Raw genomic sequence first — 72,089 nt, 5'->3', positions numbered from 1 at the left:
TGAACCACAGGGTGACACTCACTGACTCATGGCTCTTTTAACACAAAGTGAAATGCTGACATCAAAGGGAGGACAGTAGCACACCGAGGGACTTTCAGCCATGCACCGGTAAGGGTGTGTGTGTGTGTGTCACTGTGTTCTATGTCTGTGTGTTATTATGAGTGTCTCCTGCGTTGCACATGATTGCACCAAAACCGTACTTTAATTTGTGAGTAGCTACTCAGGTTGTTACAGCCTCGGAGTCAATGGACAGAAAAATGATGACTATGGTCACAGTGAGCTTTCCTGGTAGGAGCTGATGGTTATCTGTCCATGTTTTTCATTCCATGGGCCTGCGTGATGGAGAGATTCTCCTGCTGTACCATCACTTTAACTCTACTGGTGGGTCTGAATGATAATGGAGATTCATGTCTGTATCACAACTGTAAGAGAGCAACAAACCTCTTTGCAGATTTACATCTGGGCTTTTATCACTCCCTCAGACACAGCTGAGTGATGTGTTCAGGGCTCTCATTAATTTTGTGCAACAAGAGTTACAGAAGTGCAGAGTTCCAATTTGGGAGCATTCACTGATGAAATCCTTTATCCTGCTCCCCTGGCGGCAGGTTGTTGATGAACCCCCATTCATCATGGACCTTCACCCTACTGCAGATATTGATTTTGTTTCCATAGACTTTAAAAAACAATGAAATATAAACACAAAATTAAAGTGCCTGGACACTGTTCTGACACTGTTTTGCTTCCACTTATCACATAAAGTGCACCACCACCACCACCACACACAAACAAATGACACCTGCACACTTGAAACCACCTCCGTGTTACCACATTAGATCACATTAAAGATCCCCATGGCAACTTTGATAAAAGGTTTGAGGGTGATGACAAAAGGTGTCCTCCACTTCAGGAGCCACATCCTTCATTTACACCGAAGACTGAACTGAAATGATGTAGGATTTACACTTGAAGTCTGCCAGTTGTATACCTTTATGATTGTCACCAACCGTGTCATTCCTGCATCATTCTGACCTTGACAACACAGTTTTTTTCTTTGTCAAAAAAAATGATTTTTTTCAGTTCTAACCTGTTCAACTGAGTTGAAACCAGAAACCAGTTACTTAGATGTAAAAGTGTAATCCCCAGGCTCTCTGTCAGTGTTGCTTGCTGCCTTTTCATTTTCATTACAGTAGTAGTACAATGAAAATGGCTGACTGTTGGAGCCTTCCTTGAAAAGGAGGTCATACCTAAAGCAGGCAGCCTAGTTACATTTGTGTAATACAGTTTCAGTTCAATTTAAATTTCAAATACTCTTTTGTCAATGCACAAAATTATCCAATGGCACATAGATTAAACATACTGTAACTATATATAGTTAGAACTTTACAGACAAGTTGGCACATTACAATGGTAAGAAATAAATCAATTGGAATTCTTATGCAGCTACCAAAGAATGCAGCCTCTAAAGTGGGACGCCACAATTGACTCCTTCAGATGACCAGCAGTGCCACAGACCTTCTTGGTGACTCTGCAGACATCAGAAGTTTGTGGATTTCTGTGGTTCACAGTTAGGGCAGGTAAGCGAGAGCACCATCCAAATTCAGAACTGTCCACCATTAGCCCACAGACACCCCCCCCCCCCCCCCCCCCCCCCTTGAAAAATGACCCTGTGGTTGTTGGGTGGAGGGCTTGAACATACGCTGTAGCCTATGTGAGAACTGCATGTCTTGCACATTTGTCAGCTCATTCATTCATTCATTCATCATTCATTCATTCATTCATTCATTTCAGTTGTCTTTCAAATAACCATGTTCGGACTGTTTTCAATTAATCTGTCTCTTCTGCAGTGATTTGTTTGTTCTTTTTTTAATTATTTGTTTGATGCTTTGTTTGTTTATTTGTTGATTCCAACAGTACAAATGTCTACTTTTGGTAAAACATTAAATCTGATCTGTGTGACTTGCCTGTGATGTTCTCTTTGTGTTGCATTTCTGAACTGGTAGAAATTAAGATCTGTCAAGAATTAAGAAGCAAAACTGATGATAATTTTAGGGACATTTAGCCCAGGGGCTGTATGAATGTGCTTTCTTGCTTTGGAGCAGGTGGTGGTGATTGTTGCTTCACAATAGCTTAGCAGTACTACACCCTCTGAGCAGTGGTACATATTTAGGGTAAATTGGAGGCTGGGGTAGCTGGTTATCATGCTCACTTCAGTAGCAGAAAAATATGTGGAAGAGACAGTAGGAATTAACTTTGTTGGTGAACTTGTAACCTTTCTTCTACTGCAGGTAAACAGCTGTCAATGCAAACGTTGGTTATGTGACAACAGAAAAACATACAAATAGCTCCTTTATCAAAACCAAGTACATTTTTCCAGCTGAGTGAATTAAAGCAGAAGTAAGCGGAATATTTGTGTTACAGTAATATAAGTCTTATATAGTTATATCTTCCGACGGCAATTACTTATATAGAGTGTTTAGTCCGAAACACGGGTCTGTCAGTCACTCTGCTCTGCTGTAAGCCGAGGAGAAAACTTTCCTTGTATCCTACAACCGTTATCCAATGAGGAGAGAGAACGGCATGAAGGAGTGGTCCTCTCTGTGTGTGCAGCCAAGGGATGCGCGTGAATGTGGTGACGTAGGGACAAGGGCGGGGACTGCTAACTCCATCGACAAGAAGTTAGCCAAAACGACCGGATCGCTTACTTCAGCTTTACAGTAATACAATGAGGAGTTTTAGCTTTACTTGGCCTGGTATGAGCAGTAGCCTATTGCTTTAGATAGATACAATGAGAATAAATTAATATTGAAGAGAACCCCTAGAAAGATATAGAGAGCCTTGCAAGTTGCATAGCAGGTCACTTAATTATTGGCAGAAGGATGAACATACCAGAGAAAGTGTTATACTCTGTATGCTGGGGAACAGGGATCATAAATATTAAATCAATGTTGCTATGTTCTAATAACTGACAGCTGGGATTTCCCTAATGAATCTCTAATGCAGAGGATAAAACATATGTCCCTCCACTTACTGCACTTCAACTTAAGTTGACAAAATCATGTGGGAATAGATACATTTTTTCATTTTTAATTAACAAATGTCAAATAAGCGAAATTAACGCGACATATCAATGTCATTATACTGGTGGTTGAAGTTTGTGTGGGACCTGAGTCCTGAGAGGATGCATTTTCCCCCTGCATCTACAATAGGAAGAGACAAAAATCATCTAAGCCATCACCAAAAACAACAAAACAAATTACACAACAGGGTACGCAATGGCAGCAATCAGTAGAATCTGATTGTAAGTCTGTGCACAAAGTGATAATTAAAGCCCAATGCATGGCTTGGTTTTTGTTGGAAACCAGCCACGCAGCCTTTGAACGTGCCAATTTAGCCTTTTATGTGAATACAGCTTCCACTCTATAATCTCGTTTTTATACACTATAAACCCAACAAGTCATCCAACCAAAATGACCAGTGCTCTGATATGACCCATAGTAGTATTTCCTGAAATAGCATCACTACAGCAGGGGCGTGCCACTCTGAAGTCATCATGCTTGCTTACTTGCAGTGATACTGGCAGGACTGGACCTTCATCATCAGAATATGGGTAGGTTTAGGTAGCCTACTAAAAGAACTGGGAAAAAAGGAATGGTTAGACAAACAGTGGGCTGCCAAGTAAAAGGCCAGTTTTTTGTCATAACAACTTTCTCTAGCTGCAGATGTTGTTGCTTTTTGTATCATGTCACAAAAAGCATGATAATGCGGGACAAAGAAGGCAAGACTACACAAGGTGTGTCTAAAGATTCATTTATCCTACATTCTGAGAAGAAAATTAATGTTTCACAAAGTTATGTAGCACAAGAACGAATGGGGTGGAGGTCCTCCTTGACGACACAAAATTCAGCTGTAATTCTTACACTGTTCAAAAAGTCAAAAAAAGTCAAAATCATTTATTAGTCTCCCGAAGGAGAAATTTCTCTCGGACAGAGAGCAGTGCTGCGTCACAACAAAGACAAAAACAGTACAGGGGAAAAACAGCAGAGAAGTACTAAAAACATACAATAAAATCATTAAAGTGCAATATGCCTCAGAAAAGTACTAGTGGCAGATGTGAGGACACGCAAACATTCATACATATCATCACACAAACTGCTCATTCATAAAATTAATGGACAGAGGGATGAACGAATTTTGAGGCGATTATGCCTGCAAACAACACGCAAACTGTTACTCAATACAGTTTAACACAAATGTCATGCCAATGCATATCCAAACAGTCATAGGTCACCTTTACTGTGACATAATAATGCCCTGCAAAACACCTCAGGTTACAATACAAAACTATAACTCGGGAGGGGGACATGTGTAAACATTTGCCTACACGCAAATCACGCACAGTGCGTAGGGCCCCGCGATCCTGGGCCCGTTTTGCACAAAGGATGCACATATGCACAGCCGTGGGGCGGCGCGCTACTAGATCAGCTGTCAGTGCGAGGCAGGAGAAGAGAGAGAAGAGACCCTTTTTTTTTTGTAATCTGACACTGCACGCGCCGTCACTGCAATGATTGACAGCAATCGATCTGACCAATCACTGGTCAGATCCGCATGTGCTGCAGGCACTTGTCAAGCAGCTGCAGGTGAAGACGTGATCAAAAGAACCGGGTCAGGCGCAAGCAAGAGGGATAAAAAAGCAAAACAAGAGAAACTCGTGCTTCTCTCGAAGGTGGGTATTTCGAGGGCTTAGAACCAAAAGGGCGTAAGTGACATTTGACAAACTTTACAGGAGAGGCAAAACAAAATTTTGACCAGACTTCAATCAACTGTATTCATTAACCTTAAACCACAACATTGCAACCACAGACATGCTTATATGAATGAGTATTTATGTAATAAACTTATGACATATTAACACAATGAACATGTTCTTAAACATTTTAAAATAAAAAAAATATGTCAAAAACGTCACATACGCCTTTTTGGCACCAAACATTTCCAAGTCTTCTAGGACATATTGGGCGTATCTGCTGAACAATGTATTGAACTGATTGAATAATTAACACTCGAATAAGTAATTAATTGTCATGTAACTCATTCATTAATTATTTTAAAAGGGTCCTATGTTCCCCGCTGTTGCTGATTGATGGACTCTCTCTACTTATCTGGACTCTATCTATCTATCTGGCCTGTCTAGCCTCTACCTGGTCTTTTTACTGTACTAAACTTAACCAACTCCTGTCTTTATTGCCTAAACCCAACCAATGGGACAATTACACTTCTCACTCAAAGTCACAACTCAACTTCTCACTCAAAAATAGGCAAAAATCTGCAAAGTCACAACTCAACTGCAGGTATGGGACAAAAAATGGCATGTTGCCCTGGTCTTTTTGGGGAAAAGCGGGGAACATAGGACCCTTTTTCTATGAAAGGGTTCTATGTTGCCCAGTCACACACATAACAGGTACATAGGAGCCGGGGAACATAGGGATGACTCCAGTAAGGCTCTCAAGGCATGATTCTGTCTTATTGTAATCACTCTTGTGAGGGCATACATTCAAAAACAACTCTGCCTCATCTTTAACTTCTTTAATATAGGATTCATCAGTTTGTTTCATAATATTCATCAAAATCTTTTCTGCCTCAGACAATTCCATGTCTGCAGTTTTCTCAGCCATTTTCAATGCTGTTTAAGGGCAACAACTACACTTACGCCCTTCTGGCTCTGAACAAACATGTGGGTCCGACATGTATTTAGATGTATTTTTCAGTGCCAGAAGGGCGTAAGTGCACTTACGCCCTTCTGGCTCCAAACATTACTCACATTTTTGAGTTAGGTCTTTATGGTTTTGTTGCTTTATTCAATACAGTTTGATCTCAGATGGGTCATTTTGGCATCATTGGATAGGGCTCATCAAGACCTTTCTTTTGATATATAGAACTCATTTTCGCCCAAAATGTCACTTACGCCCTTTTGGTTCTAACCCCTCGATTTGTTGAAGTTAGTGCTGGGCCGTATTAACGGCGCCGTTAACGCCGTTAATGTCCATTAACGCTGTTAATGGTGTTAACGCCAGCACTAGTAAAATGTAAAACTTTGTGGCATAAGCAAGCACTAAACCTCCATGCTCAGCACAGCTGCTGCTGCTGCTCAAGAGGTAGGAGGAGAGATGCTAGCCTCCAGTTGTTTTAGCTAGTGATGTGGTCTGGAGATTAAAGTAATTTTCCAGCGGCCCTTACCATTTATTAAATGTCTTGTTAACACCTTTGTCTGCATATGCATTCACCTCTGTTGAAAGGCAGTGGTAAATGTATCAGTTGTTATGTTAATTATGTTATTATTAAAGTTATGTTATTTTAATGGATGTAAAATGTCGCCATCTGTCGGTGAATTTAATCTACGACAGGCAGCTTTGGAGGAGATATTAGAGATAAATATTGATAGAAATTAATGTATTTGATACTTTGGTTGACAGAAGGAACTAAATTTCAATGTACCGGTAGCTACATTTTGAAATATCAGTCTGTTTGGTACTGAATTAGTATGTTTTATTAGGATTGTAGTTGTAGCCTATATAATAATAATAATGATGATAATAATGACAATAATAGTAATAATAGATAGCAATAGCAATAGTTTTTTTTTAAATTAATATTAGTAAGTATAGAAGTAGTAGTACTGCCAGTATTAGTGGTTGCAGTTTGCATTATAATCGATTACAGTAGGGCCAAAAGAAATTTTTTCGCTTAGGGCCCCATTTTGGTCATGTTGTTTAGATGGTAGATCAAGATAGACACAGACATGAGGCAGATCTTTTTATTTTATTTTAAAGAGAGAGATCACACAATATCAATGATTAACAAATGGATATCCTACGTCAAAATGTGGAGACATGTTTATCTGTTGTTTCATTAACATAAATTGTAGTTGTGTGCCAAAACAAACCTGAGATTTACTTGAAATGAATAAACACCCTGTTCCTGTAAACAAACATGTTGTTTACATTTAGAGCTAGAGTGTGCTTACTGTGCAGGACGCTTATTGAGAAGAAATTTAAATTTGTTGTATTTAATTAAGCACAACTAATAGATGCTTTTACCCTTTGTCCATAAGTACTGCATTTACTGTTCAAGGGTGCTTTAAATGTGGGATAAGAAGGGTGATAATGGGACATAATCTTTTAAAACACAGCGGCACAGCTGAGCACAGAACCATTTACTTGGTTTGCTTCCATTTTCTCATCTCTACTTAAACTCACTTATATAACTACTGATTATCAGATGCTTCATGTATTTGCACATTGATGAATTCAGTCTAATGACCACTGCAGAGATGTTTTAGATATGACAGTACTACTTTAGCATAAAGCTCAGGCGTGTGGGCACAGCACATTATTTTAAAACTCTTTCATGGTCAGTTTAACCTGGGCTGCTTCCTCATTAACAAAGTGATATAAATAATATTTGTGGGCGAGCATTAGGGTTAGGATTAGGCATAAGGAAGGACAAGGTTTAAATTAGACTGTGCGTTTAAGGTAATGGGTTTGGTAGAGGTGGGAGGGAGAGGGACAGGGGTTAGGGGTAAAGGTCAAGGGGTGAGATTACAAGTTAGGGTAGGGTAAGAGGGAGGTGGGGGCTAGGGAACAGGTCAGCTGGGGTCACGTCAGGGCCGTTTTATAGGGGAGAAAGGTGATGATAATTCTCGGGGCCCAGAGCCCAGTGGGGCCCACAAAAAACCCCAGTAGTCTAATCTTTGTATGACTGAATTATTCTGCATATGACCCTGACTAATACTCATAGTAATGCTTCATTGGCATCAAAACAAAGTAAATAAAAAATGATAATACATACGTAGTCTAAGAAAGAAAGGGAAAAGTCAGGGGGTAGGGGTCCACTTTAGTATTCTTTCAGGGGGCCTAGAATTCCTAGGGCCTAGAATTCCTAGCAACAATTAATTAATTGTGGCGCATCGCCACGGCAAAATAAAAGCCCCCACACACTTTCATATGTGATTACTGCACAGTTCTTCATAGTTCCTCCTCAGTAAAAAACAAACTTATCAACCAGCGCGTCCAGCGTTTATCATTAATAAAGTCTGGGGCGGCGCAACTCTCTCTCTCTCTCTCTCTCTCTCTCTCTCTCTCTCTCTCTCTCTCTCTCTCTCTCTCTCTCTCTCTCTCTCTCTCCCACACACACACACACACGGACAGGTCGCGTTATGGCGGTAATAAACATATGCGCTAAATCGCGCTAATGTGTTCAAATCAGACCGTCCGTCCGTCCGGCCGGGAGGGGGGGGGGGGTGCAGAGTCCGTAGATGGAAACACACATGATTCGAATTTCTTTTAATGCACATTGCCCAGTAATTCGAATCACTTTGGATGGAAACATGGCTAGTGTCTCTTTTAACTGGGCCACAGTTTTTAACCATCAGACAAACCGATTGTTTTGTTTTTCTCCTGGATTTGACCAACCCGCTCCCTGGTTGTTTGGCTACTGTAGCAACACTTTCTTGTTTTTAGCACCTGAAGCTAACCTTACCTGTCCTGCTTCCCGGATGCCTAATCTCCTCAGTGGGCCCAGTTTCTGGGCCCTCGCCGGTAAGTCTCTGTTCGACTGAAAGACGACAAGCAGATCCCACTGTGCTACTGCCTTCCTAAAGCCGTGGACTTCTTTTAGAGTCCTCACACGTAAGTTTCCATTTCACTGCCACGGCTGCTCGCCTTCTGACTGGCAATAAAAGACGTAAACACATCACCCCTGTCCTGGCCTCCCTCCACTGGCTTCCCATCCGCTTTAGGATTAATTTTAAAGTGTTATTAATTGTTTTTAAGATTTTAACTGTTCTGGCTCCTCTATATCTGGTGGAACTCATACAAGTCCGTAATCCACCCAGAGATCTACGGTCATCCAGAGAGTTGTTGCTGGATGTACCTACAGTAGATCAAAATTGAAGACCAAGGGCGATCGTGCCTTCTCCGTGACTGCTCCCAGACTCTGGAACAGCTTGCCACTACATGTTAGACATGCGGGATCCATGGAGAGGTTTAAGGCTGCTTTAAAAACACATTTTTTCTCCTTAGCCTTCGGATCCACAGGGACCTCTAACCCGGCCTAGTTTTGTCAAAATGCCTATGTGCATTTTTTTTTTTACATAATCTTGCACTGTTGTTTTGTGACTGCTGTAACCATGCACATGTGTAACGGAGGTGCACTCACTCACCCATAAAGGACGTGCAAACTGGCTGCCTAGCGCTCATTGAGCTCTTGGCAAAACGGTTTGCATCGTCGACTGCCGATATGACATATGCACATGTGTGCGTATGCGCATGTGTTTGTGTATGTATGTACATCTGTGTATGTGTGATGATATGCATGTTTTTATTGTTTCTTTTACATGCGTTCTTTTTGTTTTTGTCTCTGCTCTGTAAAGCACTTTGGATGACCGTTACAGGTCTTTTTAATTGTGCTTTATAAATAAAAGTGAACTTGAACTTTAAAAGTGGCTGGTTGGCAGAACTCTCCACGGATAATTAAAACTAACTTTATAAAGCCAATTAAAGGAACAAAAAGACCAACAAAAGCTGAGGTTTAGTAGCTTTTAAAGGTAAAAGCAAAAATAAAGGGAGTCATGTGCAAAAGAGCAAAAAGCCGAGATTTTTTGCAAACAAATCTTCATCATGGGGATAAGAGGGTATGGGCTGCTTGCTCTTTAACAAAATGATATAAATAATATTTAGGGAATAAGGGTTAGATACGATAAGATGAATCTCATTCGTCCCACAGTGGAGAAATTTACGAGGTTGCAGCAGCAGACAACAGCAAAGTAATGTACACTATAGCACAGATGTTAAATAGCAAATGGCAATAGCAGTAAAAAGAACTGGTGCTTAGTGCTTTAGACATACACATTTGATAATTAAACACATGGCATCAAATCTGTTCCTTCTGTAAAGGAAGGTTCAGTGCATTCTGGGCTAAATGAGCTCAAATAAAACTAAAACTAACCCTAACCCTCAGCATTTAGAGATCTCCACCAGCTCTGATTATGGCTGCTTCTGCAATTTTCAGTTGAAAACTTTTCCTTTCCTTCTGTTTATAGTGCCTGATTTATTAAAATGATTATAGAATGTGTCCATAGTTATTCCTTCTTTCTGTCTTTGTGTTTTCCACCTGTGATTAACTGCTCCACCCTAATGTGCTGCACCTGTTACTCATTACTTCTGTTCCACTCTTTGTTAAATCTGTTGTTTCCTGCATTCATATGCCCTATTCGCACGGGATTAGTTTTACCTGGGGACGTCTGGTAATTTGTAAATTACCCCCCCACGTCTGTGTTTCTTGCGGTGCATTCGCACGGGATAAGTGATGTCTGTATTTTTACTCGAATTTACTGACATATGACGTCAAAGCTGTGCACGTCGTAACATCCGCTGCTGCATGGACCGCGGAACGCATCTGGACAAGGGGGGGCCATAACTTCAAGTCAAGCGGGGAGGGGGGGGGGGGGGGGGTGTCCTTGTACCGGGGGTTATTGTTACCAAGGATACGGAAATAAAAGTAGCGAAGCTCCGGACAGAGTTGCGGTGATTGTATCCACTTTATGAAACATTATGAAAACACATGAGTCTATCACGACAACAGATTTTCCGGGATCGATCAAATCCATTGGATCACCACGCTGATTATCCATACCAGAGATAGGCTGCCGGTTCTCATAGCCCGGACTTCTGACAATAGTTTTTTTTGGAGGGTGTTTGTGTGTGCGCTGAGCGGACCCGTCTAGAGAGACACGCGTCTATATGGGACAGGCTTTTATTTAGAACAAACAAACAAACCTTTATATGCTCAGCAAAGATGGAAAATATAGGCTATAGTCTAATATAATAAAATGGTTCTGTTGTTTGGCCACTGTTTAAAAGAGTCAGAATATAAGGAAAGAATCGTATCCAGAGCAGCATCATTTACAAGTTTAATCAGCACCAATTAAACTTCTAGGCTTCTTTTTTTTTTCTTCATCACAGGAGAAATAAGGCGTGCGCTGCGCTCACCTCGCTACTCTCTGCGGTGCTCTGGTTGTGATTTGTCTGCTGCCTTGAATCCGCCTTTTATACGTGCGCCTTCACAGATTCACAGGCATGACGTATTGATTAACAATGCACTTGATAGACTCACAAATTCAAATCGAAATGCAGCACTTGGTGACAGTTTTTATTTTATCGGCAGCAGTGAAGGTGTGTTTGGTGGTGACTTGGCTCTTAAAAACACAGATACAACAAAAAATGCCCCTCAATTACTGAGATGCAGATTCGCACAGGACTAGTTTTACCACGGGACGTCGGTCTTTGGTGAAATATAGTAGGTAATTTGCGGGGGGATTTTTACTTACTTTTTTACTGACATGGCGCATTCGCACGGGATTAAGATCACAGACGTCCTCCGCAATTATTACAAATTACCAGAGGTCCCCAGGTAATACTAATCCCGTGCGAAAAGGGCTATACTGTATGTCAGTTTTTCCTTTGTGCCCGCAGCTTATTCTGCTGTCTCCACTAGCCTCATCTGCCTGTTTATTTCATCATTAAATCATCATCACTGCACCTCTATGTTTCCGTGTGTGTCTGTAATTGGATCCTGAAATCAGTGAACTGTGACATGTTCAGTTTTCCCACCTGATCTGGACCTTTCCTGGTTTTAAACATCAGCTCTTTGCTTTATTAGGCTGCTCATACATCCTGTCTGTAAGTTTTATGCTTGCTAATTTGTCTCTGTACGTAATTAGCACAAGTTGGAGGCTCCCATCAGGTCAGGTTGCATTTGATAGTGTGGTTTCTGTGGTGTTAACTAAAGGAGCTGGAGCTAAAAGGGATCAAATCAAATGGGGGTCATCCTGTATCGTAACCAAAAGGTGGGTGATTTGAATTAATAGAAAAAATATAACGTAGTCAACTTTATTGCATGAACTAAAAAAAAACAAAAAGTTAATGTGTTTCGTCTTGAAAAGACCACTATTGATTGATTGGATGTTAAGGTCTCTCTTTCAGACTCTTGATTGGCTGCCTCTCAACCTCAGATAACGTTTCCATTGGCTCCAGTTCATCTTTAAATGTGTCCACTTCAACTATCCCTCCTACTTAGAACAATATCTAGTCCCGTACCAATTCCATCTAACTCTCTCAGAATGCGTTTACACGTGCCCGGCTATTTTCATAAACGGACATTTCCCCCTCTCCGTTTATAAAAAACACTGCGTGCACACCGGTCCGTTTTCAGAAAACGTTTCGTTTACACTAACCCGTGTATATGCCGTCAAGAGCATGCCCACGTCAGCCAATCAGAATCCCACACATGATCCCGCATAGCAACCTGATAGCAAAGACAACGTCACTTTCCCTCCTTGTGTGTAAAGTTTTATTATTTTTTCATGCGAGAAAGTAACTGTTTAGATGCCAAATATACGGCCAGTTTATCCAAATGACGGCTGTTTAGAAGTTTGCTCCGATGTTTCTCGGAGAGGTGAAGCTTTTTTTTTTTCGGAGAAGTGAAGCTCCACCTGTGGAGCAACGACCGGGACATCACAGAGACAGTGTCCGCTCTGCAATGCTGCTCGGTCGGCCAGCCTCTGTCGTCCTCCCGCTTTCAGCATTCACACTATTGTTCTTCTGTTCGGCCATTTTCTTCCGCCTTTTTACGGTCTTCTTCTAGTCCTTCATACTTTGTGCTATTTCAACAATTCATATATCAAAACGTGCAACTTTTTCTGGACTTTATCGGATGTATTCAAATTTTTCATACTTTTTATACTTTTTCAAATATTTAACTTTTTCTGATTTTTTTTTCCCTCATATAGAATGCATTGGAACAGTCTTCAAACTCTTCAAATCTTCTTACTTCTTTCAGCCACTAAAGCTTCACCATACTTTCTGTTAGAGACTTCATTCAAATTCTAAGCTGTAGACAAACTTTAAGTGTTCCTCTATGACTCAGCTTATTGATATCTTCAACAGTTTCTGATATGTGGCAGTTTTAAAATCATTTAGTTTTTTGACAAAATCCAGCTTTATTATGGGTGTGTGTTGCGTCTAACGAGCAGAGCTAGAGTGGTGACATTGTCAGCCAGAGTGGAGAGAGGAAAAAAAACACTCTAGAGTTTTTCTGGCTAAACTGTCAGCACGGCCACAAATTAAACTCTAGACACATTATTTTCTCCAGTTTTGTAGCCACACTTGTCTTCTGGCTAAAATTCTGGTCAAAAATGCAAAGAAACTTAGATAATAATTTAAAATATTTTTTAAATGCAGCCAGGGAGCTCTCTGCTCTCATCCAGCCCAATGTATTTTTTTCACAGCAGCAGGAGAAGGAGCTCAACTTTGTAACTTGCTGTTAAGTGCTTTTTAATTCGTTTTAATTCACCAAAAAATAGTCACAGGTCACAAAAAAGTCCTCTTCTTACTTGGTGTGGCTAATTTCTGTACTTTCCTTACTTTTTTCTTTTTAAGCAGAAGCCAGTGATCCTCTTATTAAAAGTTTTCTTTGCCCCTCACATACTGTCTCTGTCTGTAGCCTAGTGGTTAGCTTGCTGGGCTTAAGACCTGAAGGTTACTGGTTCAAATCTTGCCTTAACAACAATTATAGTGAATTATTTTCCCAGTCGTCCTCTGTTGACTTCTGATAAATTGCTTCATGTTGAAACTGCTGCTCTCAGCCTGAAATTCACAGAAATTTTCATTGTAAGTCATTCAAGCTTGACTCTCAAGCTTTCTTGGTGTTCACACAGTGTGTTTCCAACAGGTGCAGCTTTGGGCTCGTTAACTTCAGAGTGAGACAGAGTGCAGCTCATCAACAGACAACAGTCTTTGCAACTGTGTGTACACTGTGGCCTAGAGGCAAAGTCTACTGACCAGGAGGTTGTGGGAATGGTGATCACTGCTTGCACTATTTGCTAATTCTGCAACAGTGTTCAGCTGCTTTCAGCATTCACACGCATTTCCATCAGTAAATGCTACTTTATCTAGTTATCATCCTAAAATACATATTTAAAGGGGATGGTCTTGAGCCCTGCCGCGTGTGCCTTCTCATTAGGGCCACAGGCCATCGCACCGGGCACTACTGTTATTGTGTGGATTTTTTCCTTCTCTTTACCTTTAACATGTTTCTTGTTTATACCACTGCACTAAGATTGATTTGCACTGGAACTACAGCTTTGGGCTCGTTAACTTCAGAGTGAGACAGAGTGCAGTTTTTCACGCTTGTCATCTGTCTCACAATGCCGTCAAAAATGCACAGAGACTCAGAGAATAATTTTAAATAATTTTTAAATGCAGCCTGGGTGCTCTCTCTCTGCCATTCAGCCCAATGCAATTTTTTTCACAGCAGAGTAGCAGGAGCTCAACTTTTTAATTCACTGGAATGGGCATTATACTTTGTTTGATTTCATCAAAAAATAGTCAAAAGTCACAAAAAGGTCCTCTACTTACTTGTTGTGGCTCATTTCTACTCTTTTCTTTTTTTTTAAGCATCATTGAAAAATCTCACATTCATAAAAGTCTCAACCTCTCTTCTCCATGACTCCACTGTAGTATAGTGGTTAAGGTGGCTGCTTGCCAACCTCAAGGTCACTAGTTCGAATCCAAGGGGAGCACTCTTGTTATGTTATGTTGAATTCTGCTCCCCTCCCCCACCCTCAATTGGTTACAGGTGTTCGTTAAGAGACTCATTCATTCCTAGTGCCACAGTTTGCAGCACATCATCACATTACAATCAATGACAACATGCTTATGTGTGTGCTCTCTGTGGTGAAGTGGCAGAGTAAAGGTTTATTGATCATGAGGTCGTGGGTTCGATTCCTGCCTCATTCATGTCGTACTTTCTGCTAGAGACTTCATTCAAATTCTGATCTGTAGACAAACTTCTAATGGCTCATTTATACTCTTTTCTTTCTTTTTTTTAAGCATCATTGAAAAATCTCACATTCATCAAAGTCTCAACCTCTCTTCAGAAGTCAGTGAGCCTCTTATACAGGGATTTATTTTACTCTTCTCTCATTGAATGCAACTATGGTGAAGTGGTTAGATCAGTGGGCTGATGTACTGAAGGTAATGGGTTCAATTCCTTCCTTGGACATGTTTCTTGTATGCCATTCCGCATGTCTTTGGACATGGCTTTCAGCATTAACACCATTTCCATTTTTGGAAATGCTTTTTCTAGTTATTTTTCTTCCGCCTTTTGCTCTGGTAATAGTCTTTATTTATAGAGCACTCCTCTCAACCCATGTTACAAGATGTTTCACACATAGCATTTCACGCTGACAGCATGTGAAAACATGTGACAGCATGGAAAAGGTGATGTTTCAGTCACACTGATCCTTTATATCAGGGGATCAAGGAAGAAGAAGAAGAAGAAGAAGAAGAAGAAGAAGAAGAAGAAGAAGAAGAAGAAGAAGAAGAAGAAGAAGAAGAAATAATTCATGAACTAGTACATTCTTTAAAAAGTATCATGAAAAACAGTCAACTTAATCTTTTATCCAATGCACATCACAGTGATATTGCCGGGGACAGTCTTCCATTCCGGAACCCCCCCACTTCAGAACGTCACCCAGGTGCGAACCTGCTGCAGCCACCGCTGCTGCAACTGCCGCCGCCAGGGGATAAAAAAAAAGAAAGACATTTCTTTGCTCTGTGCTTTGGTTGGGTTTAGGCAATGAAGAAAGGAGTTGGTTAAGTTTAGTAAAAAAGAACAACCTAGACAGACCAGATAGATAGAGAGAGTCCAGATAGGTAGAGAGAGGATCAATGTGCAGCCTCCGTTTCCTTTCTGATTGTGTCCGTCGCTCCGTTCAGAGTTGGGGGGTCAGAATGGAGGGTTTTCCCCAATAGCCTTTTCGGAATAGCGGGGTCTTTTGAACAAATGCACCTGTCAATACGAAGAATAGAAGTCTATTTTCGGAACGGCGGGGTTTCGGAAAGGCGGGGTATAACCGATATTGCCTTATATGCCTTCATGATAAGTGTGTTATGTCATGCCTTGTGTCTGCCTGATTCCAACTTTATAATAAGGCAGGCTGCATCACATTATTATCTTCATGGTGCAGACTAGTGGGGCTAATTAACAGTAGTATTGTGTGAGGTAAAGCTGATTGGGGCACAGCAGCCTACTCTAATTATCTGTTGTGGATCTGTTCACAAAATTATCTGCATTATTTAAAGACCTGGGAGACATAGAGTTATTGGTGCTGCCGATGCCAAAACAACATGCATTTAATGTGTATAAAAGTATGAAATAGATCCACTATAGTACTAAGTAATTATGTAACCTGACGTTGCCATCAATGAGACTGGGTAGATAAAAATAATTTTTCATTTTCTGGTCCCGTTTGAATTGTGCCATGGATTTCACATGTTGTTTGTGATAGTTAAAGATAATTTTTCTGCGGTGTGTGGAAGAGGCGGAGTGATACATATGTGTTTAGTGTGGTAGAGCAGTACGCACAGGAGGAACGGACAGAGACGGCACCTTGATTCACACATCAAGATCCAATTGACTTGACACTTGAAATTTGTCAGCCACGACAAAATCGTGTGAAAATTGGCCTGAAATCATGTAGTCTGATCCGGCCTTAATACTGAGCATTGGAAAAGACAAAAGCTGGAGGTAAATTACAACTTTGTTTGGACGGGCTTACTTTTGCTTCTAAAATCTCTCCATACACTCAAAAACATGCCCTATAACACTTCCTCAGGCAAAAAACTATGATACTCTTTTTGGGAAATGGTGGCAAAGCCCAAGACGATCGCTACGTGTGACCAAAGAAGTTATTTCTGTTACACAACCCAGCTCCAACAGTGCTGCCCTTCAGCAACTTTAAAATCACCACACACAAATGGGGCATATAAAATGACACATGTGCTGTGTTTCAATTTGAATACTTCCACAGCGTAGCAACAGACTGTGCCCAGATGATACACTCACAATGGTCTAAAAGTTCGGCTGACATTTTTGCCACGTAACAGAAGGATATGGATCACTATCATATTTTCAATCATGTGACTTACGGTCACTGACAAGTCATAGTCATTGTGCACACATTGCAATCACAGTGCAACCACCTACAGAACAGTATAACATTTCAGTTACAAAACAAACACATGCCTGCTGAGCACAACAATCTGGCACAGTGGCAAAATTAGCATGACTACTTCTACAGGGTCCCAGACACAGCACCACAGAATCTGCCAATACAGAGTAGAACATCTATCACAGTGAGGGCAAAGAATAAATAAAGCTGGAAACTGCACTGTTGAATTTCTTGTCTAGTTAAGTCAGTTCTGTCTCAAGGAAATGGTGAGAAATCCTCAGACTGACTCACCGCTGATGCTCTGATGTTAGATTTTGTCTGACCGTCTCTCTGTTGTGCAGGTGATAAGAATTTCTTGGTTATAGTTTTGTACTAGATTTCTTCATACTCGCCCCACCGTGAGATCATTATTATTTTAGGCACACTGTAAAGACACTATTTGTCTAGCACAGTGTATCAATTCCCTGTGAGAATACAGCTTCACAGATACTGGTTGAAAACACAAAACATTTATTAGCAGATAACAGAGAGGAGGGTAGGGGCAATAGATAGAGGATAGAGAGGAAAAGAACAAATATCACAGGAAGAATCCTTTCAAATCAGTTCCTTTAAAGCTTCTGCTGGGGCAGGAGAGGCACATGGACAGCTTCTGTTTTCATGATAAGCACTGAATCAAATTCACTGACAAACATGCATTCACAAAGTAAACATACAGTAAAACCCTTAAGAGCCCATCAAATGTAGCCCTTCACAATGAGCACAATAGTTGATTGTCCAAAATAGAAAATGACTTTTAAAGTCACATTTTCAAGGTAATAAATGTAAAAATCCTCTGTGCATGTGTGTACATCAAAACCTCTGTTAAAAAGTTCATGTTTTCAATATCATTTGAAATTAATTTGTAACCCACCTGTGAGTGACAAGCTTCTTCTTATTCACAAAATGCATGAATCACCACAACGTGGGCTGACAACCAACAACGATACACATTACAGCAATTCAACAGGACACTGAATACAAACCAAAAGAGGAAAGAAAGAGTCATCATTAGGATGTCTTCTCCTCTACCGTGACAGATGCTGTCGTTCTCTGGAGCTCAGATTAAACAGGGAGGCTAAGAAACTCCAATGAATCACTGAAACTGACACTATCTGCAGTACGGAGCGTTGGGTGTGTGGAGAAAATAACCTGCATTAATCTTACACGAGCTGACAAGCTTCAACAAGTGTCTGCGTTCCAGGAGATGAGTTTTATTCTGCCACTGTGGTGTTGCTGGTGTGGCCATTGTTTTCTTTACACCCCTGTGTTGTCACCCATTTTTCAAGTATACTTCTGTTTCATTTGTTTCCGTGTATTTTCCAACTGTGCCTTATTATCCTCCGTGTTCAAAACAATTGAGGTAATAGTAGGAAATGGTCGCTTTACTGGCAAAGCTGAGTTAAATGACGTCAGGCAGCTATGCGACTACAGACTGTGAATACAGATGCACCGAGCCTCTGACATCACCCACAGGTTTCTGAAGAGTGTGATTGCTTCACCATTACTACCTCATCAGAGCCTGACGTAAATGAGTAACAGTAGTGTGTGTGTGTCTGTGTGTGGGTTGGAGACTTTGGTGCAAACAGGTTTGTGGCAAGCAGAGACTTCCAAACCTTGGTAAACAAGCGGGTCAATTTCTGCTTTAAATTTGGGCATTATAATATGAGAGTCAGCCTCAAAAGAGGAAGCATTGTTGCTTGTATGCAACACTAATTTTCCAACATGCCATGTGACCTCCAGTGCATGCTGGACAACAGAGGGCACTATGGTGTTACCCTCCCTGAGGCAAAACAAAAGGCAGAGACATCCGAAGGTCTCATCCCTGTTAGCGTACTGTAAGGTCTCCCACAAGTTGTGCTCACATACAAGTTTGTCTTTAGCACCTGAAGCCTCTGTGTGTAAAGTCTGAAAATGTTTTAATACATTCAGATTTCAGTGACACTTAGTTGTTGTTTAGTTGTAGTATCAAGACTATAGTGTGACAACTTCTGCCAGCTGGCATTCAACCTCATAACTTATTCAGGAGTTATTTTCCTTAAAGCAATGCAAGATGTTTTCCTTCACAAACAGTGAAATGTATTTACCTTTGGCTCCCTCTTCAGAATTTGAATTACATGAGGCTGTAATGAGTTGGCAGAGCTCCACCTGCAAAATTTCCTATCAGTCTCCCCGGTCTTTTTAAACACTGACAACTGCTACAACGTTTCCTCCTCATCCTCAGCGGTTGCATTCAGGTTTAGGACGGGCTGGTTTTCTTTCAGCGAGATATCGTCCACCTGCTTGGGGCCACTGTCCTCAGGTTCTTCAGGAATAGATGGATCTGAGTTGCTGATCACGTAACCCGGGAGAGTCGCGTGCATGCTGATCACGGGGGTGGCGGTGCTCCGGTAAGCACGGCTCGACACGAGTGTGGTGGAGCGGGTGGAGGGCCCGGCTCCAGCCAGGTGGGACTGACTGCTGGTGCTGTTGTTGTTGAGGCCGACAACCACTGAGCCGTAACGGTAGCGGCCGCAGACCACTGGGCCCTCCCACTCAAAGGCCAGGTTCCAGCGTGTCCATGTTTTCTTGATCTCCGTCTGGACCTGAGGCGGTAGGAGGAATACAATTATATTATAAAAATATTATCTGTGCAGAACAGTTGCCTTATACCTTACCTGATCAACAGAATCATTTCACAAGTTAGGAAAGGTTTTGCCTTCATTTTAGACCTTTGCAAATGCTGTTCAACCTAGTTAATTTCTTATCGGTTCAGACCATCAATATTGATGGAAATATAATTAGTTTACAGAATAAGTAAACATAAGCCTTGCAGCGGCCCCTGTTAAAATCCCAAATCTGGTGGCCCTTTGCTGCATGTCATTACCCCTCTTTCTGCCTCCCCATTTCCTGTCTCTCTCAACTATCCTATCAATTAATGGCAAAAAGCCCCAAAAATATATAAAAAGCAAACAAACAACAACAAAAAAACACAAGCCTAAGATGTTAATCATCTTAGTCTAATGTTTTTATTATTACACAATTATCTTTCACTATTTTTATGGTTTTTGTTTTAATTTTCTTCTACATATTTTATCATCTACTGTCATTCTATTGTCTAATTTCAGTGTGTTTCTATAGCCTTGTTTTTGTTTCAAGTTAAGATATATCCCTTGTTACGAAGTGCTCTCTGAATACATTTTATTATCAAAATTCACTATTAGCTTGAATTGGACTCCAACAACTCCTGACAACGGTATTGTGGTAGATGTTTCTCTTCACTAGCTTCATGTTTATTCACTGTGTCTTAATACTTTGGTTGGTAACAAGCCTGAGCGCAGACGTCTACAGTTTTCTAATGAAATGGCAAAATTCATCTTGTGTGCACGGCATGTAACTAATACAATGCACTGAAAGCAGCTTTAAGCTGAGCAGAGGCAGAGCAGGGTCTTGTTACTATGTTTTGGACGACACTGTCTCCCATTACATGAGTCAGTTGGTTTAGTGCTAACAAAGTTATGCTTTATGAATCTCTAATCTCTAACAGAAAATAAATTAATGAATTAAAAAAAGTTCAGTTTTGACTAGTTTGAATTACAGCCACATGAACATGGCTTGAGAGATGAAAGGAGCGCTCCACAGGATTCAAACAAGCCATCCAGTTGGGACTGTTGAGGACGAAGTGAGTGGGACAGCAGCGAGACACAGAGAGAATGACTAACATCATGACGTATTTTTTCATTACACTGTATTTGACGTGGCAGGAAACTGATTTGCATTCAAATTGTGTGAGCCCCCACAGTTATCATTTATTTCAACTTAAAAACTAGTTTGCTTGGTAGTTTGGTTTTATTTTTTTACTATTCAGTTAGCAATGTCTTTATTTTCGTCAGTTCTGGAGTGTCTGGGCCCACAGAAAGAAAGAGAAATGTTTTCACTCACCTCTCCGTTGCAGTAGCAATAGATAATGGACACAAAGAATCCCTGAAATGAAGAGATCGATGTGTAAGTTTTGAGCTCAGATCATACTGCAGTTCAAGTGAAAAGAAAACAGTGGGTTTAGGATGATTAAAACAGTTTATAACATACAGTATCTTATTTGAAGACAAACCCTGACTATTAACCAATAATTGCCAATAATCTCTGCCTCCAGTGCTCATGAGGAAACCAGACACAGCAGAAAGAGAGAAACCTGTCTGTCTGCTTGCTTTTGTGTCTCTGCTTGGTGGTAAAGAGGAGGCTTTATGAAAGTGATGGTGTGAAGATGAGAGAGTCTGTGTCTATATATACTATATGTGTTTGTATGCGTATGTGGGTGTGCTCAACGGCTTTGCCACTGAGAGACAACCAGGCAGTGAATGCCTGGGAAGTCTAAATCAACACAGTGGAGCTTTGGAAAGAATAATAGCTGCCAGCAAATCTCATCCTCACAGCCATTTAATAATGAGTTTTTACCAAACAGAGAAGAGCAGGACTTTTCTGCTGTAGTTCAATCCTTGTTTAAAAACCCAACAAGTCTTTTTTTTTATTCAAATAACTTGGTGTTCTGTCAGAGTTCTTTTTATTATTAATATCATTATTATACAAAGACCCACATATCCACATTTATGGAGTGAGAACAAAATATAAGACTGAAAGCACAACCACCATGTTGCTAACACTGCAGCTGCCTAAGGCCAGGATCCCTAAAGTTTCCGGATCACTGTGCCAAAAGGTAGTGATGGCCAGATGAAGCCTCATGAAGCCCTTAAGCTTTCCATCCAAAGGGTTAGAAAAAAAAGGATCATTTCTGGAGGCTTCATGTGCACACAAACCCCCCTGCTGGTCAAAACCTTTCTTGTCATTTCAACTATTTGTGATGTCTCGTGGCTATCTAACAGGAATTATCACCATCAAGAATAGAAATAAAAACATCTTACTTTGATTTTGTGTGGTTCACTCATTCATTTATCTAACATTTTGAATAATGTGTAATTGCAATATAGGTCTATGTAAAAAAAAAACCTGTCTGAAATATTTCAGTCAATGTTTAAATAATTCCAATTGGGCATGAACTGTTTTCAAAAGGGAGTTGTGCTTATGAATACATAGGATGATGGTGTCTTTATTTATTTTTTATTAAGAAACAATACTTTTTCCACTGTGTTTGGAAATTGGCCAAATTCCAACACACACGAAATGTAACGGAAATTTTGTGGGGATCTATTGTGCTTTATACAGTACATGTTCACTCAAACCACTTACTGTACTGTACTGAACCAGCGAGGCTTCAGGCGTCACAAGTGACGCCACTCACACTAAATGAAGCAAGCCTCGATACGCGCTTCATAAAAGACTTCCTGGATTCCGGCACAGTACGGCCCATCACTACTAAAAGGTTTGTTCTGATTTCATAGAAGATGCCTCATGCCAGAACATTTTCATTATTCTTTTACTAAATCTCTGACATTTTGTGGTGAGTGTTTCAAATCTCTGGTCATAAATAACTGCTACCAGCCTGCAGAATGAATATGCCATTAGAGCAGCACGTACTGTGCAACTGACATGTATGAAGTGGGAAGCCTTGGACAGGATACCGAAGAGGTCCATGGCTGATGTATAGGTGGCTGTGACACAGAGATATTAGATGGTACTACAGTACTACAGACTAGTATAGGAACTTTGCTTTGACCAGCATGGTGACCCTGGACTTGGACTTCTTTCAGATTAAAGCATTTCATTGCCCTGTTAGGACAAAGATACAGCAGGGGCTGAATGCATAAATGTGCACTCTCTGTAAAAACCATTTCTGGCATGTACACTGATATTCATGAACATAGACAGTTGAGAGTGTGGCACCTCACATGTCTTGTGCATACAGACAGTTTTCCAAAGTGATGCTGTACTGTATAGACAGTAGCAATACTTTTACAATTCAATTAATCATCGTTTAACATCCTTCAGGAAAATTGTGCTTCTTTTTTGTCATCTTTCTTTTCCGTCTTGTGGCACGAGGTAGGGGCGGGGCCAGACGCAAAGCCATTCAGACTGAGTTGTACCCAAGTAGAGCTTAATTGCTAGTAACGTGCCCAAGAGGGTGTTCTTTATTCAAACTGATTAATTAATTAATTAATTATCCATTCATGACCATTTGTGGGAGTGAAAATGAGGCTTATGCATGTGCAGTCTATTTGTCAATGAATGATATTTATAAAGAGGAACAACATGCACTCATGCCTTCATAACTCTAAAAAAAAAAAAAAATGTGTACAGATTTCTGGTTTTGTGTGTACACACAATTTTAGTGGTGAGGTGTATGCATCTGGCTCTGGACCTGGACCACGCAAACATTTTGTTCATCCATGAGAGAAAATTGCAAAAAATAAAATAAAATAAAAAAAGGACAGTGGTTAGTTCCATAAATATTGCCACACTTAGGTCACCAATATGTACCACAGAATAAGTCAGTTCTGGTTATTTCATAATTTTTTGGGCTTTACTTCCATAAAAGCTCTACGCGGAACCCACCTTTTCATTTGGTTGTTACCTCTTTATAAAATGACTTTGGAAATATTTCATGGCCAAGAAGAGAACACCTTTTATCTTAACATTAATTGGTGAGAAACCACTAATGTTTTATTTCAGTCTGAGCAGATGTGTGCGACTCTGACTCACTGTGTTCATTATAATCTTTTTATGAAGGTGCATAAAACACTCATCTCTAGGTGCCTTGCAGCTGTTGGGTAAAATACTTCAAATAGGTAAGCACATGGAGGGGACTGATGAATAGGGCTCTTTCTCCCTTCTCTTTTTATCTGAGTTTATTATAGTTCAGAAGTTGAATGGCGCATATGAATATGTGAACACAGTGACTTGTGCTTTTTTTTTCTTACAATACTTTTTGATCTTATAGGGCCTAGGTCTATTATCATTAATGTGGCTGTCAGTTCTTTTTCGGACTTACTCTCCTCATTTTTCTACTCACGTAAGCACAAGCATACATTTTCAGAGCACCAACCTCTGACAGCACATTGCCTTAAGGGACACGGTGGAGGGTCTACTTCCATTGGACTCCACATGTACTCCTTAATTACTTCTATTCACTGTGTTTTCCAGCACATGTATTCTCTGTAAATATGCCAACTTTGAAATTCTAATTATTCTTACTAATTTAGTTTCATTTTCAGATGTAACAGAAGCCTGAAGCAAGATAAATACAGTGCAGGGAAGTAAAACATATAGATTACTGCAATGTTACAACAATTAGCAGCAACACATTAAATACTAAAAGCTGCAGAATATTTCAAAAGTGTGGAGTTATTATATAGACTGTGATACAGTTAAGATTGCTGTCCAAACTGTTATTTCCACACAAGTGTGGGTCATGACATATTATTGAAGCCGTGCCTGTGTGGTAATAGTGTGGCTTCAACCAGATGTGGCATGCTGAGGTGGGTGGAGTGATGTAGCTGAGGGGTTTTTGGAACATGAGGTGGCTCAGTGTCATTTTTCAACTCAGCATGAAATTGTGCTTTTGTTTCTGGCCAACATCACAAATACAACAATTGGGAGGAATTTTTCTGGCAAGACTATAGTTGGCAGAGGTACACACCCACACATGCATGCATGCGCACACATGCACACAAACAAAACTGATAACTGAAAACTGAAACAAGCCAATTCAATTTCTCTCACCAGTAAATAACTGTAGCTTTCCGATTTCTACATGGATTCCTTGTGGTATCTAATTATGTATAAGTCACACCCTTGTGTACATGTATTAATACTATAGGCATCTATGAACAAAGGTATATGACATTTTTCACACTGGTACTATGTTCCACACTGGAGTCTTGTTTTAAAACCAATCGTTTTTGTTGTTAGAATCAAAACAATGAAAAAAATGGCAATTACTTTTATCATTATTTTATTTGTAGCATGTTTTATTAGATTTTTGATTTAAAACCAAACACAAAAAAAACAAAATCACTATCACACTGTCAATTTTGTTTGTCTCCAAACAAATGAAACAATACAAAGAGGTCTAATTTTGTCATTTTCTGTGTGCATGTTGTCCCTGTGACTGTGGGTTCTCACAAGCTTCCTTGCACAGTCAAAACTCATGCTCATATAGGTTGACTGGCAACTCTAAAATACCCATATGTGAATATACTGTAAATGGTTTCTGTGTCAGCCTTGTGATAGACCCCGCCCTCGCCTATAGTGTCAGCTGGGATTGGCTCCGGCACCTGCGAGCCTGCCCAGATAAGTGATGGATGGATAGGTTTCCCATTTGGCAACAACCATATAGAACAGTGGGAAGGCAGAGGAGGACGTGAAGTGTTAAGAATTCAAAATAAAATCCATGAGGACATAAAGTGAAGCAAAAATAAAGCAAACGTGGCATCGTGCAGGGATAAGAAGGGGTAGAAAGATGAGCCACCAAAAGCACCAATGATCTTAATATCAAGCAAGCCAACTGATCTGTTGCTCTGAAACTGTGGCATCAGTTCTGAATTTCCCTGAACACAGTATCATTTATAATTGATGTGCAGCTACCTATGGCTGAGCTCTGTGGTATAATTTGATTAGACGCATCCATTTTCATTTTCCCATCCAAGGGCTCATTTCCGTATTCATTCATTATCTTTGAAATGGCCCTCTTTAACAGGGACAGGTTACGACACCAAATCAATCTCATTATCAAACTGCTTGACTGCACAATACAGTCTTGATTGATTTGCAGGTTTTTACAGGGCACAACGAGCAGGTGTGTGTGACACAATGTTGTTATTTGTGCGGTAAAAAACAAATGCAAACTACGCTTACAGTATTTTGAGATACTGACTTAGTGAGCCATGTGAATCTATGAGAGCAAAGACATTATTTTCATTCCAGAGTTCATTACATGTTCATGATAGTTTTTCATATTAGTGTAAAGAAAACAGGAAGTACCTGAAATGAGTTGAAGAACAGTTCAAAGTACATACGGACCTCCCAGCTCTGCCCCTCAAATGTATGAGGCATACCCACAAAGATGATATAGTGGATACCAAACACGAGCACTAGCACAAGAGTGGACTTGGCCAGTTTCCTGTGGACACACAAAAATACAAAATAAATGACAATATAATGAAATTCAATTGTATTTACTCAAAATATAGTTATAACAAATACTGTACAATATTAAACACTATTAATGCCCTTGTTTCCCCTACATTGTAATGTCTTATAAACCATGAAACTAGACTGATAGACTGATAGATACTCAATATTAGAAATTGGGTTGAGTGTAAAAAACTGTCAAGTTTCTTTGTCTCAAACTGAATGAAAGAAAGTGCTGAGACAGATCAGTAGCTAATTATTTTACATTTAAAATTTAATGAATGTGGTGGTAAATTAGTTTTAAACCTCATCACAAACTATTTGTGGGGATCCTTCTGTTCTAAAACTAAAAAGAAGGAGAAAAGATAAGAGGAGAAAAAGAAAAAAGAGAACAAGGAAAGCCACCATATTAGACCAGACAATAGTCTTGACTGGCCTGAACAAAACACTAGTAAATAAATTAAAAGCATTTCTCAGTGGATATATCGTATAGTGTAGAAAAACAATTGTTGTCTTCAGCCATGTCCTCAATTAAAAACAACTTGTATATAGTATAGTCACAGCTTTCCATAAAAATGAGTGTGTCCATGACAAAAAATAATTCACTGACATAAGAAACTGTGAAAACTCGAGCCTGAATATAGCTTATTTCCTTTGTTAATACTTGTAGAGACCTTCCTACGTAATTAAAATTCTTCATCGGGTGACTGAGAATGTCAACACAGGACGTGATTAGACTGTGGCAGCAAGAACAGGCAATCACAACTACAGAGAGAGAGAGAGAGAGATATTATAGTAGGGCTGCAGCACATAAACCCCTCATTACATACATGAATACACATTGCAGTTCAATGGTGCGAGACCGACAGGCACATGTCTACAGAGATACGATCAGATGAGTCATCCTCTAACATGCTCTCCTTAAATGGGCGGGTGCATGTTGCCACTTATGACCACTGCAGGGCTGAATGCTTGATCCCTACAGTAAGGGGATCTCGTAGCTCTGTTAAGGTGGTAGGGAGTGGGGCGGTATTTACGTAGGTAGAGCACCCGCCCCATGTGTTGAGGCTATTGTTCTCACTGCAGGTGGCCCCGGTTTGAATCCCGCGCCGAGTGGTCCTATCCTGCGTGTCATTCCCCCCCTCTCTGCCTCCCATATCCTGTCTCTCTCTCAACTCTCCTGTCAATTAAAGGCTAAAAAAGCCCCCCAAAATATACTTTTGTGGTGGAAATTTGCTATGATTAGTATTCTCCTTGTAATAAGTATAGTCTTTGAAGAAGTTGCAGTAAAACCTTGTAGAAAATAAACTTGGGTGCATGCTACCTCTCCATTCTTGTTCTTTGACTCTCCACCGGCAGAACCAAAATTTTCACGACACTTAAAAAAAATAATAATAATAAGGTGGTAGGGAGCATTTAGGCGGAAGGGTCACTGCAAACCGATCCAAAGTTGTTTTCAGTATAATTACTATGATCCTAGGCTCTTTCTGTCCTGTGGAAGTCTCTTCCAGGATGACAATGTCCAATCACAGGGTTTGTCAGGTCAGTGAATGGTTGAAGGAGAATTACACAAGTCATGTGCTGTGGCCTTCAGTCAAAACATCTATATCCAGTTAAACAGCTAAACAGTGCTCTAACATCACCAAGGCACCAGGGGATGTTTTTTTTTGTAATTGTGTTTTACAATTTACCTAATTTGACATTTGTTTTAAGGCTTCACGAATATTTTGTTTGCAGAAGATATTGATATGAATAATGATTTTTGTTTCCAAGTTTGTTGCCATATTCCTTCCACAGATCGAAGTCTAATTTGCAAACTTCTCTTTGATGGAATATTAATAAATAACTTCTAAATTACCTCCTCTGCGTCCTCTGCTCTATAACAACTAGACTGCAAGACTTACTGTAAGTGCAGGGTACGTTTTTATTAGCCCACTACTTCAGCGTAGGATGAGGAGGATTACAAATTCTGCACACAAAGTCTTGGTCTCTATTTCCCCCAAGCATATCACAGCTTTTCCATATTTTGCTGACTTTCAGAATCTAGCAAACTTGCACATTTCAATTAAGATGTGACAGATGTTTCTACCAGATTGCTTTATCAGAGACTATATCCTGGTGGAGACACATTTTTAGTTGAGGTGTCACCAAGGCTTTATGTTTCAGCTATAGTTATCCTATACAATATTCCTAAACTCGAGCTAAAACAATATAATGCTACTTTGTGAGCTTGGTACCTACCGCAGCTTCATGTGCCTCTTAATGTGAAATACCTTTCAGCCTCTACAAACAAACAAAAAACCCTTTTTATCAAACAATACCTGAGCAAACACACAGTTGGACACCTGACGCATCTCTACTTGCCTCATTTGCATGCATCTGCATACATTTCTTTCCTAAGTGTCAGTGCCTCTCAGCCATCAACCAACACCCAGACCTCTTCACATGGTGAAGGTGCAGGCAGCCCTCCTGAGAAAATAATTCTCAGGGCAATACAATCAACCTGACCACATTGAGGATTCCTTATTGGAGAAGCAGCATGATTATTTCCATTTCTTTGCACATAGAATTGAAATTTCGGCACTCCCCCACAGTCAAAATGACAATGTTGTCTCTCCTTAAAGTGTTTCAAGTCACTCATCCTGGGAAGAATGGGGATGTTAGGTAGCTATTCAAACTCAGCTGGAGAGGTAAGAAGTCCTGTGTAGACTCCTATAGGGAGATGGAACAGCAAACATCTCCAGGCAATGAAAATTCACTGGAAGGAGATGACCACCTTCCACACAGGGGTAATCTGCAAACCAGTAGCAAACCCCTATCAGATGAAGAACTACCTGAAAGGACATATTCATTCATGTGCTTCCTGAACAGAATAGCAGCAATTCTTACATTACATTATTACACATTATGACTATGGTATGCTCTGTCACAGGGGGAAGGTACGCCGTGGGCAGGTCGCAAGTCCATCACAGGACACAACACTCACACTGACACACAAATACTCACTAGTCTGATATAGAATCAATACATACATATTTTGATTAAGAAATAATGCTATATAACTGCAAACATTTTAAGTATGCAAAAGACAAGACAAAACAAACAAACAAACAAAAACAAATTATACTGCTACAACATAATGGAAATGTTGGCATTGTTTAATCAAACAAGAGGTCTCTGACTTCCTGTTTTTGCATTGTTGGAAAAGAGATCAGCCTTTTCATTCAATGCAATATATGATCTAATTTTCACACAATTTTAACATTCTTTGGCAAAAGAATGCTGTCAACACATCAGAGACTAAATATGCCTTTGTTTGGAGGTAGAACTGAAAGTCAGGGAACCTTTTATACTGGTTGTCTGAAGCTGACTTCAGACAATTCTGAAGTCTTAGCCTCCCATGATACAACATGTGCACACATACTGTATACACGTGTGCATGGTGGTTTGTAGACTATTGTTCTTCTATCATTTCACACAACCCACAGAAATAATGTGGTGATGTGTGTGAAATTTCAGGCTTGTATTAACAGTACTATGAGCAGCGTTTGTGTGTTTTGTGTGACCTTGGCACTATTGAAGATTAGTTGCATTTTCTGTTTCATTGTCCTCTGTATGATAAACTGAGACATTCCCTGTATGAGAAAGCCCAAGAACCCAGACTTATTCTGGATGACTGAACATGATATGTTGTGTTGGCTTTTTAAAGAGGGGATCTATGCTCTAGCTGGATTCATCGATGGAGATTGGAAATTGAGACAGGAAGGATTATATCCCACATAAAATCATGGTTTGCTGAAAAAAATCAAATGTGCATGACACCTAAATAAAACAATCAATTAACCAATCAACTATGAATGAATTGTGGTTCACATGGTAGCTTTTCATGGTGTGACAGAATTTACTCATCACATTATTAGTGTACAGCAGCCGTTCTGTCCCCTGAAAGATGTTGCCCATGTCATGAGAAACACACATGCAGGCAGGTACAAACAAGTCAGGCTGAGGAATAATAGTGAGAGGACAAATATTTAAAAGTAGAATTAAAGTGATAAAAAAAATACAAATCACAATTTCAGGTCATGACTTTCAGAATAAACTCAGAGTGGATACGGGATGCAGAGATTTGTGATTTAGTTGCCTGTCACCTCAACCCTATATGCACAATTAGTCACGTGATCATGAGTCCAACTAAATCTTGCGATTAAGATTTTGATTCTACCAAGAATAATCTTTTGGCATATTTTGGCAAAATCCCCCAAAGACTCCCACAACGGTTATTATCACTGTACCTGCTTCACTTCTTACTTAACTGTCTCTTCTTAGTATCCTTGCTTGGCCTAGATTTATTGGCTTGTAAAAGGAAGTTGTATTGGGCTAACATTCAACTTCCAGCATGGCTTCCATTTTAGTGCACCTGATCACCATCATCTCCTCGTCCCCGTGCTTGCAGCATTCAAAATGTTCCTCTTCTTGGATAATACACTGTAATAACAACGTTTTTATCTGACACGCTGCTGCCAGCATCAGCAGGGGAGAATAATAGTGATAATTGCACATGTGAAAATGTGATACATAATGGTGTGTTTTTGTGTGTAAGTGCGTGTAGCAACACCACAGCTATCATTGAGAAGGTCCAATACCACACCCCCTACGCAGATTAAAGAGCTCTAATCGGCCCTCTACTGCCCTCACCACTGAAAGCACATTAACCTCCTGCTTTACTCCCTTTGCATCGCTTCCCTTCCCTCCAACCAGGAGGAAGACGGACACCAGCTGAACAAGGAAGTGTTTCGCTGCCATCCTTGCTGCCACATACCACTGATGCTACATCTGCAGTAACCTCGCCTCCCTCCCACAGGCTGTTTTCCCTAAGTGTGATAAAAGGTACAGGAGACCCCCGCACAACAACCTCCAAGAAATTGTGTAGTTTTCTTTTCCCCAGGCCATTCGACTAAACTCACAGCAACCAGGATCTGCCAACCCCATCCATCCACCTCCTCTCTTATGGTCATGGTTTTGGTATCAGGCTTGACTGCAATTAACAGAAGTGCAATGCAATAGCTATGCAAGCATGTAGGTTAGTGCGTGAACACATAGACTGTTTAGTAAGGTATACCCAAAAAATGAATTTGTGTGGATGCAAAACGTGGAGAAGCTAAAGTGTATTTTTCAGTTTGATATATTTGCATTTTCTTTGTATCTTGAAAAGGCCTGGGCAATGAGAAGTAGAGCTATATACAGATGAATGTTGTTAGCAGTCTTAAGTTGTTTATGTATGTGCCAACAGGAAGGACTGCCTAGTTTTTTTGATGTTCTTACTAAATGTGTCTTGTAATCCCATATGGGATGGGCCACAGTGATGGCATCACACAAAAATGAAAAATATTCATTCAGTCATTCATTCATTCATACTGGGGAAACAAATCTTGTTACACAGTCACATTGTGGGAACATACAGTAGGAGTTTAATTTTAGGGTTAAGTCTATGTCAATTCCATGAAAGAGATCCAGAATCAAATAATGAATGTACTAAATGTTAATGTTGTACACCTTGTAAACCATGTCAGGTAAATATGAAAAATAACAATGCTACGTTTAAAAGGCTTGTGATATTTTTGAATTAATCAGTTTTACGGCAATTCAATGAAGATAACCAGGAATTGATTAGAACAACTGATTTGTGTATCAAAACACAAATGTAACTTTTGTTGTCTCTGTTGTTGTTCAAAAGTCTATTACAAACACATCAGTGATGCGCACCGTGGCCCTGGGTGATGTTCCTTCATTGTGATAAACAATTTATTGTGAGTAATTCACACTGTGCTGCCAAAACACTCGTTATCTGACTAATTCCTCTGCTGAGAATAGTCCCCAATCGATATAGTGTTTGCTCTTGTGTGAGGGGACGATAGCTGGACTCTACACCCACTAGCTCTGTTTAGGAATTGGTAAGCCTTCTTCAAAAGTTTAACTACTCCTACTTTTTATAAGTTTGTGTCTCCTGTGGGCTCAATACTGAGAGCCAGACAGGAAAATGAGGTCAGACAGCCTGTTGACTTTTGCTCTACTGACTGTGGTTTGATGATCAGCAGTGGGTTAGTAATAAATGACATCAGCGATCACTTACCAGTGTTTGTAACATACAAAGAGTAAGGTAAAGGAAAACTGTTACAGATATGCAAGGGTAAGATCAGAGGAAGCAATACTTAAGCTTTGAAATGATTTACTAAAAGAAGAATGGAATGAGGTTTATACAGAGGGAGTAAATTATGCATATTCTTTTTTTAAATATTTCATATTACATTACGACAAACATTGTCCAATAATCCAAGTTAAGCACAAAGGTAGCAACAACAAAAAACCCTGGATTACCAAGGGTTTACAAAATGCTTGCAAAAAGAAAAATACACTGTATAGAGACTTTATCAAATTTAGAACAAATGATGCGGAAAAGAATTATAAGAGGTATAAAAATAAGTTGATAATAATAATGAGGCAGGCCAAAAGGGAGTATTAAAATAAAATGCTAAAAGAAAATAAAGATAACTTGAAAGTATCATGGAGGATCCTAAATGAGGTAATGAGGAATAAAACAGCTATGCCAAATTATTTTATTAGTGAGAATCGGGAAATCAAAAAGATATGACTCAAGTGGCCAATGAATTGAATTCTTATTTTGTAAACATTGGGCCAAATTTAGCCAACTCAATTTCAACACATAAGGAACAATCAGAGAGTAAATAAAAAATGGGAAGCAAGGTGTTACAGTCCATGTATCTAGGTGGGGTGAGTGAAAATGACATAAAATCTATTATAACCAAAATAAAGAGTAAGACATCAACAGACAGCGATGGGATAGACATGTGTATAGTGAAAAAAACTATTGATTGTATAATTAAACCTTTAAGTATATATATTATTTGATCTTTCTTTTAGTACAGGTGTTTTTCCAGATAGGATGAAAACCATATGTACAGCTGGAGGGTTATAAATCTGAATGCATGAGGACTGTATGTGGAGTCCGACAAGGATCCGTTTTGGGACCTAAACTTTTTATTTTTAATGGTATTTGTGAAGCTTCCAAGATTCTACAGTTTGTCTTGTTTGCTGACGACACAAATGTTTTCTGTTCTGGGGATGATTTAGAGCTTATTGCTGAAGATATCACTAATGAAATGGTTAAACTTAAAAGATGATTTGATGAAAATAAGCTTTTGTTAAAAAAAAAAAAAAAAAACTAAATTCATGGTTTTTACAAATCGAAAAAAGGATGAAATTATACTTTCATTTGCAGGAGAGAATATTGAGAGAGTGTCTGTATTTAGGTTTTTGGGTGTTATCCTGGAGGAAAAGCTGACATGGAAAATCTTATCTTGCCATATCTTAATTATTGCATGAAAGTGTGGGGCAATACCTATGCAAGTAATATCACTCCTCTGTTTCTGCTACAGAAAAGAGCAGTAAGAGTTATTCACAAGGCAGGCAATAGAGAACCCTCAAATAGATTTTTTATTTCTGCAGGTTTGTTGAAAGTGGCCGATATAATAGAATTACAGACCTTAAAAATAATGTTTAAAGCAAGGAACAGATCCTTACCAGAACATTTACAGAACTTGTTCAAACTGGAGGAAGAGGACAACAGACGGAAGCTTAATTTTAAACATACAATACATTTGCAAGGCTAAGCTTCAAACAAATGTGTATTTCTGTTGTAGGTGTAAAACTATGGCATTCACAAAGCAAGGAACTGAAAAGTATATCTCAGTTAAAGAAAATGTTTAACAAAGAGAGAAAAGATAAGCACCTACAAAAAAGAAGAAGGAGAAAGAGAAAAAGAAGGGGAAAAAAAGAAAAGATAGATAGACGAGTGATGCCCACTGCTATTTTGCTTGTTTGTTTTCTTGTTACTATTATATGTTTCATCATCTTTCATTTTTTGAAATAGAGTATAATATTGGTGTTGATAGCAAGCCAATGCAATTATAACAATAGAGTTTTTCTTCATCCTGCTCCTTTTCATTTATGGTAACTATGTGTACATTATGCAAATATGTGCACCATGTGTAGTATGTAGTATACCATGAATGGAATAAATCAAAATGAAATGAAATGAAATTTAAGTGGTTTATAGATGCTACCACTAAACCAAGGTAATCTATAAGAAGTCATATTGGCAGAAGCACATGACAGTGTAAACGTGCAGTTAATGTAGATCGATGGAAATAACTGTATGATGTAATCAACACATAATTTACAACACACTGCAACCTTGGATATACCACACTAATGGCCGGTGTTAAAGACACAGTTAGTTCAGTACCTGTACTGTTTCCTGGTGTCGTATCTCCCTGCGTTTGTCTCTCGAATTTTAGTGGCCAACACTCGCACAATGTTCACAAACAAGACAAAGTTGAGCTGAAAAAGAAGACAGGTTTGTGCAATTAAAAAAAGAAAAGAAAACATTACTGATTTGCAATAATTGCCATGAAAATAAGTATGGTAACATAGATAACATATGTTACACAACTTTCTAAGATATATTTTGCATATTGGTTGCAGCAGTTTCAGGTCTATGTATCATATAGCAGATAAAACCAAATATTGAGTGGCTGCAGATTAATTCTAAACAATAGAAAAAGGAAAAAAAGAAATCTGCATGCATGCCTTTCTGCCAAGTTCGAGGATTTTTCCTCAAAGCCTTTAATGAGTTCAGGGAAAAGTCAATGGTTGGACGCAAATTGCAGTTTACGTTTGCAGCCAAAGACTTGCACCCTTAAATCTGCATCATCCTTTCAATCCTATGTGCCACTTGAATGAGCCAGAATGAGAATATAGCTTGTGAATACAACATGCCAAGACAAACAGCACTCTGTGTGCAGATATAATCCAGACAAGAAAGAGTGTCTTTGATCTAAATCCAGAGTTCCTCTACAAGTGCAAAGAAGAAAGAGCAGATTAAGCATGAACACAATTCACATCTGTCAATATTAACATACATAATTAGGGTTAAAAATAAACATTTACTACTGTCTTGCTTGACAATAAATGCATAATTTGTATAAGGCATGCTTTATCCACTCTTGCCCATAAAGATGAAATAAAATATTTTGTTTTACCACTTCTCATGAAATGATTGTGACAATGTGATTCATTCTTGATAGATCAAATGTGACAATGTGATTCATTCTTGATAGATAAAATGCATATCTTCTCAAAATCATTAACTGGGACTGAATATCATTGCACCTGGTCAAATGTGATTACTGAAAAATAGGAATAAAAAGAGGAATGCGTCTGAAAACAAAATTATTTCAGCTTTATGGGCAACAGTGTATATCAGTGAGTCATCTAAATTTAAAAACCCACAAAAATCTGTCACTTTGTTTGATGACACACTTTGATAGTAAACACAGCAGAAGTATTGCTCTCCAAGGACAGTGATGACTCTCACAACAATTATTCCTGTGCAATGATCCCATCTTTGTTGATAAAATCAAATCATGTACTTGACACTTGGCATACCAAACTTATTAGATGCTCCTTCTAATTAGCTAATATAATATAATGATATGATATGATTATATAATATATCACCATGTGACAGGTTTTTGGTGTGTAATTTACAACCGTATGAACCCATTTAAAATTGCCTGTCTGATTGTGTGGATGTTTCTGCATTTACTGAGAAAAGGGCTAAAGTGCCCATGAAATATAACAATTTCATGTATATGTTTAGCATTCTGTGTATTGAAATAGGAAGAAAAATTCTGAAAAAGAAATATACAACCTTCAAAAGTGCAATTTTGGTGAAGAAAGCAGAGCAGCAAAAACCAAAGTAGTAGCGTAATCTTTTGCATTCCCTGCTTGGTCCTTTAATTGCTATCAGGCCACTCAGGATACGATCAAAACACTAAGATTTCAATGATTAGAGGCTTTAGAAATTTGATTTGAGCTTTTCTCGAGATACTGCATGAATAAAAATTCTCCCTTCATCTTCCCTTTCCTCAATTTGTGCTTTTATGACCGGCTCTAATACTAAACGAGAGGGAAAGAGACATGTGGTTAATCTTATTGATTTTCATGATTTGCATTGGCCAGAAAAGCTGTTGCTGCGAGCCAGAACACTAATTTGAATGGGAGGAATAGAGACACAACAGCATGTTGTACATATTCATCACCAAACACTTGCTGATGTGGAGCTAAACCTGTACAGTTACAGTGGCTAGTGTATGCATATTAAGTAGAGCAAAAGCCACACTCTCTCATATTAATAATCATATCTACATCATTGCCCCCAGTAAAAGACACAACCAGCCAGATTCAGCCTTTAGATGATCTGTCCTCCCTGCTCCTCTCAGTGTCTTAACTGTGCTGTTCCCTCGTTTGCAGAGGAACTCACAGATCATTAAAAACAAAGACCTTCAACTAACTCTGATATCACTTTGTTTTCTTTGTATTAATGATGCAGAATCTGTTCTAAACCACATACACACACACAAACACACACGTACCACCTATCTGTCAGCACAGCGCTGTGTTTGTTTGTCTCAGTGGGGAAATGAGGAAATACCTGAGGGATGCTGTTTGCAATTGCCTGTTTTGTAGCAGTACTATTGGTCCACCCACAGAACCATCTTGGAAACTGTTCTCATAGTTTTCTGCTGCTTATAAATTCCCATATGAGAACAGAACTGAAAGCAAGACATACATACAATCCAGTCACGTACTTTGCTGCTTGTGCACAACAATTACAAATATGCACCCACTGTCAATCTGTCTGAACAAATCTTCCTTCTTAATGGTTATAATGTTCAGTCTTTATTAAAATTGTCTCAGAGAGGTGTTGATTAAATTCATAAACATTTTGGAAGATGTTGTGGTGCTGTTGAACTGTGTCACATAATAGAGAGGGGTGCTCCTGTTAGTCTTATATTTATTAGTATTAGTGAGGTGGACAGATATACAGTCAGCATAAACATCTGGACACCATAGCAGTCTTTTATGTAGCAGTGGTTTTGAGTGTTGGTATATCAATAGTGGTGATAGATTCATCCTTGAAGTTGATCTCTAACTATTAGCAGCAAAGTTGTTATTTTCTTTGATCTGAGATATGTCCATCAAAACAGAGCATGTTAAGTAAAAGCAGTAGCTACTATATACTGTATGTCTGTGAACCTGATCTGCCTTCACCTTTGAGAGGAAATCCTTTGTACTGTCATCACCTCAATATTGAAATCAAATGCAACAGTTCACAGAATTTTGTCTTGAACTGTGTTTTGAGAGATGCTTATGGGAGTTGAATGTACAGAATATTTTTTTACTTTTACTCTTTGCATGAAATACTTTGTAGTTTCCCAATGTTCCTAGTGCCATGGATAGAATCATAACTGTCTCATTAATGCTAAAGCATGTATACTAAAAACCTTGCAGCCAAGTCATGTGGGTTCTAAAGTAGGCTCAGAAAATGTATGATGATCAAGTGCCTGAAATGTGAAATGTCTCTTGTGTGTACTGTAAGAGACTTTGACTTTGTGAGGAACTGTATCTCCTTGAAGACTTCGGACAATTACACAGTAAACAATTCAATTGTTAATAACTAATATTAGCTGTATATACAGTACACGTAGGCTAGTTGCTGTTTGAGTAGTAGTTTTATGATGAAACATGGCAGCCACTGATTGCTGCTTTGGGGTAAACATGAACAGATGCACAGTCAGTGTTATGTTTGCAGGAGGAGCAGGAGAGGCAGGTAGATCCACAGGATCTCAGCTAAGATCCGACTGTGGCTTAGAAAAAGTACAACAACATTACTTTGTGAGAGAAAGGCTTACAGCAGTTTCTTTACAGCAGCTGTGGAGGTAAAGTGTTACCTTGGGCAAGCTCTGTGCTGCAAATTGCCCCTGATTGCTGCCATCAGTGCATGAATGTGTGATGGCATTGATGTATGTGTTGTGTATTTTGATGCCTAGAAAAGTTTGTACCATTTACCATTACATATCATGTCAGTGTCTTTTTTGCTACTTCAGTGGTTGCTGCCACACTGCATGGTTCAAAGGGGGTTGCACTTAGTCACATATTTCTATTGTAATGTAGAAGTGTTTTAGACATAATTATATTCCACTTGTGGTCAGTTGAACACATACATATGTCACTGACCACTGACCAGTGAGCACAGTCCCAGCACATGCACACAGCAGCTCTGACTCTGGTGAGCAAATAGGGGCTGTGTGTGTCAATGCACTGGGTCCAGGTCAACAGTGAAGTAATGGCACAAATCTCAATGTTCAATGATGAGTTTGATATAAAACTGTGCTGACAAAATCAGGTGATGGATGGAAACACTGGGGAGGATTTAGCAGGTAGTAAGAAGGTTCTCGGCTTCTGTGCCTTGTACGAGAGTCGTCCATGATGCTTGCCAACATCATACAACTCAAAGCATGTCACAATGGAGCTGTGATCTTCTGATGTCGTATTATGATGTTCACCCTGAATGATTCTACAGCAAAGTACATTTTCACCTCTGTTTGTGTGTAAGAGGTGTGACTATGTTCACTTTGTGTGAACATATTACTCTTTGGACAATATGTGCTAAAATAAAAATGAAAACTATAGCAGGAGGACTAGGTTTTATGCTGCATTCACATGAAATCAAGTAGATGGCAGATGGCAAACCGGATGTCATTTTAGAGAGAAGGATGGTAAACTAAATGAGGCCAGCAGAGACGGCAACGGTACTATAAATGGTAATGCCATCCAAGGTTAAAATATTTCAACTTTTTACCTTCCACCACCACGGAATTCACAGCTGGATTTAACCTAAGTTTCAACATGCAATGTAATATCAAGAGAAATCTGAGCCATATATGTATAGATATGATAATAACATTAATTAACACACAAGAATTTGTTGTAAACAATATGTAGGTATGTGTGTTATCGTTTTGCCATCATGCCGTTCTGTTGGACTTCTTGCTTGTTTTTCATGTCCTCTGTCCCATGGCTGTAGTCTGCCTGGTGTCTGCTGTCTGCCTGATTACATGTGAATGCAACATTACTCACACAATCACACTGTCTCAAGATACCAATGCGCCAACAGTAGACTACACCTGACCATACCTCATTTTAAGACCAATACGCCGACAGAAAATGACAACTGTGTCAATCTGATACTAGCAGAGGAACTGTGTTTTTCTTTGTACCAGGTGTGAGATGGGTGCAGTCAGATGACTTGATAGTTGTGGAGATGTTTAACACTTCCTCCATCTGGCTTTTTCACTTAGGTTCAGACGAGACGTAAAATCTCCTATCTACAAAGGATTGAATAAAAAGCCAAAAATAGTTCTTGCTGACAACCAAAGCACAATAGGTCTAGGAGGCAGCTTGCAATCTTACAACCACATGAAGTGAAAAACACTGTACGGCAGGAAAACTGACTGCCCAGTAACACAAAAGAGAATCAACTGCTAATTATCCAATTAATTCACTTCAGCTATAAATCCTGGCTGTAGTTGTCACAGGTGGTCTCTTGAGCTCCTTTAGGCTTTTACCTCCTTTAACAGCCTGCCATGCTGTTAATTCACAATGATTTAAAAACAGTACGCTGTGCCACAGCTGTGACAGTGGATGGTAAGTACTACTCACAATAATCACAATGGTGTGGGAGGCCTTTTATTGTTGTTATTGTATTACTGAGCTTAGTGTGGTGTCACATTAAGATGAGACAGATAATTCATTGTGTCAGCTGCTTGGTTTTGAACACAAAACTTCTGTATCTATTCTCATACACTTGAACCCCTGTTTAATATCTAATTCAGAGTGAGGGAGGGAAATAAATAAATGTGTAATCAAAGTGTGATCCTGACACAAGATCAGAAAACTACTAGTTCTACTTTAACTCAGACATATAAATAGCCACTTCTTGAACACTTATTTAGCAAACAGCAAACTCTGATTGCATACTGACTCTCACTCTTACCCCAATGGCTGTCAGGATGGGAACCTGGTAGATCCACTTAATGTTACCAGCACTCAGCTCCCAACATCTGCAGAATGCACAGACAGGAGAGGACAGGGTGGCATTAGAGAGAAAGATAAAGAAAGAAGCAAGGTAATGAGGAAGGTGGGTGCTAGCCTATTACCCAAAAAGATGCCTGGAGTTGCAGAGAAAGAGGAGACAGATTACGAGGTCGATTTTCAACATTACACATCCTCCTCCAGGTGACCCAGCTGATTCTGATCAGGCCCAGCTTGTGTCCATATGGCAAACTACCTACTTTCCCCCCCATGGTCTTTTGAGTCTCAGCTTTCTTGAGGCTCTCTCCACCATCTTAGTGTCTTTGTTAAAGGCTTTTTTCTTCCTCATTCCTTTGAGGCTCAATGAACCAAGTGCTGTGGCAGGGACTGGGCTGAAAAATGTAGAAAAGTAAGGTCTGGCAAAACTACCACCATTTATAGGAACATCATATTTCTTTTGAAGCACTTCTTGCTGTTTTTATATCAAGAATCCCTCTTTCCTGTGCATTTGGTGTAAATTAGTACATGAACAGAGCGTCTTGCAAATTGATGGGGCATTGAGAACTCATTCACATTGAGTAGATTCCACCTCTTTTCCCCTGGAAACATAACAAAAGTGAATTTTATGTTTCCTTGGTGGGAACTTTTCCATCTGGCTGTTGGCTGAATTGTCTGTTGTATACACTTTATTCAAATCTTCAGACAGTCACTGTTTTGCGTTTATTTAGTGTGTCCTCACACAATGTCCACTACATAATTGGAGGTCCCACTGAGATTTCTAACTTGCTGGCAGTTTCCAAGAAAGTCTGAGGACTGAGTAAACATATGTCTCAGGGGGAATTTGCCTCAGGAAAGGTAGTGAAAACCTCTTTCTCTTGTACAAAATAGAGGTGCTCTTGCTTATGCAGTTTTTAAGAAGACAAAAAGCTGCAAATGTTTTCAGCAGCACTAACTATATGGAGAGCCGCTCAATAATGTTTCCAGATTTGTTTTGTTTTGTTTTTCAGGCTTTGAATCAGACAGTAGACCTACTAGTAATATGTTAGGTAGTAAGCAGCAGAAGTACATATTTGGCAGAACCATGTACCAAGTACCATTACTCAACAGTGAATAGCTTAACTTGACATCTTTTATATAATAACCATCCACATAGAAACATAAATTCAACATTGTTCAAGTCATGAGTACTTGGATTTCACTGGTCATTCAAATGGCATCATCACTGAGCACTATTCATACAATTCATGTCTCTTGTAATGTATTACTTAATCCATGTCCTTTAGATCGTCCTTTCAAATCTTGACATCATAACTTTATATACAATATATGAAAAAGGACATACAGTAGATCGTGTGACTTGCTCTCTCACCTTGCATCTGCTAGTGTGGCCCTGACAATCGCCCAAACTGCCACGAACACAGCTGGAACACCTGAAATTACATAAAGCAAACCATGAGCTGAGCGTGGATGCCTTTGTGTCGTTATGAAAATCACGGAGGTGAATGATAAAATCCATATTCCACTTTTTTTTAAACAGGCCCACACCAGAGCTATTACCCACATTACTCAAAAATGACATATCGCTCCCATCAGCAATGAGTCCAGAGCAGGTCTTGGAATTATTACAGAAAACCTTATCATCCAGGGCTGCTGACTTGGGCACAAAACAGGGAAGGTCAACTCAGGAGCAGACAAGTCGTGAGACCCCTGATGCTGGAACAAGCCAAGTAGGTACAGGCATGGACCCAGGCAGAGCAGCTGAGTCTCCCTGCCATGAAAGGAGTCATCGATGGTTTTGTCTAAGATTGCAGCCTCCATGGAAACTTGGGGTAACGCTCAAACAAGAGGGGACTGCACAGGAAAAAGATTTGGAGACCGACCATGAGACAGAGGTTTCCCACTTTGGTTGTGGACTAGTATTTAGCTAACCTGAAAGCAGGCTAAAGGCTAAAGGGCCAGGGTGCAGGCAGAGGGTTAGCATAGTGATAAGCATGCTAGACTTATTGTTGAGGTTTGGTTGTATACAGGCTGAAAGCTAGCAGGCTCCTAGGTAATCTGCAGGTGGTAAGCTAAGTGTATTAAACACTGGACAAGTGGGGTGTAGGTTTGCAGATAGCTCTACAGATGGCAGCTGACTGGGAAGCTGGAGCAGAGGCACAAGGCTAGATAAACAACTGCTGTAAGTAAGTAAACGAATGGTATCTCAATGGCACCACAGATAGGTGCCAAAGGTGGGCTAACTGAAGGACAGGACTTGGCCAACAGGACTAGCCAATCAAAAAGGAGGAAAACTGGGTAAAGACATAGCAAAACATCCATGGTAATAATTTCAAAATAAAACAGGAAGGGTACACGTAAAGTCCAGACCAAGAATCCTATCAGGATCAGGGCATGACAATATGATTGATGTCCTCATCATGATGAATCTTTATTGCTATATCCACCAGCCTCGGTTGGTGTCAGATCTCAATAGAAGAAGCAATTTGATCTCTTTCATTCCCCAGAACAGAACATCCCAGTAACTTTTGATTATTTCCTCTGTCTGGTGAGAGTTTACCGGAGGAAACTGATGTTTTGGTCCGGGAGGTCCAAGCTCACAGCGACAGAATATAGTAATGTGAACAGATCTCCACGAGCTGATGAAGCAAAAGTAGTCTGGGAGGAGGTTATTATAGTAATATAGGTTTGCCCTGATGCACTAAGAACCGCTGCCCAGTGTGGAAAAAAAAACCTAACAAAAAAACACACTTTTTCCAGTTCAGAATTTTATCTCAAAAACTGAATTTTTGAGAACATTTTGAATTCTACTCTTAAGGGAACAACTGCAGTCAATGTAAGAGTGTCATTTTTAAACATCAGATTTTCTCTCATGATGCAAAACACTTTTCATTAAAAACAAATCACCAACATTTCCATGCTGTCAAGATGCAATTCATGTATTATCAGATTTTTGTTTAGATATCATTCCCCCCTCTCTCTGCCTCCCATTTCCTGTCTCTCTCTCGACTATACTATCGATTAAAGGCGAAATATATACAAAAAAAAAAAAGGAATACATAAACCACAAAGCATAACAGTCTCTAGGAGACAGAAGGCACTGTGGAGTAATCCTCATCCTAAAACCCAAGACAAGTATGATCCACAAAAAGAAAACTTAATATTTACAGTTCAGAAATAATTGTGGCAAAGTTTGTTTTTAAAAGACTGGCCAAACTCTGAAATCTAACAGGGAATATAATTTGTATTTTATCAAAGCCTCCTAAAATCATACCATTTAGGCAGGAGTAATTGCATATGAGTGTGATTTTGGTTACGTAGTGTTCGTTCTCCACCATCCCCTGAATGCTAATTTAAATCTGGCAGCTTAATTACAGCTAACATGATTTGTCAATGAAACGTTAAATGGTGGATAATTGTCCCTCCACTTTTCCAACATATATTCTGCTAAATAGAGGCATTTGAAATAAATGTTGAATGTTATCAGAAGCTAAAACGAAGAAGACAATAGAGAGAAAAGACAGAGTTGGCAGAGCTTTAGGAGACTAAGGAACAAAGCAAAGTACTGAGATGTGACTAGAACCACAACCAGTTACTTAACACTAACATCTGTGTTGACCTGATGGTACTGTAGCTGCTGAAAGTATCGTTCAAGCAGCTGGTCCAGGGAATGGATTTGCCATCTGGTTGTTCACGTTCAGGTAGATGGCAGAGGACCAAATAAGTTCCACACATTAACATGTGTGTTGGAATGGTGACATTACTGTAATATTGTCAGTGTAATTGTGCTCATGTTGAAATTTATTAATGTGAGTTATGGATTCTCCGCATAAAAGTGAATTTGCTGATAGTTGGTTATACGTGCTTATACCTTAAACTGTGGCAGCCACAGTTTGCTTCTTTCTACAAATAGAAATAAACTTACTTATTTAATTAGAAAGTCATATTATATTGTCTTCCATGAGCAGTCAGTGACTAGTCTGCTGAAAAGTCCCAAAAAAAAACAACTTCTAGAAACTTCAAAAGTACCACCTTGAACTTTGAGGGTGGTAATTGAGCAAGCTCACCGGACACCATACTGCGCTTGCACCTGCGCTTTGCTCGACGCAGTAACAAACCATTGTGGCGCAGCACAAACCATTAGAAATAATGGGTTTCCGAGCACAGTAATGTAATTGCATCTCAAGGATTCACACAATGCATCTCAGTGTAACTAACAACAAAAGTTTGTATAGAACCAGACACACTGGAGACAGAAAAGTACAAGGACCCAAATCTCTTTCATTCTGTTTTCCTACGTTCATTACTATTCAAAATACAACATGAGTCTACAAGCTAACAGTTTAAGATATGAAATTGTGCTCATGTTGTATGAATAAGTGCTTGTGTGTGTGTGTGCGTGCGTGTGTGTGTGTGTGTGCGTGCGTGTGTGTGTGTGTCTGTGTCAAAAATACAGCAATGCAGAGATCGAATTAAACACCTCCTGACTAAATCACTGAAACAGGTGTGTAGATGCATTTCCCCTGAAATCAATTGAATAGTTATAATATCGTATTAAGACCAAACACAAATCATAGTTCCATGATGGAAAAACTCAGTCTCCCGTAATCTTTCAGCCACAAAACACATCAAAATTAACAGGACAATATCCCAAAACAGTATATCTGTTTGCAGTTATCACTCAGCTAGCAATGGTAGATTCAATGTGGAAGCAGCAGGCCTAACACAGCAAAAACACAATCGATACTTGGAATCACACTGAGCAATGAAACTATTGTGACTACTGCATAATGCATTTGCCTTTCAGAAAATGGCAATGCACCATAGTAAATCTAAATGCATTGTGCATTTGTGGTACAAATTTTCATTTAAAGCAGAAGTAAGCGGAATATTTGTGTTAATATAAGTCTTAAATAGTTATATCTTTCGACAGCAATCACTTTTATAGAGTGTTTGGTCTGAAACACGGGTCTGTCAGTCACTCTGCTCTGCTGTAAGCCGAGGAGAAAACTTTCCTTGTATCCTACAACCTTTATCCAATGAGGAGAGAGAACGGCATAAAGGGGCGGTCCTCTCTGTGTGTGCAGCCAAGGGATGCGCATGAATGCTGCTAACTCCATCGGCTGACAGAAAGTTAGCCAAAATGACCGGATCGCTTACTTCTGCTTTAATGATCTAGTAATGTAGCTGCAATGCAAGTGTGAACTGTACATGACCTAAAGATATGTTTGCCAGAGGCTTGTTTAGCAGAGATGGTTTAGTCATACTGCTCCATGTCATAAAAGCCATGTGTGATATGGGAAAAGTGTGTTTTTATTCCTTACCCCATCCGATGAGTGTGAAGCCCCAGAGGTATTTGGAGTCTGAGCGGAAGGCCATGAAGATGAGACTGTGAAGGTAGAGGCCTTCCACCAGGATCCAGTAATAGTTGGTGGCCAGAAAATAGATGAAGAGCAACACCGTCACCTTGCAGCCAATCTGATAACAAAACATTAATGTTACATCCAATTTGTACCTGCTATTATACTGTTTATTTTTGTTTGTCTGTGTTACCACCTTATTGTGATCACAGTATTTAACATACCTAAATCTTACACCACAGGTGTCCCCGTGAGAGTCAATGAACTGATTGCATTTTGTAACACCTTGCTGTATAAATTTGCACAAGAATGAGAAAAAGTAGAGTGCGATGAAACTGGGAATACAAGCTTCATGTTAATTAAAGCCAGCAAATGTATTCTTATTTAAGAAGGTTGGCCTAAACATTAAACAGACTGTCTGTGTGTTTGAGCTAAGATAATTAATGGTCTCACTTTAGAAATATAACTTTTTTTTAAAAGACAAACATACAATAAAGGAACATCACCAGATGTATTTAGTCCATATGCCAATCTCACTGAAGTCCCACATACTGTACTCATTATGTGCATATGACATCAATCATCCATGAAGTAGTCCATCTTTCTGTAGCTTACTGTATATCAGCATTAGATATTATGGTGCATTAAGCCTATGTTACACAAGTGTGTTTAAGACCAATGATTATGGATAGCTGAACTCTAACTCGGCACTTTAATCCAAAATATGTTGTACTGACTGTTTCTTCACACGTCTCTTCACATTTAAGCTTCATTGTGCATATATGTGCTGAGTTTGACACTACAGCGCTGTTTTCACATTCATCTGCTAGAAGGGAAAAGTGGTGATTTCTGATGACATCTGAGTTTGAAGTATTTTAATGTACTAGAGCTTTGTGACATCATTATACACTATTTGTTATGGCTTATCCCTTCTTCCTTTTTTTCCGCGTTCTTTCCCACCTCATTATAGGACTGACTTAACCTGGTGGAAGCCTCATGTGGGAGGTTTCAAGGTGGCCTCTCTCTCAGTCCTCCTTAGTCCTGTTTAGTTAAGGCTCAGTTCTTGACTCACTTCTGACTACATATTCTGTCTTTGGGTTGAGTGATCATCTTTTGCGTTACTATGTGGACCTCCCTTACAGCAACTTTGTCAATGTGTATTATACTTATTGTTTAGTAATCTTCGATTTTTGTCTGAACTCAACTGAACAGATCAGTTGGATCCTTCGGTGAATAAATTATTTGCATTAACTAGAGGAGGGACTTCAGTTTGACTACAGGGCAACAACAAAAATATGAACTCACTTCCCCCAGATGTGACTGAGACTGAGTCACTGACATACACAATATGTACAAAAAGGAGGAAAAATGAGAGAACTGTAAACCTAATTTCATACCAGGCACAGGTGAGGCGCACGGTGGCGCAGTGTGGCACTAAAATCAAGGTTTTTGGCAATAGACCAAGGTGCACCGAGATGGGTGTGGCAGCACAGTAGGGAGAGGCAGGGCTGTATTATAGAAATTCTGGGCCCCTTGAAAAAATACTTAAGTTGGGCCCCTGCCCCCTGACTTTTCATCACCACTTTTTTCATAGACTATGTATTGTAATTTTTTATTTATCTCAACCAGGGCAACGATGACAGTCAGTGGCAGTAACAGACAACTTGCCAGTCATTCTGATTTAATAGTTGTCTCATGAAGCTTTTGCTATATTGTAATAATTTCATCTAAATTTAGATTAGGCTACTGGGGGGTTTTGCGGTCCCTACTGGGCTGTGGGCCCCTAGAATTGCCTTCACCTTTCTCCCCTATGTAACGGCCCTGGGGGGAGGTGTCGACAGATTCAGCTTGGCGCAGTAACAATTTTGTGGCAAAAGGCTGCGCTGAAGGTGCGCTGAAAGCTTGCCAAGTTGTTTGTCGAGTGGTAATTTGGCTGACCAGCGCACAGTGCGTACATGTCACCCAAACCTCACAGGCAGGCTTCCAGAATGTCAGGCACATTTCAATGCAATAAATAATCACAACAACCACTATTTGATGTAACTATCTGAATCGGCACATCATTTTATATCGATTGTCCTGTCACATCTGATGTCAGATCAAAGATGTTTGTCATGGGGGCGGTGCGTGGCGCAGTGGGTAGAGCGGCCGCCCCATGTAGAGGCTACAGTCCTCGCCGCAGGCGTCCCCGGTTCGAATCCCGCGTCGGGCAGACCTTTCCTGCGTGTCATTCCCCCTCTCTCTGCCTCCCCATTTCCTGTCTATCTCTACTGTCATCACTATCAAATAAAGGCAAAAAGCCGAAAAATATACTTTAAAAAAAAAAAAAAAAAAAAGATGTTTGTCATGCATAATGGAATCTTAACCTGACTGAATTAACACAGTTCGAAAGAAAAGAGAAAAAGAGAGACGCTCGGCGATGCGTCCTTTACGCACAGGTGCTTCTGATTTCATCCTCGTTACGCGTGGTATTTGTTTATGTTGTGATCTGTCCACACTACTTTGTTAGATGGGGTTTAACTATAGGTTTGTGAGTGTCTTTATAAGTGGAAAAGGTTATTATTAATAACCTCCTCCCAGACTACTTTTGCTTCCTGAGCCGTGGAGGTCTGTTTGCGTTACCATTCTGCCAATGTGAGCTTGGACCTCCCAGACCCGGACCAAAACATTGGTTTCCTCCTGTCAAATGTTTGGCCTTCTGGCATCACTGTCTCCTACAGGATAGCCACACTTTCAAGATAACAGCCTTCTTTTCACAAACCATTAGCAATATACAGTACATGATTACACACCCGAAGTCTTTTTAGCAGTGTAAAACAAATCAACTTTTCTCATTAACTCAACTTAAGTTTTTGTTAACTTATCTTTAGAACATCCAGTTTTCATGCTCAGACATTTCATTTACAAACATGAACTGACAAACTTTAGGTCTCTTGCCTTGAAATGATAGTTGAGTGAAATGAACTGCTGAGAGTTCACTCAGCTCATTAAATGAAGATTTTAAAGAAGCAAAACTAGCAGAATTCAGACTATTTAAACATGGATTATTTGAGAGCCTTTTTTTAGTCCCTGCCCTTGCAGCCTTGAATTTAACCGATTAACTGTGAAAAGATAGCCTTGTCTGATATTTCTGTAATGAGGTTGGTACATATGATGTGTTTTCAACCCTAACTCTCAACAGCATTTTAAAACTCTCCAACCATACAAACATGCCTGAAAAATGTGTCACATGGCTTTCATGTAGAGTGGGCCCATGTAGGCTACTGTTTGTCAGAATAAACAGAAAGCAGTGCTCTGCAGCTGGTTGCTTGGTATGAACAGCTTCTTTTTTGAATTATTTTGATTGATTGTTGATGATTCTACAATATTATTCCAGAGTTTCAACAAAAAATGTTTTTTGTTATATGTTTTTCAATAAGGTGAATATGAGCATGAAAGTTTTATGTGAGTGAAACAGAGAAAACAAACTGAACAGCACACCAATGGTACCAGCCTCAGGACATCTGTTTATCATGCAAACTTCACCCGCTCATAGTAAACTGAAGGTCAAACTCATTTTTGTCCATGAAAGGTGTTTCCTGAGAATCTTCTTAACGATCGCTTATCCCAGAGTTATCCCAAAGTCATCTAATAACAGTTCTGTGTTAATGAACAAAACATACTCATGTACACTTGAATAGGCACAGTTAAGGTTTGATGATATATAGAATATATGTCAAGTAAACAGCTTGGGTAGAGTTTCACACCACTAAAGATTTGTTTGGTGATGCAAGAAGAGGAGGAATCAATGAGGAAATTAAAGTATAAGCAAGGTCAATATTTTCCTGGTGAATTGCCAAATAGTTATGGTTTCTCTATGATAACATCACACAGCCTGAAAAGTAGAGAAAACAGACAAGTTTGAGAGCTGTGATTACTCTGTAGTCATTGTTTCAGTTTTACTGCAGCTTTTTTTTTGGTTTTACCAGGCATTTTTGTGCAGGTGGACGGCCTGGTACTTACATACTGAGACTTGTCCAGTGATGTTATGCTAACTGTCTTTAAGTTCTCCAACAGGGCAGAGTCAAAGTCCTGCAATCCAGCACTGGAATGGACGACTTTGTCCTTCACAAAGATGCTGACCGCTCGTAACATGAAGGACACAAACAGGTGCATGTGGATGTAGTTTCTGGTGCAGTGAAGACGCCTGCCAGGAAAACAAATAAAAGTGACAAATAAGTTGATAACTAGAGCACAATAAAATTGAATCCAAACCACTGGGACATTTTGCTGAAGTTCAAATCACAGAATCAAGGCATGAAAATGAAATGCATTATTTAATGAAATGACAGACAAAAGTCTTAGTGGGCCTCTTGATGATATGATCACAGATTGTCACTTTGGAGTCTGATTTGTGCTCTCTCTCAGAGGCCAATGAGAGAAACTATTTGTTGACACCATTGCTCAGAAGACACTGCCAATCAATTTTGTGCAGGATACTGCACTGTAGGTCCATTTCTGCTCCAACAGAGAACAGATGGCTCCTCAGTGAACCTTCCTATTTCTGTCAGAGGGGAGAAACTGTCAATGCAGCACAAGCCTCTGCTGCAAATCACCAGCTTGCCAGATTCAGTTTCAGTTTTTTTCAGACCTACAGTAAACTAGTGGCAACCAAGAAGTTGTCACAGATCCACATTGTATAAAGGAGCAACATCACCTGGTTCTGGTAGTGAGACATTGATGTCACAGCACTTCTGCTTCCACTTCCCTCTTCCTGAGATCTGAAATAAAGTTTGTTGTTCTAACGATCTGGCAGATTTACTTCAGCTGATGTGATCCTCTGGATCAGGGGTCCAAGACAAGATTACCGCAGCCCCCAGTGATGTTTACATGCAACATGGCAGCCAACAAAGAGCAACTTTTGTTCAATTTGGCAATCACCTCTATCCTGAGAGAGTGAAATATTGCTTTTTTGCTAAAAAGCTAACAAGAAATTGTGTTAAAAATGTTGTTTAAGTAAGATTGAGTTATCCAAGCTAACGTATCAGGAACATTAAGAGAGAATTTTATTACATTTCTGTGACCTCACAAAAGATGTTTTTGGACATTTCACAGATTAATAATCATGATGCACATTAATTCAATGCTGTAAGTCAGGAGGGGAAATTGTGACTACATATATATATATATATGAGAGAGAGAGAGAGAGAGAGAGAGAGAGAGAGAGAGAGAGAGAGAGAAACATCCGACCACAAGATGATGTGGACATAAAGATATTTCTCTACATGAGAAGTATTCATGGCTTTATTATGAAAGCTGTTTCCACTGATTTTACTGATATTTAAAATCACTGTGTTGCATTAGATAACCTAACTATCCCACAGCTGCTTGGCAATGTAATAAGCTCACTGGTTTTTTAAAGTTTAATGTACTGGGGCTTTGAAATGGATCATGTGCATTGTTTACAGTGACAGTCTCAGAGGCAGAGAGCAGTGGGAGCTATAGGAGGATGAGGAAGATTTCTAAGTTGCTTTATGAAGTCAGAAGACAGCAGATGTAAGACCTGAGTTTGTCAAAGTGCATCTTGATGGCTCTTTGAAATTGTAACTGCAGCTGATCCAGAAGATGTACTCTTTGAAGTGTTACCATTTAAACATGCAACCCTGATCACATTCGGGACTTTCCTGTCTGCAAAGTCAGATGCTGTTGACTTAACTTTATACTTCCACCACTCCTAATGAAATGCAACCCACTCATGTTGGATAACTGGTGGGATTCAAATCAGGACACAGGCTGTTTTTATACACCCATCAAGGAGGTACAAGTCAACCATAACATCAAGTTCAATATGATGGATTAGCTTTGCATATGAATAGGTAAGATGTCTTTAAAAGAAATGGGCAACGCGTGTGTCACCCTGCAAAGGCTGGAAAAAAATACCAAAACTTTTTTTTTTGTCTCCATCCTTCTCTTCCAGCCTTTACACATTAACACTGGCCACTTCAACTGAGTGGGCTGGTGTGTTACATTCAGTTTCAAGAGGGCAAGGATTTACAAAAGCAGTTTGAAGTACTGATGGGAAGATTACAGTGTGCGTTCCCATCCGTGTCACACACCCAGCTCTGCTAAGGATGAAGTTTCTCTCTTCCTGTTGCTGTGGGGGTGAGTGTGACTCTCTCAGACAGGTGCACTGGAGACTGAACAGAACAGAGCTTCAGCAAATACTCAGCTCTGCCATTGCTGCCACATACCTTCTCTGTCAAGCCTTCCCCAGATATAGTGTGTCTGTTAACCTGATTTCCTCTCCTGGTCCCCTCTGCTTTGCTCTGGCCCCTCCAGCCCTCTGTCCTGTCAACCCTGCTCCTTGGCCCTGGACCACTTCTCAGCTCAGCCAAATCTTTTACTCCCCACTCAGCACAACCAGCCAAGAGTCAACTCCCCTCTGCCCTCTTCATACTTTGCTCAAATCCCAGTCCTTCAGACCTGCAATAAATGTTCTTCTAATCACCTCTGTGTTTTGCCCATGGGACTTTCTAGGCTGTGGCTCAATAGTCTGTGTTGCTTTTGTTATTGAACAACCCTTATTTTACCCACAGCTCTGAAAATGGTCTCCTCTCCCCTACTAAATGGGTTTGCAGTAATAACAAAAAATAATTTAAATGACTTCTTTATTAGGTTATCACTCTCTAATCTGTAAATTTCTTGAAAAGAAAAGAATCTTAATTAATTATCAAATTTTATGCACTATATATACTGTACATATTTATATGTATTTCATGCAAACAAACTTTATTTAAGATTTGTATCGATCCAACCTGCTGAACACTGACTAAAAGACAGTTTAGGTTACACTACCAAGCCAATGGGATTCATGTATTGAAATAATTCTACATTGCTTCTATAATGAGCATCAAATCGCATAACTATTTTCACAAAAACGTCTTTTTGGAGTATGGTTCTGACAAATGAGGCCAGCTATTTATTCTTTTTTATCAATGCTTTTGCCCCAAACATGCTGTGTATATTAATAAGCTTAGAGCCATATTTTCATTATGTGATGTTGGCACAGGTCCCAGCCCAGAAAATGAGTAAATTCCATTCAGCCATTAATTTGTCAATTCAGCTTTGCAATTTTGTTCAAAACATGTTTAGAAATGTGGTACACAACTGAAACATAGCAGGACAGTCAGGAGACAAACAAAAGGTGGTGCAGGTGTTGGAAGGAGAGACAGTCTCCACAGGGGAAGAGCGACTTTTCAGAAACACTTTAGATAACCTGTTAAGTGCATGGCTGGCATTTCCTGTTGCTTGGGCACACCTGCAGCTCACACCTTTCATTGTGGAAATAAAGACGGAGGAGATGACCACCTCCTTCTATTATTCCACTAACCTCTGTGTTTCTGTATTGGTTCATCACATCATCAAGTGTTTTTTTCATTTCCTTTTGCACTGTCAGTTACAAAGCATAAGTATCAAAACCCCTCTCATACCTGAAGTATCCAATGATGAAGATGGCCACAAGCAGAGAGCTGAAGGACACAGCGTAGCCAATGGTGTACATGACATACAGTCGCTCAAAGAAGTCTTGCTGTGAACACACAAAGAAATATATCCAATAAAAAAACAGACATGCACACTTTCTTGGATATACAGGAAACCATTACCACTGGTTCTCATTATTTTGTAAGGAGACAGTGAAGGAACAACAGGTACACTGACTATAAAGTAGAAACTGTTTCTAATGCCTAAAGGCTTTGTGCCTAAATGGATTTGTGGCCAAGTCCTAAACACGTTGCTCAGTTTGACTGAAGATAATAAAAACAGAACTGTAGAATCAGTAGTTTCAAAGCTTTACCAGGGCTCTGCAAAGAATAGAGGAAATACCACAAATATCAAGGAGAGGTGGGAGAAAGAATAAATGACAAAATAACCTGTCAACAATGGGAAAACATTGTGTGAAAACGTTTTTTCTACTTTTTGTTCTATGTATTGGTGTGAATTTTGTAAATGAAAGTATATCTAATAGAAACTGTTCACACATGCTGGAGAAATTGTGGAGATGAAGAAGCAAACCACCACACCACATTCAAGGTAACAATCATTTTAGGAAGGTATCTGGAGAGCCATGCAGTGTATTCTTGGACAGGAGATTCCACTGACATGTACCACCCGTTGTCTCACAGATCTACCTTAAGGAATAATAACTACCTTAAGAAGGTGATTGATACCATTTTGAAAATACTGACAATAGCTGCAAAAAAAAAGACAGAAAAAGTAATCACACGTAAATGGTTACAGACCGACCCACCTAGAGTCAACAAATTGTTTTATAAATCATAAAAAGAGATTCATGAGATGGAAAGATTGACTTTTTACTCAGACTGAGAAAGGACAAAATGTTTTTGTTGGAATAAGGAAGGTGGCAAAATGTAATTTTCCTTCCTCATGATAAATGTTCTACAAATGAATTAGAAACCCCTGTTCAAAATCCATACATATTGTATAGAGGTAGAGATGGTGTCAAGTGCCTAGTCATTATGTTTTTTGTACTGTGTTGTATCAAAAGATCAAATTAAATTGAAGGGGTGGCTATACTGTAGCTGTCTCCTTCTATTCATCTTCACAGAGACAGAGCAGATGAGGTATTGCCCCCCTGCAATATGGCTGCTTAGCTAAATAGTGTGAATATAAAAAAGTGACTAGATCAATCATATTAAAGGGACAACGAGGAGTTTCTAATCGGTTATAAAAAAGTCTCACGTTAATGTGGATGAATCTCCGCTACCCACACTTGTTAATGGGCCCATTTTCGATAAATATATCATTCTGTCTCTATGGTTATTTTGTTATTATTAGTGGTGGCGGAGATGCTGGTCGAGCCGACCAGCGTTTCTTTACTTTCAGTTTCGCAACGAGTCATGAGAATAACGCCGCCGAATCTCCGTTTATGGTCGGAACTACGGTGGTATGTGAACCTCTTTGAACCTCTGACTTTAATTATTGATGAATGAAAACATGAGTCTGTCTTGCGCCGGTCAAAAGAATTTTACGGTGCGCGCGGAGGCTCATAAATGTAGTGTGAAAACGCTTCGCTTTTCCAAAACTCCTCGGTGTCCCTTTAACATCAGTGAACATTCTTACCATACGTTTACATTTTAGAATCCCTAATCGGTTTATTATAATGCTCTGTAGTTCCTTTGAGCCTAAAACAAAACAAAAGCTTTTTTAAATCAACACTGCCTCTGATGTGAGGTCAAAAGTTGATGTTGCTTTATAGAGCTAAATGTAGTTGAAGCTATTGCTTTAAAGAAGCTTTTCATCATGTGTTGAAATGTGAATTTGAATCTCAATACCAAAAACCTTGAACACTGTGTCCTTTCATGTGATGAACATACTGCAGCTGTCTTACTTTTCATGCCACTTCCAAAGAACAACTGTGATTGCTCATAGTCATCCATCACAATAGCTCACTGAGAGGATACCGAGTGTTCTTTCAGCTGCGATTCCTACATATGCAAACAACTTACCTTTTTTCTGAATGTGAGAGTATGTATGTGGGTACACATAGCACACACATCCCAAGAAAGGTGTGTAAAGCTGGGTGCTGGACCAGAGGGTAAGTATGAGATGAAAGATGAAGGGCCCTAGTTTGGTGGCGCAGCGCAGGTAGCGCAAGGTAGCGCAGCTGGTCTAATGCAAGTTTCGACCAGCGCAGCCGAGCGCAAAGTCAGATTGGAAGATTGGCAGATCGCGCTGCGCTGAGATAGGCGTGGCGGCGCAGCAGGGGGAGGCGTCACAGATTCAGCTTGGTGCAGTGGAAGTTTTGTGCGAAAATGTCTCGCCGAGGTTGCGCTGAAAGCTCGCCACCTCCAACCAGGTCTAGTCTCAGCGCAGGGCGAAGCGCAGCAGGTGCAGTGGAAGTTTGGCTGACTGACCTGCAGTGCACACACGTCACCAAGACCTCACAGGCAGATCTCCACAGTTCCAGACACATTTCAATGCAATAAATATCCACAATAACCACTATTTAATGCAACTAATGGAATCAACACGTGAATTTATATCTATATAGATTGTCCCGTCACATCTGACGTCAGATCAAAGCAGAGATCAAAGGCTGTGGCACGCGTAATGGAAACTCCACCTGAATTAACACAGCAGGGACGAACTGGCACTGAAAAGCAGCTGTGGATGTCCCAAAAGCAGGACTGAGGGTGGATGACTGCATGTCGCTGCCATGTTGAGATACCACTCTGCCCTTGTGATGATCGCTTTATTTATGTATTTACTTATTAATTCATAGCGCGAGCGACCGCATCAGGCAGCCGCAATGAAAAACAAAACACAAATCTTCATCTCTCTTAGTCCAGTATATAGCCTATACTCAGCATCTCTATCACAGAGAAAAAAGAGAAAAAAAGAGACGGACAGAGAGAGAGAGAGAGAGGAGGACAGAGAGAGAGAGAGAGGAGGACAGAGAGAGAGAGAGAGAGAGAGGAGGACAGAGAGAGAGAGAGAGAGAGGAGGACGGAGAGAGAGAGAGAGAGAGAGCGTCCTTTACGCTGATTTCATCCGTTACGCATGGTGTTTGTTTATGTTGTGATTACACCTCTCATATTGCTTACACACGGTTTGAATAAATGTGAGTTTCTTTATTAGTTTATTAGTTGTTGTGTCTTACATTGGGCAGGGGTTCTCAGTGTATCAGATCAAACCTGATTAAGGATATTTGTATTATTATTAGTAAACTCATTATTGGTCACTCTGAGCTCGGACCTCCGGGGAAACAGCTGTTTCCTCCGGGGAGAGGTTCGGCCTCTGGCGTCGCTGTTTCCTCCGTCCATGTCCAAGTATAAAATGACAAACTTGCAGCGCGCATCACCCGCCGCGCAGTTAAAGGTGAGGAGAGGAGCTCATTTGATTGGTGAAGATCTGACTCGGCTGTGTCAAACCCACTCCACGCCTTTCTCTCCTCCTCCTGTCTCCCTCCCGCCCTGTCTCCTCCCTCTTCGCCGTTTGCGCCGGTGGGAGGGAAGAGGGGAGGGTTTACGCTGGTCTAAGTCTGACTGCGCGGCCCACCAATCTTGCGAAATGGACCTGGTCCACGCCCCGTTGGCGTGGCGAAGCTGCGCTGCACTTAGACTTCGCGCGGTCTACGAGACTAGGGCCCGAAGTCCGCACACCAGAAGTAGCTCCTGCAAGTTTTATTTAAGTGTAATGTTTCGAGCACCAGCCCTTTGTCAGACATGAGAGTGTGAGAAATGCTGGCTGTGTTAAATTAGTTCTTTGGTTGTTGACTGTTCGGGGCGACAGTGGCGTCCAATAACCAGAGGGTTAGCGGTTCGATTACCGCTCTGTCCCAGTTGCTGTCGTAGTGTCCTTGGGCAAGACACCTTACCCAACTTGCCTCGAGTGAATGCGTATGAATGATCATGGTGGTGGTCGGTGGTGCTGTTTGGCGCATATTGGCAGCCACACTTTCATCAGTCTGCCCCAGGGCAGCTGTGGCTACACACGTAGCTTACCACCACCGGTGTGAATGTGTATGAATGAATAATGGTTTCTGTAAAGCGCTTTGGGTGTTGGGTGAAAAGCGCTATATAAATGTAATCCATCGTTATTATTATTATTATTATTATTCTTTACTTATGTTGTATGTTTATCTTAATGTTGGCAGTGGTTTTGTAGCTTATTTGAACCTTCACATATCGTCATCAGGTTTTTAGAATAAATTTATGTGGCTGATGTTTTATAGTCCCTGGCCTGATGTAATACTTTGGAATATTGGATTAGCTTGTTAACCAAATCAGCTGCAGCTTCAATATTTTACATTCATACTCACTCTCTCTTCTTCATCATCTGGCTGCAGGAAGCGCAGACACTCTGAGTAGTTGGTCCACGTTTTGTTCCAACGGTCCACAAACACCCAGGAACCGTTGACATCACACTTTCTGTAAGCATGTCCTGAAAAAACATATATTCAAATGATTTTTAGACATTACCAATACATTTCAGGGTAAAGGAATGTGATGATAATTTCATTTCATTCAAAAACAAGAACTATTGCTACACTGCTACTGTATATTTTGTGTTATTTAAAGCAGGGGTGTTAAAGTTAATGGTTGAATTTCATTTAGCTGTTTCAGGTTTTGTGCATGTTTAAATAGAACAGTATCTTCATTGATTCATTCATACATTCATTTATGCATTTTACCCTGGTATTTCCTACTAAGACAATAAAAATGGCTAGGACTATAAAATGATTTCCTTAAAGAAATCTAATATAATTTAAGTTCTTGTGTTGACCTAATACGCAGTACTGAAGACATGTACTTGGCCCTGCTATGGATCCATGAGTGGTTAGAGCAGTTATGGTCTGGCTTTAAATATAGGTTTGGCAACTTAACATTCATTCCTGACCTCTACTCCAGCACAATTTAACAAAAAGAGGCTTGTTCGTGCTGCCTACCAATGTTATATAAGGGGTTGATTTAAAGGGATAGTTCACCCTAGAATGATATTTCGCTCATTATCTACTCACCCTCATGTTGACTAAGGGCTGGAAGAATTATCAGAGTCCACCGTCCCTTCTCTTAGTTACAGGGGGTCTCGGCGTAGCAGTGAATTTCAATGCAACGGTTGCAAAGGGACACCGGAGCTCTTCGTAAAAAAACACACACAAAAAATTTGCGTGATTCGCAGTAACCGCAATGACGCCGGCGCAAATCACGCGATATTTGGACGGACCAGGAAGAGGAGAAGAAGAAGAAGACGAGAAGCTTCCGCTACAAACAAGCTTAAAATATAGACTTATTTAATTTTTTTTCGGGACAATTACGCAATTTGGGGCTTCAGCACAAGACGGACATTACATACGAGCATCATGGAGGTATTTGGATGTTTTTTTGTGTGTGTTTTTTTACGAAGAGCTCCGGTGTCCCTTTGCAACCGTTGCATTGAAATTCACTGCTACGCCGAGACCCCCTGTAACTCAGAGAAGGGACGGTGGACTCTGATAATTCTTCCAGCCCTTAGTCAACATGAGGGTGAGTAGATAATGAGCGAAATATCATTCTAGGGTGAACTATCCCTTTAATAAGATCAGACATGTTTTGCCTGTTTGTGCGAGAGTGAGAAATCAGTTATGGTCAAAATTTGTTGTGGTTTCCGAATGATGGGAAACAATGAGATAAAAAAAAAAAACAGACACGATGTAGTCTCTGGATAATTTCTTTTCCTGGGCATCACATTTTCCTGACATGTGCAAACGGCTTGACAAATATGGATGCATGTGGCCACTGTGCAAATTCCCAGGGGAGAGCATGTGCCCTGGATATAGACTGAGCCCTGAATGTTTACAAAGTCTCGCCCCGCCCTTGATCTCAGCCCCATAGTGTGAACTAAGAATACTTAGAATCTACAGTATTTGCATACAGAAAACAACAAGGATAATCCAAACACTGATCATGACCAGGTTAGGGTTAAGGTTAGGGTTAGTGTGTATGTGCATAAGGTAACCACTTATCATGTGTAAGTGTAACATATTTAAAATGCAAAAATGGAACAATGGCTTGTGATTTATAAACATTCAGACTTTTGTGCAAGTGAGCCATGTTGCATAATTAATTTTCACATTTAGAGTTCCTCACAGTCCTCAGTGTTCTCAGTGATGTAATACTGAAAATATAAAGCCAGGTAGGTAAACCTTTGTGATTGAAGTCATAGATGTAAGACGGGCAGGAAACCTTGGTAACCAGCCCTGGGGAGCCACGGGGCCAACAGATAAGACCATCCCAGTCTGGAGGGCATACCTCATCTGCAGTGAAAAGGAGAGGAAGTAGATTTAAGGTGATCTATAAACCTTTGCTGAAAAAGTGTACTGATAGGTTTATTTGCTCTATGGCCTAATCAGTCTGTGTTGTGGCAGCGGCTCTGACAAATTATTTCTAATTACAGTTAATATACCTTACATCTTAAATCTGCACTTGCCACTGGTTGCTTGATGATAAACTCCAGGCCAAGGTTATTTCCTAAATGCCAAATGTGGTCTTTAACAAAAGCCATGTAATTGTTGTGTTAGTGTAATTGATACCTTTATAATAAAAATATGTCTTGAATATTGAATGAGTCTCTCTGTCTCCTCTAAATGTATTCTCATAGTCTAATTGAATCTGTCTGTGACTCACAGTGACAGATCAGAAGCAAGTGAAATTTACTCTGACAGATGTGATGCGATAAATAACACTGAACAAAATGTTCATGTTTTGCACTGACTAGACAAGAACTGGTGTGTCGTCTGCTGGAGCACGAAAGGGTTAATAGTTGCTCTGAACAGCCTTATACTGACATTTAAACACAGACATTTAAATGTGTTATGTTATTCAGTACATAAAATGTCACCATTTCTAAAATAGCATAGGAGGTGTCACTGAATCTCAGCTAATATCCGTAAAATCGCCCCAGAATCCACATTTCTCTGAACCCTCTATATATTTAAGATAACTGTTACCAACACTTGTTTTTAAGCCCATTTATAAGCTATCATGAAGTCTAACATCGACCTCAGCTATTTCATACACCCAAATGGTGCAGCTCGGACACATCCTCAGTGATGAACCCAGGGTCATAGGATGTTTCGGGTCTCAGATCATCAGACACCCTCTCCTGGGGGGTGTCTGTGACCCTGAGACAGAAGAAGATAACTGTTATCAACACTTGTTTCAGGCCCATTTATTAGCTATCATGAAGTCTAACATCGACCTTATAATGACTCAGATTTTAATTCACTTGAACTCCAACATTAATGGAAAGTGGAAGTGAACTACTGAACTCCCCTCTGCTGACTCACCTTTTAGCGTCTAACATATTGCATTGCAAAAAAATGAGAAAAAAACAAAAAAACAATTGCAGAACTCATGCTATTCGCTCACTAATACAGTAAATATTGACAAATCAATCAAAATCAATATTAGTCAGTTAATAGAGGTATTCTGTGGCTGGCTGCTAAATGGATCATTTTAGTGGATAATAGTTCCAAATTTAAGAGTGGTTTTGTGATAGGATGTACAGTCGCTGTAGCTTTGATGATGAAGTTCAGCATGAGAATCTGTACCTCAGGCTGTATCACACTCAAACTCAAAATTGATGGTCCAATCATAGAGACCTTAATAGACCTGCTAGGTTTTGGATTTGGAAGCGGAAGTGGTTTGTAACTTTCCTGAGTACAGTGAAGAATATACCAGTGCTGTTGTTGACAGGTTGGCACAGACTGTGAAAAAAAACTGAACTGAAAAAAAGACAGATTATGTTTAAATGATTTTATGTTAAAGATTAGAAAAAAGGACTTTGTGTACACATATTGTACCTGTGGCCTCTGCATCAATGTTGGAGAGGTTCTGGTGGCACTGCAGTTTGATTTCATAAAGGATGTACATCTGCTCCTGTGCAGAGAGTGGACCATCGAACCCCATCTGTGGAGCACAACAAACAAGATCAGATCTTTGATCCTTGTACGTGTGTATAACACCACTGCCTGAAAATTGGCTTTTAAATCACTGTTGAGCTGCCTTGCCACACGTCTGCTGCTGATGGTCAGCCCATCATTTCGAAAGTTGTGACAATATAGTGGCTGGATGCAGTGGGTTACATTGCATATTTTTAATTCTTCTGTTAACTAAACATAGTGTGAACTTATTGGCTTTCTGTCCATCCTACATTACTGGTGTAACATCCAATGGTGCACATCCCAATTTCTGACACGTGTGCACAATATGTGTTGCCATGCAAAGATGGCAACAGTAAACAGCAATGCTGTCCAAAGTTAAAATAGTTTAACTTTTTACCGTCGACTGCATAAGAATTCACAACCAGATGTGACGTTTTAGAGGGAATTTAACAAGTTTCAGTTTGCAATGCAATATCAAGAGAAATGAGAATTATATCGGCATATAGCTATGATAATTATGTTGTAAACAGTACGCCATCGGCATAGCAACATATTGTCACATGTGCGTCGTTCTGTCATCCTGCCCATTCTGTTGGGCCGCCTGTTTGTTTTTTTGCGTTCTGTCTCATGGCTGTAGTCCGTGTGCCATCTCCCTTCTGCTGGATTCCATCCATGTGAATGCAGCAGTCAGCTGCACATGCATGCTGATGAGCTCCTGATGGCTACAGTGCACTCATGTCACTGTCATGGAATTCTAGCGTGATTCAAAGCGCCCAAACTGTGCCAAGAAGACATTCCCCCTCACAAGCAAGTCCATCTGACCTCACCATATGTGTGTCTAAGCAGAAATCAAGACTCATCAGGCCAGGCCGGTTGTTTTAGTCATTAGCTTCAAATCTTTAATATAAATTGTGCACCTAAATGTTCTGCTTGTGCTCATAAAATTGTTAGTAAATTTTTAGTAAAAAAAAGTTGGTCTGGACTGGAGTCTTTATTCTCAGCCAACAGGTGAGAGAATTGACATCTTCTTTTGTTCACCATAGTTGTAAAGAGAGGTTTTCTGAGTCAAGAGTGGCCTTTCTGTCATTGTTACATTGGCCTTTCTGTCATTGTGTACTATTGGGGTTGAATGGAGTTGTAACAGTCATCTCCAGCCATTCCCTGACCATTTTTCTTTGAGGTCTCTTTTCAGCAAGACATTGATGTCTACAGAGCTGCCATTCACAATGTTTTTTCTTTTACTTTTACAGATTGTTGTGTGTGAAAATGCAAAATTATCAGTTTCTGAAATACACAAAGCCCTTCTGGGTCCAACAATTCGGTCATGGTCCAGGGCACTGCGAACATTTTTTGTATTGATAAACGGTAACTAAACATTAGCTTTGGGAGCAGGTGAATAGGTAGTGTAGTCTGGTTTGGTACAAAACCAGGGTGTACCACTTTGTGGTTGTGTGCCTCAGCCAGCAAGTCATGTAAAATATGTCCACAATCTCCCCTTCTGTTCCTGAGTTACTGTGTTGAGTAATGCCCAAAAGCACAAACACATTGGTCTTTATAATAAACACTCTCTCTATTTCAGATCATTTTTGTCCTTGATAAAAACGTTTAACAGTGTGACCAATTAAGTTTAATGCCAGTTTGTGATATCGGTCTGGTGTCTTAGCCATCTAAACCTTGGTTGTTCACCTTATTGTCCTCTGAGTGTCATCAGTTAGGAAACTGTGAAGGAGGGTATCATTTTAATGACTGTCTGTTTACTCAGCTCCATCTGTAAAACCATCTGACAGACAGTTTGAAAGCAGACTGAATGACGTAAGGTCATCAGTACAATTTTGTCTTATTATGAGCTTGAGAATTAACATAATGCTGTTCCCGCAATAAAAGCAAATCTTGGTGTCATAAAAGATCCATTTCAAACTTTAAGACCATGATTTGATACTTTTAACACCAGTATCATCTCTGCTGGTTTCTCTTTGAGAGTATGACCCTGCATCACTAAAGCAATGCTAAAGGACTTTTCTATTGCAGTTTGAACCAATTTGGAGATCTACTTGCAATGAAAAACTCAAGTTCATTATAAAGATAACATCAGTCATTCTTGCCCCTAACTGCATTCCTAATCTATTCCAACAGCTTCTACATACAAAGCCAGGCATAAGGCATGATGCAGCATGCAGCATTAAACGAATAATGGGGCAAGATTTGCCACTCTAGCCCAGACACTACAGACACGACAACAGTTTGGCTATCACAGTCACATAAATCACATCCTTATCTAATCCAAAAGAGAAAGGAGGTATATGTATGTATTTTATTTGTTTTTTTTTTTAAATATATACAGTATTATTATTATTAAATCAAGACAATTACCCATTTGTCTTACATTCACACTGCATCACAAGAAATTACTTTTTAAACTTTTTCATAAGTGGAATCACCCAGAAGGGTTTCATATTATCTAAAGAGGAAATGGAAAAAGCCAAGACTTACAACATTTGAGAACATTTAAGAAACTTGTGGAGTAGAGACAGCTCGGGCCACCCCCACATCTATAATGTCAGGTCAATAAACAGACTTTGAGGTGTTAACAAACAAGACATTTGTGTTTAGCCTTTGTAACAGTCAAGTAGACATCCTCTCTATTTGTATGACAATTTAATTTGATAAATAAACTGAAAATCTGAAGGTCATGATTATGGATTCAAGCTGTCTCCTCACTAGCCAGACAAGGAAAGTGACATTTGCTTTATAGTACAAAGTTAAAAATATGAACTGAGGTTTGAAATAAGACTTTTTTTTGTACAAATCATGCATATCAATTAGATTTTACAGACTCTAACCATTGATAACAAAGGAAGAGGATGTTTTTTAAGTGTATGCCATTTCTCAGCAGTGGTTATTATAGTAAGTTTCTTTGATGTTGTTTCTCAGATCTCTTATTATGGAACAGTTATGGCTTTTTTTCTTTCTTTTTTTCAAAAGATAAACATTTGTAGTGGTCATGTTCTGTAATTCAAATATGTTGTCATGGCTAAGGAAATATCACCATCTTGGTTAACTGCTGGGCACGTCAAATTTGACCTCAAGCACAAGATGGGATGTGTTTACCAAAACTATCATTTTCATGTAATCACCATCTTTCCCTGACTGCTTTTGCAGCCTTAACCACACACAAGACACACATACACACACCCCAGTCTAGGGAATCAAAGTCATATGGTTTGTACACCCACCATCTACCCCAAACATCTCCCTGTGGCTCTGCAGCGCAAGAACACAAAAAAGCAAAACAACGTTTAAACAGCAGTTACATTTTCTCGAAAACATATCAAGCAATGCCATTTAAACTTAACTTCCAGGAGACAGGGTTGCACAATGAGATAAGGAGAGAGGTTGAGGGGAAGAGAGGAGAGAAGTTTTAATTACAGAGGTAGAGGGTGAGCTGTTGTTTCTTCACGGTTATCTTGGTGCAGGCACCCACACAACAAGGATTCCAGCACAGAGGTAAATTTGCTGTCAGTCTCAAATAACACAGTGTTTATGTGGATGAGCTTCGTCCCTTTATCATTAAAAAAAGCAATTGCCATGGAATACTTAGATTCAGCCTGTGGTGTGTTTCTTCATGCTTTACAACTGATTGTCTCAAATTGAATCTCTTCTTGAATATCTTATTGAAGTGGCAGAAACATGTACAATATGTACAATTAGTGCCAAGTATGATTTTTTTAATACATATATTTCGAAGTGCTCTGAACTTTAAATTGTTTGCAATGTAAATGTTTTTTCACAAAACATTTACTTTAGAAATCACAGCTCCTCAACAACCTATTCATAGGCAAATATTACGATGGCTGCAGGCAAAAGCAATGCTGTACTTTCAAAGGCGTCAAGGTTCTAATTTTCATGTCTGCATGTCTAAATGTCAGGAGCATACATTTCTACACCAACTCTTTCCTAAAGTCATAAGACAAATTTAACCTACCATACAACATGTGCACGGTGACTGCAAGATCAAGAGGGAGCCACATCTAAGAGGATTAACAAAAATGAATTTTAAGAATGAGTCCCATTTAGTGTAAATGCTTTATGAAAAAGACATTGGGCTTGCAAGCTGCAGCTGTTGCAGCAGTGATTCCAGCTGCTACAGCACCAGGGTCAGTTTATTAATTAAACTGTGACCTAAAATTGCACAATCCTCAGGCCCCATGTATGTAACTTACCAATTCAGGCAGCCAAGGCTGCTTTTGTTGTGACTCTAGGCTTCTGAATCGCTGCCCATGTCCACTTTGCTCAGTGATTCAAACAGATCATCATCTGGACAATTGCAGAAGGCATGAATGAAACAGATGCAGCTGTGAAGGTTGTTGTCTCCATAAGACTTACAGATAGAACAACTTCGAAGTGGGTTCATTTTGAACATGAACCTAACCTTTACTCCTACAGTACCCTGACCTGTTATCTTTGCCTGCCCTTACCACATCCAACAAAGCAAATGTAAATGTTGCTGGCAGAAGAGACTCTCCCCTGGTTTGATTAAGCAAAAGATGAACATGAGTGCAACAAAACTGAACCTATGTTTGAATAAATCATAAAGCACTATTGAGAGAGCCCTCTAGTGACAAACATGGGAAGGCAAGGCAAGGCATGGCAATTTTATTTGTATAACCCATTTTTACAGTTTGTCTCAAAGGGCTTTACATGGCATCATAACAACACCCTCTGCCCTTAGAAGTATCCCTGTAGCCAGAGGGTGAATCATACAGTGAGGGAAGATATTGTTTTAATTCCTTACCCCTGCCCCCACTCCAACCCCACCTCCACCCCAGTAAACTGAATGTTGTCTCACATGCAAGTGTGGGACCATGTGATCCTGCATCGGTCTGGATGCATTTTTATTTTTCTGACCACATTTCATGATTCAGAAATTAGAAAAACAAGAATATTTAAATGCATTGGTTGAGTTTTTTTTTCAGAATTATTCATAATCATTCTTTGATTTGCTATCCATCCTATCAGCCAGTTTAACATGCGTTGTGCTGTCATTGCATTTGAGTCCTTGTAGTATGTTTTTAAAGGACTCCTATCTATCATTCATTTTAGTGGATAATGCTGCTCAAGGCGCTGTCCATGGTGCTGATAATAAAGAAGACTCTTCAGGATTCATTTTAACAAATCACAGTAGTAAGATAGAGGAAACCACTCTCAAATTGGAGATTCCACTTGACTCTGACACCAGACGAGCATGATTATCAGTCAGTGTTCTTTCAAGAGTCAGTAGCTCAGATATTTCTTTTGTTGCATTTTATTACAACCAGAGTTCAAAAGAAACCACATCTAAAAGTAACCTTTCATCACTCCGGGGGTGTTTGTATACTCGCTCTAGGAGTTCACATCATGTATCATATCACTTATGAATCTAATGATACATTATAAATGTCCATTAGATGCTGGATCTATTAGATATAAAACTCAACTCAACAATCAAATAATGAAAGACAAACTGGCTGACAGTATTAATATAACTCCTTAACAGTCCAACTGGAAATAAACGACTTGTTCTGATGACTGATAAAAAGGACTGGGGGAAAAGAGAATGATGTTGGCTAGATATCAACAGGTTATGTTGCAAAAACGTGGAGAAGCAGAAATCAGAAAAGAATATCATACAAAATGACTCATAAGGTAATTCCCTGGTAAAGGTGTTACACATGCCTGAAAGCACAAAAAGAACACAATAGGCACCTAATAAATTGAGGATTAAATGTCTTGTGCAATCACAGACAAATACCTTACTGGAGCCTGAAGGATGTTTCAGGGAAGGGGAAGCTAAAAACTCAGCCTTTACAGATATTCTAGACTCATTTGTAATTGGCAATTTCCCCCAAAACAACATGTTCTTAAGAAATTGGGAAAAGCAACTCATCTGCTTTACACAATGTGTGCAGAGGGAGGGGTACCCTAATACCCTAATAAACTCTGGGACGCGTTTAGCGTGATGTAGGCTATTATCTTTCTTGGGCTTCATGAATCCCTGCAGACACTCAAAGGCACAGTGAAAAGCACATGGAAGTTACAACGTGAATATGCGACAGCTAATGACTCATACCAGTGTGTCTTTGACAGCGACTTCGTCTCTTTGCTCTAGAGGCTGAAAACCTCTGATACAAAATAGGATCTTGCTGCCTACAGGAGGAGCACATATAAACCAAACTGTAACTCTCATATCAGCTGTTTGCTCTTCGCTTTACTGACTGCGTCTGTTGGCAGTGTCGCAGGTGAAGTGAGCCGTGTGACTGCATCTTGTCACCTTTTTATTTTCTCCCTGACGGCGATTCTTCCAGTTGTTTTTGTCGGACCTCTCCAAATAGCCCATGTTATAACAATATAATAGTATTACAATAAGGCTCAGTAGAGGCTTACTATTATGTAGCTACACCACTAATGGTGAAAATATCGACCGCTGTGGTGCAATCAGTTGTCCAGTTAATGTTTGCTTACCTGTGCTTCAACCGACATCCAGCAAAGGAAAAAGTTCATGAGCAATATCCAAGAGAGCAACTTCATAGTTCCCCTGTCTGCCGTCATCTCCAGCAGCGTCACAATAACACTGACCGTTCATTTGAATTCCAACAACTTCATGTTTTACATAAACATCGCCTTTGTCACAGCTTCACATATTTATGAAGTTTAATCGCCAGTTGTCCAGAAGGACGCAGCAAAGCGGCTCATCAGATTCCACGTGGCTCCCCCCCATCCACGCAGATCCTCGCAGAGATGAGTCGGTCACCGTGTCATAGCCTATAGCAGAGGATGAGCCCAGTGAGCTCTCAAGATCGCCGTGATGTGACACGTGAGGAGTGTGGTGTGCTTCCCGTTAACGTACGGTAAACTTTTGTCTGCTCTAGTGCTCTCTGCCACAGAGTTGCGGTGACTTACTGCTGCCTCCACCTGTTTTTGTACCGCTCACATGACAGCACGTGATCCCCTCGCGCAGTAATTCATGACGCGCTATATTATCAAAGCGGACGGGGCACCCACTGGGTCCCCTGCGTCATTTATGGCAGAAGCGCTTTTCATGTGTTTTTGTTCAATAGACTATAAAATAAATTTAGTTTTTTTGAGATCCCCGGGGCAGAGACGTGGGCTGCTCAGCGAACACAATGGAGGTGAACGGTACAGGTCCCCTCTCCCTCATCAAACTCATCAAATACATAATCCAACAACTCCAAAACATTCTTGTGGACAAGTTGTGACCTGCATTCCCCACGCTATGAAGTAATCATGTAACATTATGAGACAGAGTGATTTCAAAAGCAAGTAATAGTTCCTATTTGCTTCGTCATAGGCTAATCTTACATCATTTTATAGGCTATGATTATTTCAAATATGCCCAGCTGTGCTAACAATGAGAGAATATGATTTTCTGTGTGTGAGAACTGTATGTGTTATACATGGAAAACAGACCTACTTTTCATGCCTAAATATGTGTTTCACAATCATAGGTCACAATGCATTCAGTCAATGTGTTCCTTCCTCGGTTTCAGAGCAGCAGTGAGAACACACAGTAGGAGTAACTTTGTTTTGCTCGTAAAATTCATATAGGCTAGCGAACTCGTTCAAGAGTGTGCATCCAGCACATGTATCTGTCTTTTTAGCTAATAGAGCCATCCAAACAAAATTCAGATTTAGCATGTGTGTATAATTGATATTTTGCTAGTGACCTGATGATATAGGACCAGAAATTCTTCTTTCATCGGTTACCTGTGATTGGACCTGTCCTGATAAATGTTAAGCTAATTTAAATGAACTGCACTTAGATTTCAACTGAGATTGACAGTAAAATAAGTCCCTTTTCTATGGTTGAATCATTGCACAATAACTTTTCCATGGTTGAAACAATACATATTTTAATATTTAAAGCAGAAGTACAAATATATCACTTACTTCTGCTTTATATAGGCTATATCTTCCGACAGCAATCACTTACATAGTGTTTGGACCGAAACACGGGTCTGTCAGTCCCTCTGCTCTGCTCTGAGCCGAGGAAAAAACATTTCTCGTATCCTACAGTTTTTATCCAAGGAGGAGAGAGAACGGCATGCAGGGCTGTGTGTGCAGCCAAGGGACGCCGTGAATGTGGTGACGTAGGGACGAGGACTGTTGTGGTGCGTTCAAGGCAGCCCGTAACTTGTGTTTTTCCGACCTGTGAAGTCGATCTGGTACGAGTTCACGGGTCGGAAGTTACGAGTGGCCGTTATAGTGACTTTCACAGGTAAAACAGGTCGGAAAAACACGAGTGGGTTGCCTGGAACGCTACAAAGTCGTAAGTTGTGACTTGAAGCTGTAATTTACGGTTTCAAAAGCCTGCCTGGAACGCAGCATTAGCCAAAACGACCGGATCGCTTACTTCTGCTTTAATTGGGCATTTTCAAGGAGAAAAAACAGCTGCAACACCATGGTCAACAGTTTCACAATAAAATTATATTCAACTTACCATGGTATGTTAAATCAAGCCGTATTATTTTTTAAGTGTATTCCTTCCATTAAGTGTTTGAAGTGGCAGTGGTGCTGAAGAAGCTGTCCATGGTGCTGACAAGGCAGGATAAAACAGCAGCCCAATTCAATTCAATTCGAAAAATGTGTTTGTTAGAGGACAACCACTTCTCAGCACAGATGAGATCAATTTGGAGGGATCTTTCGATTTCAGACCTGTTAGCACTATATGTGTAACTATAACACTGTGTCGCTGGCACTAGATACTTGTAGACCCCTTTCTCAGTAGTTAGGAAACCAGACTGACTTCCATTAAAGGTGACACACTGATATCTGTTATGGAGGTATAACCAAGCAGAGGCTGCTCTGACAGCAGCTGTGGAGTGGCAGCTGAACCGGCTGGAGAGCACAGCGACCCACGTCCTTTTTTTTTTAGCAGCCATATATGTCTGAGTATTTTTGTCCTCTGATCTTCCTTCATGGGACCGCACTGCATAACTGGCACATCCTGTAAGTCCTCCTGTGTAACTATTTGCTGTGAAATATGACTGAATGTCACAGTTTAACTCCAATAATACATACTGAGGCTTTAAGTCAAGAAAAATAGCACCAGTGAGTTTACCATTCAACAGTGATCACATCATTGGTGAATTTGAACAGAGCTGTGGTTGTAGCGATTAGGCCTGAACACAGACTGGCTAGGGGATAAGAGGTTGAAAGCTGAGACATACTGTAATGTGATAGCTGATTAAAGAGTAAATAAATAAATAAAAAAGTGCCTCCAATATGCAGGAAGCTTACCTTAGGGTGGGCAGTGATAAGGAATAAAGTTTGAGGATGGGACGTCTTCATGAGGGGAAAACTTGTGATCAAAGGGTTTGATTGGACAGTTGAGGTGATGAAACCTCACCCTTTCATCACCCTTTCACCTGGGTTGTAACATTGCTGTGCAACAATGCTGAAATATCAGTTGAATGACAACAGAGACAGAACACTTTTTAAGTTTGACAGCTTGCGAATAATTGGCTCAGGGCGAGTGTGTTATGTTACTGTATGGGTTAATGAAGACAACAATGAGTTGAGGGAGTTTAGAAATAGCAGGAAATTGAGCTACTCACCTTAAAGGCATGAATGCACAAGAAGATAGTTTTTCTGACTGAGCTGTTGCTAAGCTTCAGAGTTGTTGAGTTGTGAGTTTTTTTTTCCTCTAGTAGCAGCCTTGTGCCGTGTTGTGTTTTTAATTTAAAAAGAAAAAAAATCCTGGCATCGTAAAATACCGTACTCGTGATTTGACACCGCAAAGGTCATCCGGGACATTAAGATCATCACACACCAGACTCAAATTTCATCTACACAGCCTCATTGCTCAGTGCTTGCACCATTGCAAGTTATTTATTAGGAACAGGAAAGGTAAGCATGCTGAACAAGAAATTGAGGCTCATGGTCTTTAAAAAGCCACTGGAATTTTAACAAACAAACAACATTCTATCTTTAACTGGCTTGTGCGACAGGATTACACCTCTCATATTAATATATAAAAAGTATAGGGTAAATTTCAGTGAAAAATGGTCCCTGCTGACCTCTTCTTTAAAAGCTTTCTAATTATGTTGCAGAGAAAACCAGAAACCTGCACATGTGAGCAGAGCATGCCTTATCTAATTGATAAGCTAATACATGTATTGCACATACCAGAACATCACACTGCGTGCAATGTCTTATTCAGACGATAGTTGCTGATGTCATGCAGCTGTCAAATGACATCTGTGGGCCAGCATCAATCCAGTATGGATGGGTGTGAAATAGAGAAAGGCAGACCTTGGGATACTGGGGGTATGCACATGTCTCGCATGAATAACAGTTTGAATAGTCTATGATTGTTGTATAATTTTATTACAAAAGGCTCTTTTTTAAGATAAACCAGTAGAAAAGCTCAATCTGCTTATGTCTTTGTGAGTCATCAGAGTTCAGCATCCCAAAAAGACATCATAACAGTGCCGGAGGCTGTATCCATAAAATACAAAGTGGTAAGAACCCATTGAGTGCTTGTTAGAAAGTCTCTGTAAACCCCCTCTTGAAGCTTTGTTGCACATACCTTAGAATAGAATAGAATAGAATAGAATAGAATAGAATAGAATAGAATAGACCTTTATTGATCCTCCGAGGGGGAAATTCACGGTGTCACAGCAGCAACAAATACAAAGACGCACACAAAGAAGGTAACATATCACTGTTCCTCTGTGCAACATTCGCAATAAATTGAGTCTCTGGCTGAAGGTGCTCCCACTCAGCCACAGCTCCTCATGGAGAGGGTGGGAGGGGTTTGTCAGGATATTGTTGATCTTGTCGTTTATCCTCCTCTCCACCACTGCCTCCAATCTGTCCAGTTTGTGTCCCACAGCACTGCTGGCCTTCCTCACCAGCCTGTTGACCCTGTTCCGCTCTCCCTCCTTAATGCCTCCACCCCGGCACACCACAGCAAAGAACAAGACACTGGCCACCATGGATTGGTAAAAAGTGGCCAACAGTTTGCTGCACACATTAAAGGACCTGAGCCTCCGCAGGAAGTACATGCGCGGCCCTGTCCTTTCCTGTATACAGCATCTGTGTTGTCCTTCCAGTCCAGCCTGATGTG

The 72,089-nt window shown here is 39.9% G+C and overlaps 1 protein-coding gene across 1 annotated transcript; it reads right to left on the bottom strand.

Annotated features, from left to right (window-relative positions):
* Nucleotides 1-19,302: 19,302 nt before the first annotated feature.
* pth2ra (parathyroid hormone 2 receptor a) lies at nucleotides 19,303-67,549 on the bottom strand (the record flags this gene model as incomplete). Its single annotated transcript, XM_083996265.1, has 13 exons — nucleotides 19,303-19,689; nucleotides 21,026-21,067; nucleotides 26,018-26,156; nucleotides 34,491-34,585; nucleotides 40,146-40,212; nucleotides 41,553-41,613; nucleotides 45,505-45,658; nucleotides 49,543-49,726; nucleotides 53,010-53,107; nucleotides 57,362-57,483; nucleotides 59,225-59,335; nucleotides 60,884-60,989; nucleotides 67,463-67,549. 13 exons carry the CDS (start codon nucleotides 67,547-67,549, stop codon nucleotides 19,303-19,305), a joined length of 1,653 nt encoding a protein of 550 aa, XP_083852391.1.
* Nucleotides 67,550-72,089: the final 4,540 nt, after the last annotated feature.

Source organism: Trachurus trachurus, assembly GCF_905171665.1.
Source record: "Trachurus trachurus genome assembly, chromosome: 21".
NCBI classification, from domain to species: Eukaryota; Metazoa; Chordata; class Actinopteri; order Carangiformes; family Carangidae; genus Trachurus; species Trachurus trachurus.
Note: the sequence above shows the minus strand (reverse complement) of the source record. Positions and strands in the feature narration are given on the sequence as shown.